Here is a 57,270-nt window from a genome sequence, read left to right on the forward strand (position 1 = left end):
CAGTAAGTTGATGCAGTAGACAAATTAAGTTTACATTAGTAGTCATTACTAAAAATCATTAGTAAACATTTTTTTCTTGCATGTTGTCTTAAAATAAGCATAAGTTCAACATTAAAAAAAGAAACAACAAATATAAAATATTAGGCTACTTGTCACTCCGAAAGAAATAATTAGTTCATATTCATTTTGTTCATTTTCCTTTATGACAGTATGATTTTAAGAATAATGTATTCGATACATTTGTTCCAGCTGAGACAGCAAGGATAACATCAACCATAAAACATTGAAGTTTTCCAATGCATTGTGCTTCATGGGAAATTTCACTCAGAAGACTCAGTTAGTAATTTCCAATCTGTGTATAAGCAACTGGACACTCACTGCCCAGAGGCCATCAGCCCCCACCCGGGTCTCGGTCATGGTGCAACAATAAATGTAGATAAACATGAACACTAAATCAACCATACAAAACTATTACCCAGATAACATATAGCACACTCAAAACATTAAAGTGCCCATATTATGAAAAATAATTTCATAATATGATTTCGGGTGTTATTTTGTGTCTCTGGTGCTTCCACACGCATACAAACTTGGAAAAAAAAACATCCATGCTGTTTTGAGTGAGATACGGGTTTCTGAATGTATCTTGCCTTCAGTCTCCGGGTGAGCTGGTCAAAATCGTCAGGGCCATCTAGCTAGTAGTCCTTACCTATGTACTGCGCCTGTGCGACTCCCAACAAAGATGGGATAGAAGTCAGATGTCTCACTCTGTAGCTAAAACAGAGAGCTCAACACACAGGGTGAAAAGAGGAGCTGCAGCAATGTGCAGTACAACAAAAATATGGTGTTTTTTGAAAATTAAACCATGTAAACCTATTCTGGTACAACCTCTAAATACAATTATGAACCTGAAAATGAGCATAATACGGGCACTTTAACCGAACATTATTCTCTTCTTTTCCATCTTTGTTGGGAGTCGCACATCCGCAGTACCTATGGACTACTTGCCAGTCAGAAGCAGAGTAGGGCGGGCCCTGACAAGCACGCTAGTGTGATCCAAAACAAACCCGCTTCAGCCGGTAATCATGGCTTTGGCTCAGCCGTACATGTTCGAACCCAAGTCTGATCCCGAAACACAGGCAGAACAACCAGAACCAGCTTCGCAACCTAGACTGGAGCAAGACATTTCAGTGGTAAGTTATTTAAATGTTAACACATCTTTCATGCGTAACATTTTAATTCTGCACTGTCTCCTGGACATGGCGATACAACTATCTGAACCCTTCGGGCCTCCGCTCTAACTAGCTTGGTTTGAGGGCGTGCTACACTAGCAGCTAGGTGAGCATTATAACGTGTGTTACAAAGTGATGCAAAGTGATGCAAAGTGACGCAAAATGACCCGCTTTTGTCACGGAAGTAAAGGCTGTACTACAATAGAGCTTAACAGTGGGACATCTCCGATTGGTCCAACTCGCTGCTACTCTGGAAACGTTTACTGTATCCGCGAAAGGCTAGAGCGAGCTTCTACCATTGAAGTCTATAGCCGCTTTCCGACAGGAGGGATTTTTGCAGTTCCTAGAACATACAATTCCTAGAACCCTTTTTTTCTCGTGTTCCAACTGGACCAATTTGGGGATTTTTAAGTTCCTCTGGCCGCAGTTCATGTAAATCTTTCAGCTCCTATTTCAGGGCAGGGACTTTTCGCTGTTCCCTTTTCAGCATAGGAACCTAGGTCAACAAGGGTCAGGTTTCCGGTACAAACAGACCAACAACGGTACAATTTTAACATTAACATTATTTTCGGCATCTTATTCATCACTAAATTCACTTCTGACAACATATTAGGCAAGAAATGAACTGTTCGAATATAGTTCGAATATAGGCAGTTTTGCTCAAATTAATGCCGAATTGACAATTTGCTTCAAAGCGCCATAAAGTGAGGCGACAGCCAGCAGGTGCCTGCCGGGGCCACTAGCTCGTCGCTCAGAGACCCCGCTGTAAGCTTGAGGTCTCTCAGACCAGTCTCGTATATAAGAGGCTTTTATTTTGCCGTTGACGGTTCATTTGTTTAAATATCACAACACATGTCCATCATAAGATTAATGGGAACCTGTGGTTAACTGTCTTTTCGGAGTTAAACTCCACAAGCGGGCCCTGCGGGCTTGACAACCTCGCTGGTCGGCCGTCACACACATACACACACACACGTTCACAGCGCAGCAGGCAGAGGCGGGGCGAGAGAGATACCCATTTCTCTTCGGGAGACTTGTTTAAATTATGACAAATATGCTATATACATTAGATTTAGTATTTAGTTCATACTTTTTTTGGTGTATTTGTTTTCTGATTTTAACGCTATAAAGACCGTTGCCGTGCTTGCATCACTCCCTTACCCCTCCTATAGTCCCTATGGCCACTTGGCCAGTGCGAATGCAAATGGAAAAACGGTTTTGGGGGAGAGTAGTTAGTAGATCTGCTGCTTAGAAGTGGACTTTTCCTGTAACTACGTTCCTGTAACTACTCGGAAAGCGGCTTATGATACTTTCTCTACACAGTCTTGTACCTTTGTCTTTTTTGCCGGTTTCAAAATGTTTTTTGCGCCGAATCAAATGTTTTATATTGACGATTCATCTCGTAGCTGTTTGGCTTGGTGCCAGGCTTAAAACTCTTTATATTAGCAATTTTTGAAACGTCAATGAAACAATTGAACAGAGAAAAACACTTCCGGAAACCAGAGCCATTAAAAAAGTGGGCGGTCAATGTTGAGCTCCGTAGAGATGTTTTGAGCAGTTTGTGAAGTGTTTTCTGTTGGAGATGGTAAGTCCCTTTGGGGTGGACTTTGGGCTTTTTCACTTTGTAAACCTATAACGTGCACAAAAAAGATATATAACACAATAAAGGAAAGGGAAAAAGCTAAAAAGCATAATATGAGCACTTTAACATCCTTAGTAACTAATGTGATTTAGTAATGAATATGTTTTTTTTACTTTTTTTATTTAGATTTTCACACCACGCAACATACAGCACAATCCATGGTGAACAAAGCATAGTGAAAACAGTGTGTCACTTCCCTTCAATTCCCCTACCCAAACCAACACAGTTCAGGTCTAAAACAGATGCACACTGACAAACACACCAGTAAGGGCACATACCATCAAAAGATAAAAGTTACACCAATTAAAAAAGATACAGGAAGAGAGGAGATGGTGTCAAGTAGAGCAGCAGCAATGGCAGATCTGGCTCTCTTAGAGGACCTCTATGTGCCGGTACAACACCGCACACGCACACGCACAGGCCACGGTGGAGTGCTCCATCGGATTGATTAAGGCACAGATGGCTCTGTCTTGCATCAGCAGAAAAAGTCTGCAACATTGTTTTAGCCTGTGGGGTTCTGCACAACATCGTGCAGAAAAACAGGGTGCCGTAAATGTAGTGATGGAGCCAGATGACTCGATGCCCAGAGAGCTTAGTCCAGCACAGCCCCGACTGGGGGATATACGAATGGGACAGGATATTATTCCTCGCTTTTAAAAGGTATAGTGTTATGTTTGGCAATGATACTCAATACAGGAAACATGACGATGCACAACATTTTTATTTATTCTTCAGGTTTTCGTTTCTCTTTTAAAGTGTCGTTAATGGCCACAAGTGAACGATGAAAAAAATATGAGTAAAATAAAAGACACTGCATAAACTCCACTATTTTGTGTTTATTTAATAGGTACACAGTGTAGGCATAAGAGATTGCAATATAAGCCTGTATATTAAATAAACTTCAGCTGCAGTCCGATTTACCACGGCAACACTGTTGACTGCATCAGTGATCTCTTTCCATTCCGCATTCTTCCTACAACCTTTAATAACCAAATAGTACACACGTTAGTGCAAATGAACCTGAGATATCAGTGTTTCAATCTCCACCTCTGATGCCGCTTCTTAGCCAGATTACGTCACGCCATGTCTTAAATTGTAGGGGCAAGGCCTCAAATCCGAGAATATATTGGGGCGTGAAATTTAAATTACAATCGTTTCCAGCCGCTGCATTTATCAACGTACGACCATTCTTACGCTCCGATTGGTGTGATACGAACGTTTCATGAATCACACGTGAAGCCTGACGTAAGATGATTTCTGCGCTGGTTTCTACGTTAGGTTGATAAATGAGGGCCATGGTTTTTAAGCAGTTGGGTCAAGACGGAAGGGCCGTGTAAGCCAAAGTTTTTCCTAATTTGAATCCAGATCTTGAGCGAGAGGGATCCAACCGGGCATGCGAGATAGGATGTAATATCGCCTTTCGGATCCTAGCACGTTTGCTGCACCATAGAAATTTAGATATTGCCCTGTCCAGCTTGTCAAAAAAAGATTTAACAATAAGTACAGGGATGTGCTGGAAAAGATAAAGGAATTTGGGTAGGACAACCATCTTAATCTATCAGGCAAAAATTCTCACATATTACTTTTTTGATACACTCGGGTTGCAAACTGTAATGTATAACATTAAGAAAAAAAAACTCAGCAAAAACATCCTTCAGTTTCATTGCCTGTGATCAATGTTGTTTATGACTGTCTAAATTCTGTACAACTCCAACTGAAACAAGGTGGTGCAGGTGAGTGAAAGCATAAGTTGTGTAAAAAGTAGTCAGAATAACTGTATATTCTTCTGGCACCTTCAACCTTTTTCCACTGGCAGGTTGCCACACTGTAACAACACCCTCAGACGGATGAACAGTTTCAAAGCAAGATCTGATGGGAGGGGGGGGGGGGAGCTGAAAAAGGACCCAGAACTAAAATACCCTGTGCATGAAACAAGTAAGATAACATCAAGAAGTTAAGGATGCACATAGTAACAGACTCCTGCATTAACCAGAGAGCATCTGATCTCCTCCAAATAGTTTAAAGAACAACAAAAACCATAAAGGCAACGTCTCCAAACTTATTTCATATTTCATTATTTCAGCTCTTCTTTTGAAATTGTCTGAGGACCCAGCTTGATTACCATTTAAAATTGAACAAAATCTGGTGAAAGGTACAACAAATTGTTGCTGGTAGATCTCTTCATTACATCTTGGAGTTGGATTAGAGGAAGTATCCAGGGTATTTCTGACAGAGCCACTCTTCTCGTCTGGATTTAACCCTGTATGTTCCACTTTTGCTGCATCTGGGAGCCAGCTGTAGCTCTTTGTATACAGTGTGAGTGTGTCTGAGCCTGATTGGGGTCACTAGAGGGTCTGTCTCATTCAATATGCAGCTGATTGAACAACTGGGAGGTCACAAAAGTTCCAACAGCCAGGGCCTACGAAATTGTAGAAATTATATTTGAAGAGTGCGCTGTTCATGACATGTAGATGACAAAATGCACTTGAAACAAATTAGTCACAAAGACGAAGGGTTTTAGACCTATTAAGTTCTTACAAGTTGAGGACATCTCATCAATGTAAGTTAGTTTCTAAACACATGAAATCTTAGTGCTGTCATTTAAGATCAAGTGGAATCGTTTAAGAATATGTTATGTATTTAAAAAATCTTTGGTGTGCTGCAAAAGAAAAAAAGAAGAAAAAATACGCATACTGTACACTGTTTGTAATAAACCCAAAGATTTAGATTTGCTAAAAATGGTTTATTGAACAAGGAAGATTACAAATCTGATCCCTTAATGGTAACCATCAACCATCTGATTATACAGACCAACTCTTAAAAATGAATTACCACATGGAAAATATTAGCAACCCATGGCAGAAAAAAATACAAATGAAAATGTAACAAAATATCAGGACTGTTGAGAGACAAGTTTAAAACACCAAAACTACATGCACAACACAGTTAAAAATAGAACGTTGTAATGTTAGGACAGAATAAATAGACTATGACAAATAAGTTTTTTTTTAGGGAGTTTAGGAAGGTTGGTTTAGAAAGGTTAGGGTTGCATATCCCATTAAAAATATTTTTAAAGGAGACCTATTATATTGTTTTCAGGGTCATAAGTGTATGTTTATTTTCTACAAGAACATATTTAAATGCTTTAATGTTCATACTATTTTTCTCATGCTGCACATTGCTGCTGCACCTGTTTTCACCCTCTGTCTAAGACACTCTGTTGGAGCGCCTGTCTCTTTAAGTCCCCCTACCGAAAAAGTCCAGTCTGCTCCGATTGGTCAGCGTTTCGGGGTCTCTGCATCTGTGTTCTGCTCTCACTGTCTCTGTAGTATATAGCGGGACTTTATACTGTGAAAAATCACAAACAAAGGTTTCTAAACCAAATACTACACAGCTAGACTTGTGATCTAATATTAGGGAGGATTTAACATCGGCAGCCAAGATTACAGCTTTCCCTGGCGTTAGCATGTAGCTACATGTAGTTAATAGTAGACTGTAACAGAGTACAGCAACAATTTATACCATCAAAAATCACAGATAAAGGCTTCTAAACCAAAAACTACGCAACTAGACATGTTCGAGCAGTAATGTGGTCCAAAATTGTGGAGAAAATAATATCTACAACTAAGATTACAGGTTTCCCTGAAGTTAGCATGTAGCAGTGCATGTAATGTAAACACTGCACAAACAGTAGAAAAAACTGTTGAAACCAGTGTTCAGAACAGTGTGAAATCAGAGGTTTTGGCTCAAAGGGATTTCTTTTAAAATATGTTTACCTCATTATTTGAAGCTTTGGCGACATTTAATGTGAACATCCCGGCACTGTAACACTATAGATACAAAAGAAAATATAGGAAAGTATAATAGGTCCCCTTTAATATATATACGTGTATATGTATATGTGTGTATGTGTGTGTGTGTGTGTGTGTGTGTGTGTGTGTGTGTGTGTGTGTGTGTGTGTGTGTGTGTGTGTGTGTGTGTGTATCCTAATTCAAACAAGACTTGTGAATTCAATTTCTGAAGACCAAGGCACTCGCCTTTCACATCAAATACACCAAATTTTGCCACTTGCAAACATACAGTACAAAGTAACTTTGTGGTTTTCAGTAGGGAGTTTAGTAAACTCTAGCAAGTGCAGTTTTTAATTTGGACATCATGATTACTCAACCCCACCAATTAAAGTACTGGTCAACAGTACTTTCCATACAGGTCATTACGAGTCGTGATCTTTGAATTTTTAACACTTTTTGTAATCGATCATCAGAATATACGGTTATAAAGTTAGTGAGAAACACAAACATCTATTTGAAAGAAAGTTTTTGTTTGTTCTCTTGAAAAAACAATTCATTAGTATACTGACCTCACCTACTTTATTTCACAATCAGAGTGAGTTTAGTTAAATAAAGTACATACATTTAAAAGACTTGAGTGTGAAAGTGACACAGACAGAAGCCAGAGCGTGGTTTTTGACAGTAGATGAGTGGTCCCCACATTAATCCTGTTAAACATCACTGTGTTTTCTAGGTTTGTTTCATCTGAGGCTCGGCCTTTAAGCCTTCTCCAGTGACTTATAGTATTCCTTCAGCACAGCCCAAGCCTTCGGGGCCATGAAGCCGCCAGGAGGATTTTCTCCCTCGCGAGCCATCTTACGCATACGTGTGCCTGAGATGAAATCGTAATCTTGATGACTGCAATTTGAGAGAGAGAGAAAAACATATTTCAAAATATTTATTTAGAACATATTTTAATCAATGAAAAGATGCTTGTTACGTGCCTTGTTTTGTGGTGTTGTCTCTGTGTGTGTGTGTGTGTGTGTGTGTGTGTGTGTGTGTGTGTGTGTGTGTGTGTGTGTGTGTGTGTGTGTGTGTGTGTGTGTGTGTGTGTGTGTGTGTGTGTGTGTGTGATTCCCTTCAGGTGTGAGCTGCAGCTGATCTGCTAATCAGCCAGCCAAAGGTGTTAAAGGTACCAGACAGAGTTATCAACCGTACAGAAAATGTGAGCCAACAATTACTGCCTGTTGCTTTGGAATCAAGTGTAGGAGACTTTTTCTTTCCAAAGTCTGAAAACTAAAAATAAGCTCTTTTAACATTATACATCCAACTAGGAATGTCCTGATCAAGGTGTTTTAACCTAAATATTCATTACACATGTATCTGACACATTGAAATAACAGCTATAGATTTAAAGTTACATTTTTTGGTATGAATATAAGTTTAACTGGGAGAAAAGAAAGAGAGTCCTGAAATTGATGTGACGAGATCAGCAAGAGAGAAGACGTATCAAATTACAAAAACCCTCCCGGTTTCCTTTATTGTGTTATATATCTTTTTTGTGCACATTATAGGTTTACAAAGTGAAAAAGCCCAAAGTCCACCCCAAAGGGACTTAACCATCTCCAACAGAAAACACTGTTCACAAACTGCTCCAAACAGCTCTATTGTAGTCCAGTCTTTACTTCCGTGACAAACGTGCGTCACTTTGTAACACACGTTATAATGCTCGCCTAGCTGCTAGCATGGCACTCCCTCATACTCTGCTTCTGACTGGCTAGTAGTCCTTACCTAGGCACTGCGCATGTGTGACTCCCAATAAAGATTGAACATAAGTGTGATGCCTCACTCTGTAGCTAAAACAGAGAGCTCAACACACAGGGTGAAAAGAGGAGCTGCTGCAATGTGCAGTACAACATAAAAATATGGTGTTTTTTGAAAATGAAATCACGTAAACCTATTCTGATAGAACCTCTAAATACAATTATGGACCGGAAAATGAACATAATATGAGCACTTTAAAATATGCCCAGATCGGCGCTGGTGGTGTGGGAGATCTGGGTTTGATTCCCACTGTGATAACAGGGCTCCAGACTAACTTTTTTCACGAGGAGCACAGTGGCCCCCTACTGAAAATTTTAGGGGCGCAACCAGAAAATTTAGGGGCACACACCGTAAATCAACATGCTAACCAAATATTCACATTTCTACTAATTTCCACTGTATTACTAATAAATACTTTGATAATAGATGCAGAAATTACAATGTGCTGTTTCAAATTCAGTGTCACTTTTGAAGATGCAACATAGAAGGCACCATTGTGGTCAGTAAACAAAATATTAAAAAAATATACCAACTCTAGTCTACAATTACAATGAATTCACCTTAAAATTAAACATGCATTGTTTAGGCTACTACACTTAGGGTTGGGTACCTTTCGCATCTGAACCAATATTGGTACAGATACCTGAAATTATAACGGTACATTTCTTCGGTACTTTCCCTCTGTAATTACAAAACATTTCAGTTGTAAAAATGATTCCAAACCTATTTATCCTATGTACTTAGAACATTATGTTATTGTATTAGAATATGTAACACTTTAAAGAAATTAAACAAAAATAAAAATAAAACCTATCCCTCTCTCCTCCCAAACCCATCCCTACAACCTATTAAATTGAATAATTATTCATTTCTTCCTCACTGTAACTTGTTTAGCCTGTTGTATTTTCATCATGACCGTTTTTAATTGCTCTTTAATGTTTCATGTAAAGCACTTTGAATTACCTTGTTGCTGAAAGGTGCTGTAGAAATAAAGTTACCTTGCCTTACAACCTCAGCCTGTCAGTCAGTCACCAGGGCACAGTTGCACACTGTTTAGCCTGCTGCTTGTCTCAGAGGAAGTGTAACGTCAACAGCACCGTGACTGTTTTTAATATTATATCACAGCAAACGCTGTCTGCGTGAAGTTTTTAAAAACTGTAACCATACTTGAAACCACTTTAGCGGCATCACTCACTGTGACTTCAACAAAACAGCCGACGTGGTATGCGCCGATCGCAACTCTGCACGTGTGTGCGAGTGTGTGTGTTTGCGTCGGAGCACCGCTGTCAATTTTCAGAGAGGACAGATAAGCTTGCGCTTACGCGCTCAGGTACCTACGTTTCGACATTTAACGTGTAAAAAATGGGGACAAATTTACTGGTCGCACATGTGCGACTGGATTTAATTGTAATTCAGTCGCACACTCTCAAATTTTGGTCGCAAAATGCGACCATTTGGTCGCAGTCTGGAGCCCTGTGATACATCAACCAATGTGTCCCTGAGCAAGACACTTAACCCCTAGTTGCTCCAGAGGCGTGCGACCTCTGACATATATAGCAATTGTAAGTCGCTTTGGATAAAAGCGTTCAGCTAAATGACATGTAATCGATACCTAAGATCAGCTTGGGAGATCTCTACATCCTACCCAGTGAAATGAGACTTGATGACTGTTTGTGTGTGAGAATATTTATATCACTCAACTCTACATTTCATATGCTGACCATTTCTGGCAGCTGTTTTATTAGTCATTTCTCACAAATCACTCTGTGGCTGGAAAGATACTGTGACAATCCAGTAAGCACCAGCACGCCACTGCAATGATGATGTTGTAAAGTAAGGTGCAGCTGACCCTTAACATTTATGAGTTCTTCCAAGTTTAGTGTGTTAGAGTAGATGTATAATTTACTGTATATGCCTGTTTAAGTTACTTTATGGGTGTTGACTACACATTGCTGTCTTCCACAGATTCCTTTTTGTTACTAATGCTACAAGCTGCCAAAGTCAGACTTTTTTAATCCCACATGCAGAGGCTTCAAGGAAAACACATGTAATATGTCTTAAGTCAAGATTCCGGTTTGTTCTTTTAAAATACCTGGCTTAAATTTTGTTTTTTTATATTTTGGCCAGAATGTTTTAACATTTCTGGTGGACAGAACTGTTGGTGAAACGAACAATAACAAACATCTTAGACAACAATCAATTTACAATGAAGAAACAAATGATATTTTGGTTTCACCTAAACTCACTGGTGCTCTTAAAAGGAGGAAAAATGTCATTTCTAAAATATAGCCCACATCTATTATAGTTTATTTTCTATTTTTAAACGATCCACTTAAGTGCCAGAAATTCAAATATGCATACACATATGCACACCCTACCCAAAGATTAAGGCATGTTTTTCCTTTCTAAAATCTATTTCCTAATGTGAAAGAAAACAACCAAAATTGCTATTCAATGAATAAATAAAAGCCTGTCTGCGGGTTAAACTACAATTATCGGGGCGCCCCATGTAGGCGGAGTCCTTGGCAGCGGCCCAGGTTCGAATCAGACTGGTGGCCCTTTGCTGCATGTCACCCCCTCTCTCTTTCCCCACTTTCCTTTCTACCCCCCCGCCCAAAAATAAAGGTATTAAGTGTATTTTTGGGCAAAACATGGGTGCTTCACACACATCTTCACCCTGGCAGCACAGAAGATCTATACAATCGCCACAGTTTCAAGATCAGTGTCACCAATTTAGTATCTGACCAAATGACTCCCCTTCTGTTCCTGAGTTAAGGGGTTGAATAATGGCCAGAAAATCTAAGTTTTCATTTGCTTAATGATGCCGCGTTGACGAGAATGGGAAACATGTGCATACAGACAACCCAAAAACATAATGCCTTCAGCCACGGCTGTCGCCAGCTCGGAGGTTTAAAAACCTGTATCATCACTTTAGACTATCACACACTACTGTGAAACATCCCCACCACCAAACAGTCTGTCTGCATGAAGGAATCCAGCTGTGACACGCTTCAAATTAAATACTGATCGGAAAATCAAACACTGTCACAAAGTTTCTTTCCAGCATTTTTCTGACATTCTGATGTCTACTCCATCCTCCATCTATGACAGACATCAGACGGCTTCTCATTGCACGTTCAGTTCAGAAAAGATATGAATAGGGATGTCACTAGGCCTGCACGATTCGGGGAAAAATATGAATCGCGATTTTTTAGCTTAGAATTGATATCACGATTCTCTGCCACGATTTTTTTCTCACAATGTGTAATGTTTATTGCACATGAACCATGAAAAAACTAAACAACTTGGCAGTACCAAACATAGATTATTTTTTTGTAGCACCTATAGCACATTGCACATCACCACAAGCCTGTAAACATAGATGGTTCAATGAATAAAGAAAATAAAGTACATACTGGCCTACTGTACTTAGTACAGTAGGCTACCAAAATAGGGACATAACTTATTGAACTAAATATGGCCTTTATGCAGGCTCTATCTGAACTCCTTGAACATGTCTTTACATAATTAAAACATGTCAATCAACATGCTGCAGCTACAGCTTCAGTTTCTAGAGAAATGGAGTTTGTCAATTGCCAATTTAAGTACACTATCAAAAACAGAATGATTTCTTAGCACACTCTTCAACTGCTTGCCTTTTAATAATAGGCCATTCAAGTAGGTTAACAAAAATAGAAGTTTAACGCACTGCGCTGAATATGACCCTGAACATCGCTGTAAAAAGGCTAATTGAAACGTCTTTCGGACCTCTTGCCTTGTACGGCTTCATCATATAGATCTCAAAAATCCCAACCCTCCTCTGAGAGACCTTGGGTTCCAGAAGTAAATTTCCCATTGACGTCTGGAAAAATCCGTATATAAAGAGTTTTAGACCGTTCCTTAGGCTAACCAGATGGTACGTGACTCATAAGCATACAACGTACCATTTCGAGTGAAAAAACGAACAGAAAATCAATAAAAAAAATAGTGTTTCAGAGCGTGGTTTTCAGAGCGAAGGAACTACTTATCCCATAAACCACAGCGCACCACTGAATAAAGTAAGCTATGTTAGTTTAGCTAACAGCTAATTTGGCTAGCCACTAGCTGAGACAGCATGTAATAACTTTAAAAGACCCTCAAAATAAAACCTGAAAATAACCGTATATATATATATATATATATATATATATATATATATACACACACACACACACACAACGGCTGTTCCATCAGCTGTAGCCTGCTTTCCCCAGTGTCTAGTTTGAGTTAACGTTATTTTAGACTGAATCAAGCTGTCAGCTAGCGGTTAGCCGAATTAGCTGTTAGCTAAACTAACGTTAGCTTCCCGGCGGAGGCTAACGGCAGAAGCGTGGAACAGATCCTGATTCGTGCAGTGTCGTAAATCCTTGTGATGGATCATGCAGGCAGCTCCCCTTCCTCACCAGCATGAGTTCCACCAATCAGAGGCATCCCTATGGGATTGTTCAGGATTGAGGGTAAAGTACTTATCCAAGACATCGCGAATAAAAGACGTTTATCTCAAAACAAGGTTGTTGCCCCATGATTTTTGATGATCATATATAATCGCTTAGTCACGTCGGCATGCTGGTTTTAAGTCTACCATCGACGGTTACCATTTTATGGCTTATACTCCAATTTGTCAATGGAGAAATTGCATTGTATTTTTACTTCTGGAACCCGCTGTGGGTGGTACGGTTGAGCTCTATTGCACTTTGTGGTGACGTTTGAGGTGCTGGTAAAGTCTTGTGGTGTTACTTTGCGGTGCTGCAATGAGGGCAAAGCATGCCTTGTAAATCACATCGGACTGACCCTCGTTGTCTTGCTTGAATCCAAAACACTTCTACACCACCGAATGCGGGCCTCATGTCACTCTTCTTTCAGTGTTTTCTTTTTGTTTCAACTTTCTGTTATGGTGTGGAGTGGAAGGGCCAAGAAGAGCGTGATTTACAAAAAGTTCCGTCTTCTGGACCCCACAGCCGTTGCTTTGAAGCCTGGCATCACCACACAGTCAGTGTACGGCACCGTCTTTCATGAGTTCACCTGGAACTCCCAGACAGCAAGCTTAGTTTAGTTACATCGGTTTCTCTCTGCCGTTGTTGTTTTTCACAAAGAACCGGGCTGGTTAAAGTTAACTGATGTTATAGAGGTCCGTTAAAACAAGCGCTATCAGAGCACATGTTATAGACTCACTTGCGGTTTGGGAGTTCCAGGTGAAGTCGTGAAAGCCGCCACCGCCGTAGATGTACGGTAAAGGCAGAAGCTGAATGCGTTCAAGCCGTACAGGGAGATGAGGGGCTATTCGCTGTTTTTCCGTGCTGGTCGGTGGTCTTCTTCAACATTTAGCGGCAGTCTAGAACATTTTTAACATTAGGCGTATATACTGCCCCCGTCAGGTCCGGAAGGATTACATCCCCCGGTACCTGGAAATATTTGTACCGGCGCGTTTTCAGAATTTTGGATCCGAGTTGGTACCGAAGTATCGGTTCTTGTGACATCCCTAGATATGAACAACTTTGTTTGAAGCGAGCAGTCAAGGACAGTCTTCATTTTAGACCAGTATTGAGCAGTGTAGTAGCACAAGTTCATCACATCTTCATTAGTCATGTCGATAAATTACTGTCAGGGATAATCAAGACAGTTTTAGACATCTTGTTAGCAGACATTTACAATTATCTCCACTGAGCTAACATTCAGAGAGGTTTGGTTTTTTGGTTTGGTTTATTTATGGATATAGAAAGACAACAAGGGGGATCCAAGGGATAACATGTAAAAGCGAGAAACACTTTTTTCCAACATGGTCCCTGATGTAAGAGAACAGGACATACAATACATGCAAACACATACAATCCTACGATCAAAACAATAAAAAATAAAACTACCAAACAATAAATTTCCCTGTCCCCAATCTAGATTTTATTTCCCCCTAATTATCTATTTTATTCCATAAGTAGGCCCTAACTTTATGGCTAAAATCCCTTTTCGTTACTGCCATTTTGATATGAAGTGGAAGACTATTCCATAAAATAATTCTTGCATAAAAAAACGATTTTCTGGCTTCACTGTTCACACATGGCACCTTACATGAACGGACACTGGCCCTAGTCTCATGGGCATGTTGAGTATGTACCATTAAAATCTGAAATCCCAAATACTTTGGGGCTACACCATTAATAATACTGTAGGGTACTGCTGTTTATGAAGTCACATTTCTAATTGCTATCACATGACAGAGCACAGTGAGAAGCTGTAAAGAAGACCTAGCAGTTCACATGGCGTGAGGTAAAAGAGCTCTAGGCAAATTCTTCCGAGAACATTTTTATACAGTGTCAAATTAGAAACAGCTTGCTGTGATCTGAGCCATTACACTTTGGAGGAGGATGGAGGGTTATTGCTGGTGATAAGGATAAGCATCCATATTCCTTCTGAAATTTGGCAAGATGCTGTCAGCGTGCATGAGAGAATGGAATGCCATAAATCTCACAGTGATGACTACAGGCTTTGGAAATCCAGTAACCATCTTGCATCCCTCTCTCTAGCTTTAGCCTTGAGATGATATCAAACCATTGGATCAATGACATTCTATTAAAATATAGAGTATTTTACTGGAGGGAGTGATTTACTGATTTTACATGACATTTGGAAATGTGTTTATAAGTTAATTGAGGTGATTTACCATGTTTTGATACAAGGACTAAGCATATTACATACTTGCATATAGTTTTTATTTCCCCTCAAGCCTGTACAAATTGTTATAGTATAGTTTGCCTTCAATTGTGACATATGTAAAAAAAAAAGTAAAGTGCATATATTTATAGTTTTGTCTTATGTTCTTTTTTTATTTACTTATTTTCTGGATTTCTTCAATCCTATTTTTCACATTAGTTTTAATGTCTATACCACACTGCGTTTAACTACACATTTACTTGTGTATAACAAATAAAAGCTTTGATCCTTGAATTTAAAACTGATGACAGCTAGTCATTTTATTTCTTCTTTACTTTAGTCAATAATTTAGACTGACAGTTACAGGTATTGTTACAGAATATAACCTCATGAAGAAAAAGCCCTTCCTCCCACTCAAGATTCATGATAAATAAACTTTTTAATCACAATGTTAAAAAGGTGACCGTCAATCAGTAACAGAGATTTGACAGAGAACTGATGAGTGTTTCAAACTCAGAGCAGGAAACCATTTCTTTTCTTCGCACTTGGTCATGTCATCATTTCAAAGTGAAGGAAAGCTAAACAAATGGTCAGTTATATTTTAAAGCATACTATTTTTAACAGCACTAAAAGTACTAGATGTTCCCGATCAACAGTTCGGTTTGGACTCAACGTCATAAATATGCATCATGGAAAACAAAGAAAATCTTTTGATTAGTTTGGCCAAGTTTAGTTTTATCATCCCAAGCCAAACATAGTTAAGTGTAAATAGTTGCATAACTTGACTGTGGAGGCTGCATCAAATCCGGTACAAGAGGCAGTGAGATTGCAGGATTTTTGTTAGTCATCACGTGCAATGTTCATACACAGACTTTAATTAATGGCAGGTCTCTGTAATTTTTTAGCAACATCAAAGCCTGTACCAATCCACAAAACCCTCTAACTGAATGAGAAAGAAAAACAATTCGTGGTATTCTTGGCTTGGCATTTAAGTGTAGATAGAAGAGAAGAAGGAAAGAAAATGGATGAAAGTGTTTTTTTTTTAAGAAGACAAGCCTAATGAGTAATTAATTTGGTGAATGTACTTTCTGTTTAGGCTGCTGGTTCTAAATCTACAAATAAGCGGTTTAATTTACGGTGAGTGAGCACTGGGGCTTCAGACTTTTTTGTATTCATGATACTAATAAACTTAAAGACTATGGGAAACAAGTACAAGTACTCACTTTTTGGGGTCATAAAAGTCCATTGCTTTTTTGACCTTGTTGTAAGCGGCGACCTTAAAGGGTACAATCTCCAGAGTGATGAGGCCTGGAGCCATGGTGAGGACCTTGGCGCCATGAGTGGGCTCGTACAGGTCCTTTCCTGTGTCAGGGTGGGGCATGCCTGCAGGGTCACGGCCCACAATGTAGAAATTGGCTCCAGCCACCATTCGAGCTCTGCAATGCCACTGAACCTGTGGAGGACAAGGATACAAGAAAGAAAAACTAAAAAATACCGTTGGCAAAAGTGTGGAATTTATGTATTCTTTTGTACGGCTACAAAGAGAAACTAAAACTGCAAGCAGTTATTATGGGGTCCAAGCCTCCCGGTGCCAGTCGCCCCCAGTGACCCGGGGAGCACGCAAAAATGGAACCCAAAGCGGAACGGTGGGGAGGCAAACATCAGTAAATATGGAGAGGTGTGAGCCGCGAGGTCTGTGGTACATTGCCGTTGCAAATATCCCATTAACAGTGATAGAGTAAAAGGGACAAAACTGGTCTACGTTGACTATAGCGCCACCTAATGGTTGATCTTCGCTAAATTTGGTAAAGTTTTGTGTTGACAGCTATTACTACAGCAGAGAAATTGGAATCGCAAATGTCCCATTTATATGCATTGAGTTATCGGCCAAAACACATAATCGTTGATTATAGCGCCCCCTAATGGCCGATCTTCGCATTTAATTTGGCCGAGATAGGATGAAGTTCGTGTTTGGTAGCTAGCTAGGATTTTTTTTTTTTTTTTATTCTTTTGATAACTTTTGGTCAGGTCCATCTGGAGATGCTATGTACCAGGTTTATTGCAGATCGGTTGCACGGCCTAGGAGGAGTTCGAAAAAGTTGGTTTTGCGCAATATTGCGAAAAAACTTCTTAACGGAAATGGCCGTGGCCTATATCATGTCATTCAGTTTGATTCAAGGAACACGTGGATGTAAGCTTTTCTAATGTGCAATGTTTATTGTGGGAATTAAAGGCAGAAACACATTATTTTTAGTGGCTACTTGGCTGTGGGTGCTACACTTTCATTTAAAAGACTGTATGTTAAAAGTGTATAAGTTTAGCTGAAAACTTAAAGGTCCCATGACATGGTGCTCTTTGGATGCTTTTATATAGACCTTAGTGGTTCCGTAATACTGTATCTGAAGTCTCTTTCCCGAAATTCAGCTTTGGTGCAGAACTAGAGCCAGTCCCACAATAAGCTTTCCCTAGGATGTGCCATTTCTGTGTCTGAAGCTACTGAAGAGGAGAGTGTGAGGGGCAAGGTGGAGGGTGGGGGTGTGGCCTTGACCAACTGCCACTTTTCTCGTTTGAAAGCCATGATGTCTCTCTCTCATGGGTTGGCCAAATTCTCTGGGCGGGCAAAGCAGAGAAAGGGGAGGTAACCTTGCTTGTTATGACCTCATAACAAGCAGATTCCAAAACGGCCCATCTGAGCTTTCCTCTTCTCAAAGGCAGAGCAGGATACCCAGGGCTCGGTTTACACCTATCGCCATTTCTAGCCCTGGGGACCATAGACAGGCTGGGGGAACTCATATTAATGTTAAAAAACCTCATAAAGTGAAATTTTCATGCCATGGGACCTTTAAAATATAATGCCAGTTAAAAATAAACATCTACCTTTACCATTTTCTTTTTAGTAGACCTAAGCTACCTCCACGAGTTCAGCCAGCCAGCATCCCACACCCTTATTTGCATTCACTATAAGCCCTGATAATTTCTGTTTCTCGTTATCAATAACTACTAAATCTCCACATTACTCCTTGAGAGGCAGTTTCATTCTTTGAGTAGTTTTTGGCGGGCAGACTAAGGGTAGCCTATATGTTGTTTGTAATGGGTAAACAAGGTCAGAACAGTGACACCAAGCCTGGAGTGGAGCCTGGCTCTCTAAACCTCCCATTCAGAATTCAGAAATGAAATTCACCAGCCTTCAATCTGCTCTCAATAATTTGCGCTGTAGCTTTCCAATTATCCTAAGTGAGTGATTTAAAGATTCCCTGCTACACAGCTACGCACAGTCACACAAAAGAGGTTTGTGTATGGCAAGGAATCACTTAACAGAGTGCCTCAAGACAACTGCAAATCCCCCTTTCCTGCCATTTCTCACTCTCAGAAATGTGCAGACACCAAGAAAAAATAAAAGTCCTGCTCTCTGTGTCTGTTGTTATTACTCAGGGCTGCAATCAAATTTTTGTTACTCTTTTTTTTTTTTTAAAAGAAACCTTGAGCATGTAACTGCAAATACAATATACTTGATAACCATTACCTCAGTTGGCCCAGCATACATCATGGGTGAAGGAAAAATAGCCACTATGGTAGAGTCTGGATTCAGGACGCCCTCCTCCAGCACAGCGGCATGCTGCTTCATTCGCCAGGGCAGCGGCACATCATCGTCCTTGGTCCAACCTCCCAGTGGGTGGAGCAGCAGAACAGGCCGGCGGTAGCCTCGCTCGATGAGGCGCTTGTGGGTGTCCTGCATCAGAAGAGCATGGCCGTTGTGGACTGGGTTGCGAAGCTGAAAGGCAAATACAGCATCTAAACAGAGAGAAAGGAGGAGGGTGAAAAGGGTCTGTTAAACACATCTGAACACATCTGTACAAAACAAACAAAAGGCCACAATGTACCCAGAGATAATTAAGCAGCTCAGTGCCCAACCACTGAAACCACATACAGTGAGGGACTGAATCACACCAAAACTCTCTCCCCCATGAATTTCTTCTATGTCTCTTTCTAAGAGACTAAACAAAGAATAACAGCATTGAAGTGAGTGGACTACCCAGCGTGTCCTCTCCTTATTAGGAAAAATAGGTAACAGTTTATAAATATTGTGACACTACGGTCTCTCTAAAAGTCCTTGGATTAATATCTCGTCACCGTTTTAATTTAGTTCTGGCGTAAAATAAACAAGAACCAACAGAACTTGAACCCATACCTGCATTCATTTCTTTAAACTTCTGTTTGAGCTCAGTGGGTGTCAGTCGGTACTGATCGAGTTCGTCGTTCCAGTAGATCCTGTCCAGAACCTGCAGGTCTCCCCCGACCAGCCAGTCCCCACTTTCCATCACCATCTGAAATAGGAGTCACAATGATCATGACAGGGAACACAACTCAAACATGATCCAGACTTAAGACTCTGTGGTCCATAAATGCTTCACTGTGCTGGAACCAGGCCAGCAGGAATTCTAATAAAGCTCCCAAGTTATTACCCAGTCGCAACAGGGCCACACCAGCATAACTCAAAGTCTCCGTGTCATTAAACAGTCAACAAAACTCTGGCATGCCCACTCTTCTGCACTTTTCCATGTGTCTACTACCTTAAATTCAATAACAGAAGAGACAAAATCAGATTGAATTCCAATATAAAACCTGGTGATGAGCCTTTATATGACCACATTGGAGAGATTGTTTTTTCACTCAAGAGATTAATCCAACAATGCCACAGAAGTGCTAAGGATTCAGGCAAAGGGTGCTATTGTTTCAGGCAATATTTTTTGCCTGCCTCTTGTGGCATTTATGACACTGTAGCTAGAGTTACTGAAAAGAGTGGGCTGTGCGATGTTAATGTGATACAAAGTGACGATTCTTTACAGGCTCTGTAATAAAACAAGCACAGCTCTAGCACCAATATGGAGAGAACTCAAACAAAGGTCACAAATGAAACATGAAGTGTGTAAGCATTGCAAAAAAGACTTTTGGAAGTTGATAAAAAAAGATGTCACTTATTTCATTTCACATGTAATTTGTCATGGGAAAAATCCCTCTTTGACATCCATACTTTACAAACAGACTGCATTCAGTTTGATCTGGAAAGCAATACATAAAAATCAGAAAGTTGTCAGCTGTAGGGGTGTCTACGTGATGTGGTCGATATCAACTTGGCTTTGTTGTAAGACGTTTTGAGGATGGTGTCGTGATTTGGTTTCCACACTCCAATTAATTCACTCTGTCCACTGCTGGCCTGAGAAGAGTCATTGAAAGATGCTTAACATTCTTATTCTTTGGAGCAATCAACTGCAAAGACAAGTCGCAATTTATTTTCCCAACATAAGTGAATGGAAAATATAATGCGTGCGTGGATATATCAAATGAGAAGAGATCTACACAACGTACACATGTGCTCTGTTTAATCGTTATAAAGTGCCCCAGGACTTCACATGTGAAAAGGGCCCTTGCCAAATAAACACACTACACCATGGTTTCCGATGAAGGGGGCTCCTGTCTGACAGACAGGTAAACAGGAAAAAGTGGATTAACTACATGTAATATAGAGCAGGCCGTTTTTAGTCGAAAAGAGATGGGGTAACACTTATGCGCGCGCGCACGCACGCACGCACGCACACACACACACACACACACACATACAAATGAGTGACACCTTAATCACGACAAGCTGAGCACACATGTTCAGCTGTGACAGGTTAGAGTAGATAAAGAATGACAGTTGTGGCAATACAGAGTTAAAAGCCAGTGCTGAGGCATCAGGTGTTGATACTAGAGAGTTATAGTAACAATTTATGAAACTGGCAGCCTCCTGCATCCTAAAACACATTACCAAGCCAGATTTAATGAACAAAGTGAGACAAAAAAAAAAAAATCTGTTAAGATTAAGGTCTAGCTGAGAAGGTTTGGTGCTCTGGTGCTCGAGTTGATCTAGAATAGAAGAGAATAGGGCTTTACAAAAAATGAGCCAATGAGGTTTACAGTAAGTCTGACCTCGAGGGGTAAAATCACTAATACCATATAGGTTATTATCAGTTTTGTCTTGCACCTTTGCCAATATACAAGAGGCCAGCCAAGTGCATTAATATTGAAAACAATGGAATTTAAAATTAGCCAGACAGACAAGCAACTTTTAAAAGTAACCGTGCACTCCCAGTCCACGCGGACAGATTTATAAAAAGGAAATATGACATCTATCTTTGTCTGCCACGCCAGACTGTTCTGTTCTTTTCCAGCTACAAGCCAGTGCGACTTTCCGCAGGCGGTGCAGGATCATTTCAGGACGTTATCTCGCCACCGAGTCTACCTGAGCCCCACAGCAGTCGATAGGAGACAGATGGAAACAATTCCCGGCTATATTTGGAGAAGGGTTGGGTGAGCGGAAAGGTGGAAGCTGGCAGGGATTCAACGGTTCTGTTGAGCTGAGCAGTACAATCTCAAACGCATTTGGTGGAGGCTGAGTAAGACTCAGCATCCAAATATAACACCTACAAAATGAGAGTGGACCAAAAAGATCAAGTGATTATACTGGGCGTCCTGACAGACTGTGAGAAGAGCTCCACTCCTCCACCTATTCAGTCTTTCCATAAGCAATGTGAAGAGGTCAGCTCGGATCTGTCTTCTATCAGTGCCGAAGCAAGCGAGGCAGTTTGCTTTCGCATGCAGTGCGTTTATCACATAGCACACTAAGACACAATACTGCTCGGTATTGTTAACACGGTTGAACTTTGGGGTTTTCTATAGCATTTTCAAAATATTAGCTTATAATGTGAATTCAGTTTTCAGCTAATTAAATGTACCTTGATGTAGGGGTGGTCTTTGCAGGTGGTGCCCCACTGGCGAGCACATCGCTCTTCTTTGCGGTGTTCATAAAACTCGGGGTTGCGAAGGATGGCCACTCGTCTGCCCTCGTAGACCAAGGCCATAGCTGTCACACCATCTAAACGCTCTTTATCTGCAGTAGAGACCGGCAGCACCACAGGCACGGACAGGTTGATGACGCCACCTAGGACAATGGAAAATGAAGAACATTTTGTGGGTGAAAGACATATTTATGCTGAGCGAAAACACATTATATTAGGGCTTCAATTAACTATTGTCATTATGAAGTAATCTGCTGGTCATTTGCTTAAATAATCAATTAACCATTTTATCTAAAAAAATAAAATGTCAGAAAATAGTAATTATTATTTCCCAAAGCCCAAGTTGACATACCGTATTTTAAATTGCTTGTTTTGTCTGACCAACAGTCCAAAACCCAAAGATATTCAGTTTCCCATCAAATATATTTCAGGGATATCAGGCTATATAAATACAATCCATTTACTATAAGTATGACAACATTATGTGTCAAAGCCTCTCATTTATCTCAACAGAAGAATATTGACATTTATGCTTGAAATGACTGACACTGACTGACTGACTTTAATTATTGTTGCCGATCAACAAATTAAGAATTGTTTCAGCTCTAAAATACATAGAAGTGCGCTACTACTACATTATATTATCCAGTGAGTTAAAATCCTAAGAGAGTGTCTTCTCAGATTTTTTTTTTTTTTAATTCTGTTGTTTTACTGTAACTGTATAAAACCCTGGCCTCTCAGAGAGAATTCTACAGCTTTTTGTGAACTTTGTGAACCACCCACTGAACTGGACCTGAGAGAACTTTTTCTGCACTATGGAGCAATGTTTTTACAAGTGGGCCCCCTTTCAACTATATCATGCTTGTACACAAGCGCGCAGTGCAATACACAGTCCCGCCACCATTTTCAAGCTGTTCCACTGATCGGCACTTGGCGGCGATAACACACCAACAAGTAAAGTGGACTTCTGCAAGCTAGCAAACATTGATATAAACATTGCACAATTAAAAATATTTTCTAAAAATCAGCTTTGCAAAAGTTGAATGAAGGAAATGCATTCAACGTGATTGTTAGACCTTGAAGGGTAACTATGTTTTTTTTTCTCCAACCTGGACCCTATTTTCCTATGTTTTTGTGTCTAAGTGACTGTATTATGCGAGATCGCTGCAGTCAGCAGCGGCGAAACACGCTACAATGTAAGTTAATAGGGCAATTGTGCAGCTTGTATTTATCTTCACAGAAGTGTTCGTTTTGCCACTGACAGGCTCAGATTAATATTCTAGTGTGTGACAATGTTATGGAAAGGATTTCTAAGGAGGTCAACCTTTCCGTTAAAAGAGTAAGATTTTAAAAATGTTTAAACATCCACGAAATTGCGTTCGCTAAAGCCACCAGACTCAGATGTAAATAAACAGTAATTTTAGCATCGTAAAATACACTTCATTCAAAGTCGACAAATCTAAATAAAACTATGAAAAGACGTTTTGGGTCAGCTTTGTACTTTTCCAACCATCACAACTCTAGTTGTGGTTGAAATAAACACATAGTTTACCAATTTACATGTGAAAATACGCTATACAGTGTTTTTTTGTTATTTATTTATTTTTTTAAATGTCTGGTGGGTTTAGCGCTAGCGACCTCAGAGGGGTTTCTGGTTAAACAGAAAGGTCTCAAAGAGGTTTTAAAAAGGTCTATCTCTGTTGGGATCCTTTCCATAAAGTTATCAGACACTAAGAATAATAATCAGAGCCTTTTAGTGGCAAAAACAGCACTTTTAGCAGACAAAACTGACGCTGAACATTTGCCCCATAGGGTTACATTGTGGCTGCCGGTTACAGCGTTCACGCTTAAAACTGGACCAATTTCAAAGATTGCTGTTCCTAGCAGTCACTTACACACAAAAAAACATAGGAAAACAGGGTCCACAAAAACGGTAGGTACCCTTTAAAAACAAAAACTATGTGTTTTAGTGGGAAACACTGAATCTAAACATAACTTTTGTTGGTTTACAAGAAAACTCCACAGGGCACCTTTAATATCGGATAACGATCCAAGAAAAACAATTAAAAGGTTAAAACATTTAAAAGGTTAGTATACTCAAGAAAACAGCTCAACTATTCTGATCAAGTTTCCATTATGTACCCCTTCAGGCTAAATGTGGGATATACAGCTAAACCACAGGCTACAGTGAGTCTTCAAGGCTGCAATTTAAGAAGCTAGAGGAGAAAAATCCCCTCTTAAGCTAAGCTGGAGCTTTACCCTTTCTCGTTCCATGATTTGAGCTGTGCAGTGACAGCGTCCATTTTGCCGTCCAGGTTGATGAAAATGTTTGGACCGACACGCTTTTCACATCACATCACAGATCAAATGCAGTGGAAAGAGGAGGGAACGCCGACTGTTGCTGCCCCCACCTCCCCCAGGACCCTCTTCTCGCCCCCTCTGTCACAGTTACAGCTTACAGCTGGTTTTAATAAAACGCACGCTCAAGACTGCCAAATGTCCGAGTGAGAGAGACACAAGCTTGGATTGGGGTCTGTTTATTTTTGCAGACTATTTGATTAGTCAAACATGCAGCTTTCTGCTTCCCAACCAGTTTTAGTGTTATAGTTTGGGCAATCAATCCTTTCACTGTCAAATCCCTGGAAGGAAGTGAAAATGGACAAATGGTGGTGTGTGGTGTCAATCAATACAGAAGCCTCTTCCTCTGTGTCCCTCTCCCTCCGGACAAACAGGAAAAGTGGAATCAGGACTTTTTACATCGATATATATTTTTTCCCCCCTGGTTTGTCCGGACAGCTCGGTTTAACAGGCTAGGTATCTTGCTTTCAGGAAAGAACGTAAATCAAGTTGTAAGAAATTGATGGCTTTATGCTTCAGTGACGACAGCAGATCTAATACATACCTGTCAAAATCTGAAAATGAAATACAGGCTATGTTAACTTTTAATTTATTTGATCTATTTTTCCTTTTACTGTGTGTGTAGCAAAGTATATGGCATCACAACACACAACTGAGGTTTGAGTGGTCATATGGGCAATAAAACTAAATTGACTTTTTCTTGGAATTTCAAACAATACATGAGAAATTGCAGTAATTACATCAAGAGACTCTAAACCCATAATGATATTTGTTTTCTGAAAAGTGCCAAAAAAAGTAAGGCATCCCTGAGACTTGGGTGCAACTGGACTGATTACTTCATCAACATGATATACAACATCATCATTCTTACAATTCTGCATCTAAATCATTTCCGAGTATTTCAATGTGTCATTCAGTCACCTAGCCAATTTTTACATCCATGCTGTAAAATAACAATGGAGCACTTCTTCAGCATGTCAGCCCGCAAGATAAAAACTAATTTAAACCATCCAACAGTACAAAATCTGCATTGCGGTTGGCAGGGAGTATTTGATAATTTAATTTAACACTCCATTTAATCAGAGTGCTCAATTTGTATTGGAGTAAAGTAAAAAAATGTGAGAGGCACACGAAAAGCTACAGCTGAAAGACACGTGAGGTTCATCAGACAAAAATAATACAAAACTCCTACAGTTCATAAGTGTCTAATGATAGACACTTAAGGGTTAAACTGAAAGCATAGGTTAACTGAGAGCATATTGCGATGCTCAATTTCTATTATATGTAGGTATAGTATGGGTGATAGAAATGTGTGCAGAAAGAAAGTGCAGTCGCTATTTCTGTTATTTCTTATTTTCTTTTTGTGAGCGCTCATCTCCATCTAGTGCCTTTCTCAAGAATAGCAATACTGAATTGTAAAATTGAATATCAAAATGCTATTTTCCTTATAAAACATAAATGACATCTTACCATCCAGCAGGCAGTCAAAATGAAGACACTGCAAATACTCTCTCTCTCTCATAAAGCCATTCAAAGGAGTGGCCCAGCCTTCAGCCAGCACCTGCACCCACTGCATGTCCACCTGACATGATCACACACACACAGTCACATACAATGGGAAACGTGTTGACCAACAGCTTATTATATGCAGTTCAAATGAAAAGGGATAGGTAAATCATGCATCGTTGGATAGATAAATGACTAACAACTGCTCTATATACAGTACATAGTTATTCATTTATTTATTAAGATTGATCTAAATCAAAAAAGAAAACCAGAAGCACCTTTCCAATCTGTACAGCAGGCAGGCTCTCTGCATCAGCCTTAGCCAGGTCCAGTTTATTCTCCTGAACGTACAGCTCTTTCACTTCATAAGATGCATCAACAGGAACTATATCCTGCAGAAAATAATGTGAAATTAATTATTAATAAAACATTCTGCATAAGCACACAAAATTCACTTTGATAAAGGTTTACTATTCACAAAACAAATATTAACATGATACAGTGTAGATGCAGTCACATAACATTCATTCAAATAGGAGGCTTACCTGCCCCCTTGTGGCCAATAGAGGAATAATGACACAGTTTTATGTATCAAGTGTGAAATTCCAGCCTGTAGCTGTCTGTGATGCTCGCACATCGCATATTCTTTAAAAGGGGACATAGCCAATAAAACAGCAACTGATTCAAACCATGACACACATATTTTAAGGATGTCAAAGCAGGATATATCTCACCCTCTCTTGAAGCAGGTCAATGAGCTGCTGTATGCACTCATTCACACTGCAGGAGTCGGTCTTCAGCACCAGCTCTGGGGCCTCTGGTTTCTCGTACTCGGAGTCAATTCCAGTGAAACCTAATAAAAAAAAAAAAGAGAATTATATTCACATTCTTTATCTTCTATATAAATTATACAAAACCTAATCGACATAAAAAGATTTCCATTATTGAATAGATGTAAAATCACTGTACACAGCATCTGTAAACCTTAACTGTTGAAATACCCTTTAAATCAGTCACACAATCATGATTAATAACTCTTTTCTCCATATTATTGTATGAAGAATTACTACATGAGTGGGTTTAGCAGAGCCAGAAGTAGCAATTGATTAGAAAACAGTGACACAAGCTACAATAAATGTTTGTTAGGGATTTAAGTGGCGCTTCAGAGAACAAATCATAGGGGTGTACCACAAGGCGAGATTAGTGCCACAGCAAGGTACTTTGAGTCTGACGCAGTGTCACCAGGATGGATGTCTTTTAGCCTGGCTAGATCGCCGGAGTAACTTTTGCTGCACGGCTAACCTGATCCAAATTAGTTTGCGTTCCAAGTTTTGGCTTGAAATCGGCATTAAAAGCTCCTTTCATCAACTCCTTTGGAGATAGCATTGCTCTAGTCAATATTCAATCTATGAGCAATACAGATTCTAAGCTGAGGGAATAGATTATACATGTAAAAATGTTGAGCATTAATTTTGCTGCTAAACGCAGCCGCACAGTTACAGTAGCGCTTACTGTATGCATCACATTGCAGGGTTTTTAGCCACAGGAACCTATATCAGTTATGCAGAAAAACTGAGAAAGAACAGTTTTATTTTATGTGTAAGGTTGTTGTTACTCTCAGTGAACTACTGACAATGTTTGTAGTGTACTTTAATAGTTTCACTATATTATTAATCAGTTATTTCCACAAGTAGAGTCAAATGACCCTCTGAGAACCCCCTTTTATGGGAACGTGCACAGAGCCTGAAGAAGAAAGACTGGGTTAACAGAGCCAGTTGATAACTATGGTCATGATACCCATTATCTTACCACTCCCCCCCTCCTCCTGCTTATATGTTTTTAATGTGATATATGTGCTGGTTTTTACTGTAAAGTGTCTTTGAGTACCATGAAAAGCACTATATAAATAAAATGTATTATTATTATTATTATTATTATTATTATTATATAATAATAATAATAATAATAATAATAATAATAATAATAATAATAATTATAATAATAAGACACAACTCAGGAAATTGGGTCGAGATCTCTCTAAAGAACAACAGGCTGCACCACAATGTGATAAGAAACATTGTGGACAGTGGAAGCCAAAAGGTAAAAGAGATGCGAGCTTGTGACCGGGAGGTCGTCTGTTCAATCCCCAGACTGACCCTCATTACCACCACTGGCGTGCCCTTGAGCAAGGCCCTTAACCTTAACCGCTCCAGTAGAGCTGCTCAGTGGCCAGCAGAGCACACTGTGCACTGGGAAGCTTCCAGGCATGAATGTGTAACTGTATGAATGTGATCAAGGCATTCCTGCTTAACGAGAGTGAACATTCCCTGAATAAATAAAGGTCAAGAGACTGGGAATATGGTATAATTACATGTGACATACAACCACAGAAGTCACATAGATGAAAATGTAAATGCATTGTAGATCTGCCCTCTGTTTTGCGCTTATAAAAAAAGTGTCATATGAAAGTACAATTTAACTAAGTTTCTCTCTCTGATGACACTGTAACTCCAAGTATGAACCCTAACTTAATCACATAACAGATACATTAATCCAGGCATTGAATCTACTGATGCATTGAAAATAAACAGTATTAAACCATACTCCACCTCTTATCTCCCCCGCTCTGGCTCTCTTGTACAGCCCCTTCACGTCCCTCTGCTCACAGACATCCAGTGGAGCGTCCACAAACACCTCAAAGAAAGGCAGCCCTGCTGCCTCATGGATCTTCCTGGCATTGAGGCGATCCTGATAAACAATAACCAAATACACAGTGAGGCACAAAAAAGATTTAGTTAAAGAGTTAGTAAAAGATAGAATGTTATTAAGGCTCCTCGGGTTTGGTTTTTACCAAATAAAAATGTTTGTTTTCTGCTGCAAGTGGACACCATTCATCGCAGAGTACTAGGACTGTCAATGACTATTCTAAATTTGAAAACATATATTCTGATTGTAAAAAAAACAAAAGATATATATATTATTCAATTTTCGAAAAAAAAAGCAGCACTACTGCAGCCGTCTACCTCACGCGTTCTCACATGGGCCTGGCATGCTGCTTCCTAAACGACGTTCAGCAGATTCCTACAAAGTCTGTGTACTGTTCAATTGAGCCCAGCCGGTAGGAATGTTGATGACATTTTCTATCATGCGGCTGGCGCAAAACCGGAAGAAAACAAACATCCGAAGGTAAAGAAGAAGGGTAATTTACACAAAGATGCCAACGAAAATGTAGAGCTGGAGAGAAAAAGAGATTCGGGAACTTCTGTCGGTAAGGGCCGACCCTGAACTCGTCAGACATCGTCCTGCCTCCTGCACGCTCTAGAGAGAGAGAGGGAGAGAGGTCTACGGTCTTTAAATTAAAGTTTTACAGCATACGACACTGTTTTATTTGTTTATAATGTAATGTAGATATGTAGACCTTTTAAAGACACTTTTATGTCGAAATAAATATTTCTATACAAATAGCTGTGTCTCCCTTGGTTTGCCCTCTTGTGGACATAATGCGCAAAGATATTATAATATATTCGAACCTCTAGGAAAAACTAATACGCTTCTAATCATGCACCAGTCCTTAGTTGTAAATAGAAGAAAAACATTTACTTTTTTTAATTTGTATATTCTTTAATTAGAATTTACATTAATAAATTCACTTTTTTTTTTTTAATAATACCTCCAGAGAGTGAGCCCTGTATGTTAAGAAATCCAAATCTGTTGTCGTCAATTTCAGCAAAATAATGACATGATCAGTAACCCAGGATCTATAAGTAATCCCGAAAATAGATCAAAACTGTTCACAAAGGGCCACAATTCAATCAAATATTGTTCAATAACGAGTATCAGTGAGGTCCAGCCACATTTATCCCTGTGGCCATTTGTTTCTCTCATTCAACCTCTGATGCTTTCTTTGGAGAGTCACTCACCCTGCTGTAAGGAGAGATGAAGCTGGCGATGCAGACCAGCCCAGCATCAGCAAAAAGCCGGGCCACCTCAGCAATGCGTCTTATGTTCTCTTCACGGTCCTCTGGGCTGAAGCCTAGATTTTTGTTCAGGCCCTGACGGATATTGTCCCCATCCAGTGTGTAACAGGGGATACCGTGACACACCAGGTACTCTTCCAGAGCCATGCTAACTGTAGTCTTCCCTGCACCAGACAAACCTTGGCACAGAAGAAAACAACAGCATTACGACACAGCTATGAGTAATATACAGGTGCAGAAAGGACACCTTGATAATAGCACAACCTACCACTCAGCCAAACGGTGCATCCTCTGAACCCTCCTCTTGTGCCCACAACCTGCCCACGCTTGTTTCGGCTGACATGATGAGCTTGATAGGTGACATTAGTTGCACGTTGCATTCCCTGAAATTATACAGATTTACTGCCAATTCAGTCCACTTGCAACCCAATTAATACAAGTTTATTTAAAAGAAACTCCAAATTAAAAGATAGAAGGTTAACATGAACAGAGTGACTTTAAAATGTGGCTTCTAAGATATCTATAGACTGTTCTATATTATAAAGAAAGCTTGGAACATGTATGTAGAGCTGAAAGTAATAGCATAAAGTTCACCATCACATATGCCTGTGAATAGGCATAAAATCCTAACTTTTGAGAATGCTGGCTTTTTTTTTGGTTAAGCAACTAATTCTGTGTGTTTGTCTGGTATTACCGTTTGTGTTGTTTTATGTATGCATGTTACATTTATTAAGATTAATTCCTTAATGAATGTAACGTTAAATACTGCAGTTCAGAGTTAGCATTACAGTGTTAAGTTACTTTTAATCATCAAACAGGAATTTGTGCTCGCAGCAGTATGTTACCTGGCAAAAGCAAATAGTATTTTGTTGACACTGATGCTGGGACATAGCTAAAGGCTATGTCATCACAGCTTCAAATAACATTAATATGCCCTTTATTAGCAGTTAACTGGTTAACTGGTTATCCACTTTTCAGTCTCACCGCTGCTAGCAACCGGCTTTAAATGTAGAGCTAGCATCGCCGTTACTTACCGTTAGCTGCAATGTTTACAAAGCTAGCTAGCTAATTAGCTTGTTGGCTGACCAAGCCTGTTAACTCATTAGTAACGTTAGCTGGTTAGTGAAAGTTGGCGGATGTGATCAATTGACACAACTTGGCCAAAGGAAAAACTCACCCAGTTCTCGGCAGCGTTGCCTATCTTCTGTTTCTTGTGCGAGTTGCCATACGTCTCCATGGCTTGCAGCAGTCAGCGGCTAATTCAACCAGCTAGCTACCTCTTTAAACAACACACAAAACGACAAACTGCTCGGCTGTTAGTTTGCACAGGTTATTTTTATTTTATTTTTTGTGGCACAGGTATCTCCAGTGAATGGAGGAGCCCGGAGGAGCTTGGCACAACAACCGGGAAGAGCTTCCCCAGCAGCCACGTCACCGCTTACCGGCGACGTAGTGACGCATTTCCTGAGCCGGTGGTCGGCTCTGGGAGAGGGGGGCGGGGCACAGGTGATCTGATCTGATCTGATGTCAGTTTTGTTTCGTTATCGTCGCTCAGCACAGTAACTGGCTGAACGACTCAACTGATCTGCAACCAGTACTTACAAAGCAAACGGTTCGTAATTACAAGTAACGAAAATACAGTTCTCATTAAGATATAATGAGATTTAATTATTTGGAATACTTGTGTTTTGAAAGTGATTATATTTCTATGGTGAGAACTGTATTAATAGCCTATGGCTATGGCTAACCTAAAAGAATGGGAACTTATGGCTAATAAGCAAAATGATTTTAATATGCCTATTTAATTATATACGCTTACATTTTATAGGCTAATGGTAAAAATAGAACCTTATGTCCCTCCATATTAAGTGCACACATAGCCTATAATAAAACACCGTGCTACTCCACCATAACTGCTTTAAGATGTGAATCTCCTAGAACACCTATTTTACATGAACAAAGTTACAGGGCGATGCTTGTGCTGATTACAGGACGGTTACTCTGAATTAAAGGGGATGCGAGACAAGAGGTTGGGTAGCCTACAGAGGCTCGATGGATCTAAGAATATGCGGGGGTTCGGGGAGGAGCGCTCCCTCAAAAGCGAGTGTCACTGTCGGGTATGAAACAGTCCAGCCTGAGCAGAGCAGCGACCAAGCAAGCAGGGCGCAGCATCAGAGATTCAAGGAACTGCAACTACAGGAAGAGGCGCTAGGAGGCCCGATCAAGGCAGGTAGGGATGCTAAACTGTGCAACATGTGAATCTAAACACAGATCTTCATCATGTCGACGGTATGTGTTTGGTTTCATGCGATTAATTGCGGCATTGATGTGTGATCTTCAATAGGCTGGGATAGCCGGACTGGATTTGATACCCCTGACATTCAACTTTTTTTTTTTTAATCAGTCTTGCTTACTAATAGAGAAATACACTGTGGATATGAATTCTAGGAGACATAATCAATGTCAGAATTTTCATTTGTAGGCCTAGTATATAAGGCTCATGTGTTGACATAGATTCATTCAAAAAGTTGTAGGCTATTCGATGGATCAGAGCTGGGAGACTACGTGTTTATGGTATGATGATGTCACAACATGTATTAGGGTAGCCTTTTTATCAGTAGCATCCCATCACGCACAGATAGCCTAAATAGGTAAGCTGTCACATCAACTTAAAAATATTATTTCTTAATGTATACAGTATACCCAGCACAGATACGGTGTGTGCTTGTGCTACAGCTGCTTTAATGCCATTCTAATAATTCAGCTGTCAGTTCCCAACTGCAATAGCTGTGACTGGGATAGCTTAATTACAGGATAATGACCTGTTGCCCCACCCGGTAGCCTCATATGGAACCTGTTGTTTAAAGCTGTCTGTGGGGCCACTGTGCTACACCCCAAAAGTAAACTTCAAATCCGGCTGTGCTGCACACATCACATGTGACAGACTGCCGCTCTGTAATAACTGGGAGACACCCAGTTCTGAACCTGACATTACTGCCAGTATCCACCCCACATGTGGTTATCTCACCCAGAAAAGTAGGACTGGCTCCAACCGTTTTGGCATATACTATAGAAGAGAATGTCTTTCCAGAAATACAACCACATGTTCTTTCTAAGAATATGTATTTGCTGAACAGCAATGCACAGCAAACTAGTGTTATACATAGATAGTCATGGGGTCCTGTATAAGAGGTGAACATCATTGTGTTAAAACCAAAAGTTTCAAATATTTGCTCTCTGTCATTCCCTTTATTAACATGACCTGTTTACTGGTAAATTGATACATAGGACTATTACTTATGTAATGACAACCTGTGCTAATGTTATTGCTATACTGTGATGTCAACATCTACTATTACTACAAGTATACTTTTTCTACTTTTTCTACTATCACCGTCTACTATTACTACTAATACTACTAATACAACTAATACTAATCAGTGGTAGAATGTACTGTAACTAAGTACATTTACTCAAACACTACCTAAGTTAAACTTGTAATATGGACCATTGTTTACGTGTCTGAAATAAAGTAAATAATAATAATAATAATAATTGTACTTATTTCCATTCCATGCTACTATACTATTCCACTACATTTTGGAGGGAAACTGTTACACACTGCAGTGTAAAGAAGTTAAAATGAGCTTCACCTGAACCAACAGTGAAAGACTGCTAAGACATCAGGGCATCAGTTTTAACAATCCAATAATATAATACATAAAAATATAACTCAAGTAGGCCTACATTTTGCTCACAGATACGCATGTACCTTTACTGAAGTATTATTAAGAACATTGTGTTACTGCTGCTCTGCAGCTTTTACTTAAGTAGAGAATCTGAACTTCTTACACCACTGCTACTACTGATAATTATTTTTTATTAGCCATCTGTCCATCTTGTCATTTCTGAAAGCACATAGAATTAATCTTTTTTTTTTTTATTCAAAAAGCCATTGAGAATACATCTTTATTTTTAAACAGCAGAGTACACAGTGCCAACGTGCTATACAAACTTGTGCCAAATACTTCAATCACATCCTCTTCATTGAGACTTTTGAACTATACATTTAAAAATTTGACCATCTGTTTTGAAAATGAAACAAAACATGTTGGAACCGAAGCATGATGTACTGCTGAACATGCCGTTTCCCAACTTTCCATGCTTGATTTACAGCAATTACATTTTAGAACATATGGAGTCAACTCCTCTCTGTAGTGTCACCAGGTCCGAGAGGGCTGGGCCACCTCTGGTGTGACTTATTTTTAACCCTCCCTTTGATGAAGACAATCCACATGATGTAAAGAAGAAAATGAGTGGACAGCAATAGTAGCATGTTATTATACAGGTCCCAAAATGGAGTCAAAGCCTTGGTTCCCCTGAAGTAAAATACAGCCTTAAAGGCAACTGTGTGGCTTCTCTTGAAATAGCATGAGCGAGTGGAGGCAGCCAAGTTATCCATTACGGCCTGTGACCATGTGGAATAGGTTTTTATGCCAGTTTTCCATCACCACCCATCCCTTTAGAGTGCTGGGTGCTCTGGCTGGTGGGAAAACACTATGTAGTGTGCACTGGGGAGGAGGGGATCAGTGGAAAACTGGTCTAATGGAGACTCTGCTGACCTTCCATGTACAGTACACATAGTGCAGTTTTACACTGGAAAATAAAAGTCTCCCATCTCCTTTGTGTCACAGAGTATGCACTGATACAAGAAAATATAGGACAGAAACACCAACAGTATAGGTTTTTTGAAGAAAAAATCCACCCCAACACAGAAAGTATTGTACCTCTCCAACAATTTTGGACAGTAAGGTCAATATTTACAAACACTACGCCCTCCATAAACCGAAAATCAAAGCATCACAACGATCATGATGAGCATCATAAGTAATTGTTTAGTAACCGTAACACAGTACAATGTGAAAGTTCATTCTTGACCTTTGAATTTGACAAAACCATCCCAACTCAAAGTATGCTCACTAGCTTTTTCTGGAGCTTTTAACCTTATCATGCAGTCTTCTTGTCCGTGCTAGCTAGCAAGTGGAGTGGAGAGTTTGGACTTTTTTGTCCAAATTAACCACGTAGCAATGTTTTCCTGCCCTCTCTGGTTGAAGGTGTCGAGTGTGTTGCACTTCTGACAACACCCAGCATCAGCATTGCTGTCAGGCACTGACGTCATGCGCTGTCACAGTTTATGGAGCAGCAGCAGGATTTCTCTCTAGATGACATTGTCACCACAGCCTGTTTCTCTGATGTTTATCTCAAGTACAGACATCTTTGAATTCACAACTTTAAACTGAGCTGGCCAATATTAAAGAAGGTAAACATATAAATTATGTTTTATACGAAAACCAAAAGGACCCATTCACAATTTCTCACATTCATGATGTAAACACTTAGCTACACCAGCAACAGAGTGGCTGCATGAACACATATGTGCATATCCTTGACATATAGGATCACAACTTACAATATAACTAATCACAGAGCTGCATAATCTCACTGACATAAGGTTCATGGCATTGTAATTTGCTTCTATTGTTTGTCTGCTCTTGTTGATCTTTTTTGCCATCTTGGTCATTATTTATATACCTTATGACCCCTTTAACTCCCTTAAAGTCTGTCAGACTTTGTGTTCTGTAGCCATCCATCCGTTGCATAACAGTGGCTGAATATGCTATGGGTTAGTCAAAGGGCATTCTACAATAAGCCACTGTAATGTTTTCCCATAAATTGATTCTGAGAAAACTGATACTTTCAGCAGCTCTCTTGTATCGAACCATAGTCAATTTGTATCCCCTATTTTGCCCTAGTGCCAGGTTTGTCTCCAAGTGAATATACCTTTCTGCATGTATCCCTGACGACATTTATTGTGATGCATTTCAGGGCTGATAGGAGAATACTCAAATCCATTAATGGAGCTGTTAAAGGGACTAAAAGCCTTTTCAGACACGAAAGAATAATGCACTACAACAATGGCCCTTTTGGCCATTGTTGTAGTGCTCTCTCAAGTCATAAACAGAAAAGAGCTCAACAACAAACATTGCACTCCAACTTTGTTTGTCTTATGGGTGTCAATACAAATCATTTATCTCTGCCTCCGAACAATCCACCCATTATTTTATTTACGTAAGTAAAAATGGAGAAGCCCCCATTTGTCACAACCAAGCTCCAAGTTTGCGACAAGAATGGGAGACCAGACAAGGTGTAAGCGTAAAATAGGCATTTATTTACAAAAACAATACATGTATGCATGTATGGAAATGTCTGTAGCAAGAAAAACCAAAATTACAGCTGCGGTGAGGGAAGAAAGAGGGTCTGTGGGAAGGTGGTGAGCTTTTATAGCCAGAACTACACCAGCCCAGATGTGCCTTTTTAAGACAAAGACTACTCACTCCCTTGACCCGGACCCTGTACGACAAAAGGGAAACCAGCAGAACTAACAACACAGGGACACGTAGCGGGCTCATCACAGGAGTTATATGATCAAAAGCTCCTGAACAACTACTAAATGGACCATGGTGGTAGTGAGATTGTTTTGTAAACTACTGTGTCTAAGATCAAGAATTAACTTTCAATCTCAACAAGTTGAGTTTCATTTAGTTTAGTTACCTTTTCATTCATGCAGCTTAATACTTGCATGCAAATTCCTCTGTTGCAACACACAATTTTTGACAATGAAAAGTGCCCAGAAAAGTGACCATACAGCTGCTTGTTGAGGACAAAATCCGAAAACCAAAGCAGTGAGGCGGAAAGACTTTGGAAGGTCCAAAATAAAAGTCTGACTAAACGTCCAAACAGAAAACTGTCACAGTGGTTCTGGTGAATATCCAGGGAAAGGAAAATCTAACACACAGCATTAACTCAAACAACCACATCTAGAATAGTTGGCTTCTATAAACTCAAAAATAGTTTTTCAGTCTAAAATGGACATTTCAGCCGGTGGATTTAAGAACTGTACATTAATAAAAGCTCCATATCTTGCTTTGCTAATCCCTAAGATAAGGAAGAGTGGAAACATAAGTAAACCAGAGTTTATCTCCTCTCTGTTTTTCATCATGATGATTTGACATCCTTAGCCTACTGAAACCAAAGAGTACCATACATTTGTGCTGTTCTATCTTGTGCAGATACGAACAGTGTGCTTGTGCTTTCCAAATCTAAAAGTGTGTCAGTTTTCAACCTTTCATTCTCTCTCATAACAGCTAAAAAACCTCAACCCAGAGGAGCGGTGCCTGTGGATGGACAGTGCAGGCACCCATGGCATCACAGGAGCTTGTGGATGCGAAAGACTCTGCAGCTAATAGTCTGAACCCAGGAATGGAGGCTGGTGCTGTGCACAGCAATGGTAAAAACTGTCCTGTCCACACACCTGGGGGAGAGGATACAAAGAGGGGCTTTCGGAAAGGCATAGGGAGGCATAATGATTACGTGAAGATTTCCGTGCCAGAGTCCAAGATAAATCGTCTGCCCATGGAGTGGTGGAAGACAGCATTGGCCTTCTTTTATGCTGGCTTTAACTTGGTCCTGACAACAGTCGTCATCACTATAGTCCACGAGAGGGTCCCCCCCAAAGAAAGCAGCCCGCCTCTTCCTGATAAGTTTTTTGACTATATTGACAGGGTCAAATGGGCATTTACAGTGACAGAGATCAATGGCATGGTGCTGCTGGCCATTTGGATGATCCAGTTGTTCTTCTTCAGATACAGGTCAGAACCTTTGATTATCTATTGTAAAAGTTGTTTATTGTCAGCTTTAGGGAAGTCTGGCCATATTCTACGTAAATTGTTCTTATTGTCAACAAATCCCATGATCCCAAAGACCAAAACAAACAAGAAATGAATCCTAATAATAAGTTGTGTCTGTGTCAGCAAATGCCAGATATATCTTTTTTTTCTTTGTGCCACAGGCCTGCCTTGTAAAAAACAAAAACAAAAAAAATTGTGGTTTTGGTTTTTTCTCAAGATTTGTTGAGAAGAAGAAAAATACAGAATAGCACCAGGCTTTTCTTTTTCTGAAAATTCAAAGTGTTTATTTGCTCAATAAATAGTTAACTGTTTTGTGTGTTAATGTATCTATGCTCTGTATGTCCCTTTCTGGTTATTCAGGAAATGCCAACATGTTCAACATGAATAGAAAGCAGTCTTTGCTATAAAAAAAACAGACCCTCACCACTGAAGTTTTACTGTAGATAGCTAAAAGTGTTAAATTTAATTCCACTTTTGACATTTCTGCACTCACTCCATTGTGGCTCTTACATTATCTATTTACAGGTCAATAGCAAGCAGGCGGTTCTTCTTCCTCATTGGCACCCTGTACTTGTACCGCTGTGTCACCATGTACATCACCACCCTGCCTGTGCCTGGCATGCATATGACTTGTGCTCCTAAGGTGAGGAGAATGCAAACATCAGAGCGGGCATCAGCTGTCGTTGTTCAACCGTGTACTCTCGGGCACCCTCTGGGACTCATTTTGCACAGCCACACAAGAGAGGCAAATTTATAAAAAGCCATTTTGACTTTTTACTGCCTCAGGACACCAACAGTACTGAGGTGCAACAATGTTTGATAAAAAACATGTGCTTCAGACTGTTGTTTGATGGGTTTTGTTGTGCAAAAGGATCAGAGGTTGGACAATTTAGGAGTTGCTTTGTTCTGAAGAATTTGAAATGTTTTGGACAGTTTATCAAAAGCCTTGAGCTACTTGTAAGAAGTGAGCTGTTAAGGTGCCGTAGGTAGGATTGCGAAGGTCCAGGATTTAGCCAAAATTTTTTAACATCAACAACTTCTCAGTCCCTCCCCCCTTTCTGCTAAAGCCCAAAACCGGTCTCCTAAGCCCCTTTCACCACAAGGGAGAATGAATGTCACTAGAGGCTGTAGGTGGTGCCAGAGGAGCCAGATTTTTTTTTTTTTTAATTACTTGCTTCATGTAGTTCTACTGGAATATAGGGTCAGTTTCATATGACAGAAAGTTAGTTTTATAAGTCTTACCTACTGCACCTTTAACTGTTAACTATCTTTGTTTTACTTTCCTCAGTTCCTCTTCATTTTGATTGCATGTTTCTCATCCCTGTCAATTACCAATTAATTGGCAACCGTTTAAAAAATCAGTTAGGCCTAATCATTAGAATTAGCTTCTTTTCTTTGTTTCACGTCACTGTACATGTTATATATCTGACTTTTGAACTGTTGGTTCAGACAAAACAAACAATTTGAATTTGTTGGGCTTTGGGAACTTGTGATGGATATTTTTTCACTTGTTAATAATTGATTAATTGAAAAAAAGTATTGTGGATGAATTAATCATTAGTTCCATTTCTAATGTTTCCGCTAATCCAGTGTTTGTCTGTTTCTCCCTGTTTACTTCCTGTTCTCAATCAGCTCCACGGAGACTCCCATGCAAAAATGCAGCGAATTCTACGTCTGATTTCAGGTGGAGGTCTGTCTATGACAAACTCCCACCTCTTGTGTGGAGACTTCCTTTACAGTGGACACACTGTGATGCTCACCCTCACCTACCTATTCATCAAGGAGTGTGAGTATTCAAAGTATCACTTGTTGGTTTGCTTTGTTATGAATTATTCATAGGAATTTCCCATGAATAATATATACATGATATTGTCTGTTTCCATTATCATCCCATATAGCCCCCAGTTTATTTTATACAGCTACACGTGGAACTTCTAGGAACTAGTAGAATACAAATGACTGACATGTGTTGCCACAACTACTGTTTTTCTTTCTTTCTTTCACATTTTCAAAGTTTGACAGCAGAGATTGTTATATATGTTTTCTATATTTTTAAGCTGTATATTTCAGGATAAAGCAGAGGTTAAGTTGTTTGAAGTTTTCCTTATAACCATGTTCTTTGCTGTAGCCTGGCTTATCTGTGTGTTGCAGAAAATCTCTGTTCTTGTCACATTGCACTGAAATGCTCCAGACGTCCTTTTTTTTGACAGAGGGAGAACATGGAAGAACAGACCACAAATGGATGTTGTTGTAAACTCTTGTCTTTCCTCCCCTCTTTTTAAAGACTCGCCGCGGTCGTTTTGGTGGTACCATCTGATGTGCTGGCTGCTGAGTGCCGTGGGTGTGGTGTGCATCTTGGTGGCACATGAGCACTACAGTGTGGATGTGGTCGTGGCCTATTTTATCACCTCCCGCCTGTTCTGGTGGTACCACACCATGGCCAATTTACAGGTCTGAACACTGGGTTGCTGTTTGTGTGCATGTTGGAGTGCAAGAAAAAAACTTTCAGAGCAAATTTTTAAACTAAAAATACATTTAAAATTAAAATGTAGGCGACTTAAAACTCTTTGGTCCACTTTATACTTTTGCTGCGGAGCAAAACAAACCGTTTAGTCTGGAATCTGACTAAATGTGTAAAAATCGCCTCTTAAAGCAGCCGGCGTCGTCTTTATATATGACTTTATAAACTGACAATACAATACAAAGCAATACAATAGTCCTATTAATTTCTGGAATGAAATCAAAAGAATGATTAACTGTAAAACATAATTAGCAACGAACATTGATGGTGTCAGCGGCTCAGAGAAAATTACTCAGTTGTGGCAGAAACATTGTTTTGTATTGTGCTATGGCCTGTTTTTTTGTGTCCTGAATAAAGAATAAAGTAAAGTTAGTAAGTAATAGTTCCCCTTTCATTGAACCTTGTTACACATTAATCATTATGCTTGGGGGTCTTTACTGTCTCTCTGGTGACATGGCTGTATTTTGTTCCCAGAGTTTACCTCAAGTGTACCAGCTAAGAGCTACATGCCAACACAATAATTTATTACAGTGTATGTTTAAAGGAAATGGTCCATATATTACATATAATTTGGAGTAAGTACAAGTATATTTATAGACTGCTTCTCAACATGGTGATTTGCCCCCTCTACTGGCCAAAACAAATTTGTCAGTTGATATTGGGTGGCGCCAAGCAACAATTTTATTTTTCATTTTTATTTTTAGCATGCTTCATCCTTGTATGGCTATGAGAAATATCCCTCACAGAAAAACCACATGAATTTCCCATGCGATCACATATTGTTTGCACATGTGATCACGTGTGTTTTTTTCTGTAAGGGGTCTCACATGCCATTGCACCAAAAGCAACTTTTAAATTATATAAAAAGTCACTTTATAACGAAAGGAAGTCTTCATCTGCAGCACTTTGAGCTGCATTCCTTGATATAAATATATATATATATATATATATATATATATATATATATATATATATATATAAACAACAACTTGTTTTATTCCTGTTCTATTCTAAAGGATAACTATTATTTTCTTGACAGACTCTGAAATGCTCGCCCAACAACTACCTCACCAACACTTGGTGGAACCCCCTGTTCAACTTCATGGAGAGGAACGTCCAAACCTCGGTGCCATGCTCTTACAGTTGGCCCATCACCTGGCCCCCTGCCTGCCTTAAGAACCCCTGCAAGAAGTACTCCATGGTACAAAGCACACGAGAGGAGTGACGTGACCCTGATATCCCTGTCTACTGGACAGGAACGTAATGATACCAAATGCATAGCAATGAAAGAAATGTCTCTGCAAAAATGAAGTCAACCATATTGTCTCTCTGTTTTCTTTGATGTTATTATTTATGAGAAGTCCTGCAAAGTCATCATTGTTTTTGTAACCCAGCTCCTAGTGAACTTCAGACATGAACGGAAAGTTTGCTGCAACAGGTTTGTTGCAGCATTTGTGAGATTTGATTTTAAATATGCTACCTTAATTCTTTCATACTGTATGTGTTGACGGGGTTTACCTCAATATGATTTCAATGTGCTCAAGTCACAAGGTGCCTTAGTGTGTTCAATATCAGTAGGTGTACCAAAACAGTTTTATTATTATTATTATTATTATTATTATTATTATTATTATTTATTACTAATTTTGTATTCATGTTGTATCATTTAAGTAGTCTTGAGTGTGTACTGTATATCCTAGCTGTTGTCTAAACATTGTACTGTTGTATTAAAGTTTAACCATACTAAGGCTTCAGTGTGTTTTTGATTTAATAAAATCATCAGTCTAAGTCATCATTATGCTGTATACTGCAACTGCATGTTTTAGGCAATGTTATTTCGTGGATCTCTTTCTATTTCTCACAAGTCACAAGAAATGTATTTTTACTTAAACTATTATCAAAAACAGCATTAAATATAAATGCTAAATTTGGATTGAATATTTAATATGGTCTTTTCTGTCCTCAAAGTTTTCATGTATTTATGTATGTTTTAAACAAATCTAAGTTTTATTCCTAATGTCACGTAATTGATTAATTAACATGCAACTATAGTCACATACAAAAAAAGGGAATGGACAAATGGCAAGACAAAGCCCACTTGATGGTAATTTAATTGTACTCTTTGCAATTTACTCCCCTTTGAATTGAATGTATGAAAATCATTCCACAACATTGATAATGATGTTTGGGGTTTGGTTGTTCAAACTATAGCATATGTTTTTTTTTCAATAAAGTATTATATTATTGCTTATTTAATTAGCATTTTAATATCTGAGAGTAACTTTATGGTAACCCTTCTCCAAGAGGCACTTTAGCATTTATTTCATAGTATTTCCCTAGATTGTTAGGGGTTTGTTATCTACATCCATGGTTGTTACATTGTAGCAAATAGGCCGTGGTGGGCTGGTATATCTGTTGTCGTCACTGTCGAAGTACACCAATCACAGCAGGCCACAGCGCTGTCAGCCAATAGGAAGCCAAAAACGGTACAATGTTGACACTTGCCGTTTCACAACAACACAAGAATAGCTTGAGCTTCGCAGATAAATGCCAGTTTTGTGAAATTGGTGTATCATTTATGATTTTACTCGGACTCTATGCATAGGCTACTCTTAAACATGGGATAGCAGGTATTGTCAGTTAACTGAATTCACACCATGGCTTCCCTGTCATGGCTGGAGAGTCTCAGCAGCGCAGAACTTTCGCACGTACATATATCTTTGCTAGTATTCTTGCTAGTGTTTTATGTAGTTAAGGTTATTAATCAGAACCGACGGGACCTTGCAAATATCCCGCCAGGTCCGAAGCCGTGGCCCTTAGTCGGTAACTTCGGCGGCTTTCTCATCCCCTCTTTCATCCGGAGGAGGTTTGGAATGCAATCAGACGGCACCGTCAAAAACGCTATGGTTGTTTTAACGGAACAAGCCAACGTGTATGGTAACGTGTACAGCCTTTTTGTAGGGAGTCAGTTGATGGTTGTGCTTAATGGCTATGAAGTGGTCAAGGATGCTCTCTCAAACCATCCCAAGGTGTTCTCCGACAGACCAGATATCCCTGCTATCACTATCATGACGAAACGCAAAGGTAAACAATTGTTTTCATTAAAGGATCATTTTTATTGATCTTCAACTTTTGAGAAGTGTTTATTCAATTTTATTGTTCTTTTGGAGGCTCTAGTTTGCGGTACTGTTGAATTGGAGGCTATTGTCTGAGAGGTCTTTATTCTAATATGTCTCTACTCATAATATAGCCCAACCAACTGGGTGGGCAAATTGTCACACCACAGCCATATTAAATGATAAATTCAAGATTTTTAAGGTGTAGCCGTAGACTTGACAGTCTATGGATGTAGCCCATCTTAATACAATACTCGATTCCTTCTAGTATACATTGTAAGTGGTTCTTGGTTGCTGTAGCTCAGACGTGAACAAATTGAACCTCTAACTTAAACTTGCATGGACAAAATGTACTTGTGGGCCTTTAGAGACACAAGTTGGAAATTGGGATGTGTTAGAAAAAAGAAGAAGAAAACAATGTAAGCTTGCTCTAAAAAAGTGCAAAAGATTTCTAATAATGTATTGGGGACAGCTTCCATTTCTGTGTGTGAGATATTCCTATAGCAGGCTTGTTACGCATCTTATATTTTTAAAGACAATCCTGAGTAATCCACTTTCTCAAGATTTGATAAGCCCTTCTAGTTACGTATGTAACAATTATTTCACATGCTAAGAATCACCCAGTATATTAAATTCATCATCATCTCTGTAAAGCTTATTTTTGTCCAGGTCTCTGGATATCTTGTAGTCCTATATTTTGTCACACATCCAAGAGGCTTCATCAATTTGGAACTGATTAACTGTCCTATTTAGATCAAACGGACAAAGTCCAGTTGGTTTAGATGAAGGATTCCACTTGTGTCATGCAAAACTAGAAGGGTTCCTATGCTTTAAGAAGACATAGAGAGTACTCGTTTTAAATTATTACACTATGCAGTGAATGTGAATTACATTCTTTAACATTTCTGTGCTTAGTTAATAATTTCTCATAATGTAATAACTTATTTTACAGTTTGACGTAGAGCTGGGCAATATATCAATATTAGATATACTAGATATTGTCTTAGGTTTTGGATATCATAATATGGCAAAAGTGTTGTCTTTTCCTGGTTTTAAAGGCTGCATTACATTAAAGTGATGTCATTTTCTGAACTTACCAGACTGTTGTAACTGTTCCATTATTTGCCTTTACCCACTTAGTCATTATATCCACATTACTGATGATTATTTATCAAAAATCTCATTGTGTAAATATTTTGTGAAAGCACCAATAGTCAACACTACAATATCGTTGCGTTATCGATATCAAGGTATTTGATCAAAAATATTGTGATATTTGATTTTCTCCGTATCGCCCAGCCCTAGTTTGACAAATCCATAAAGATAAGAATGAAAACTGACTAAATATGCCATCCCTTTTCTGGTTTATTTAAACTTCAGGAATAGTCTTTGCACCTTATGGGCCTGTGTGGAAAAAGCAGCGCAAATTCTGCCACGCCACACTCCGAAACTTTGGTCTGGGGAGGTTGAGCTTGGAGCCTTGCATCCTTCGAGGCCTGGCTAGCGTCAAGACAGAGCTGATGCGACTGAATGAGGGGTCGGGTGGCACTGGTGTGGACCCAGCTCCACTCATCAGAAACGCCGTGTCAAACGTCATCTGCTCGCTGATCCTGGGACAGAGCTTCCATCACGAAGACCGCCAGTTCCGTAATATGCTGGACCTGATGGATCGTGGGCTGGAGATCTGTGTGAACAGTCCTGCAGTCCTCATCAACATCTTCCCACTGCTGTACTACTTTCCTTTTGGGGTCTTCAAGGAGTTGCGTCAGGTGGAAGGAGACATCACAGTGTTTCTGAAGAGGGTTATTGCAAATCACCGGGAAACATTCAATCCTGAGCACCCGAGGGATCTTGTCGACATGTACTTGAAGGAGATGTCGGTCCAGGAGGACAGCAGCTTCACAGAAGATTATCTCTTTTATATAATAGGAGATCTCTTCATCGCTGGCACTGACACCACCGCTAATTCTGTTTTGTGGATTCTGCTCTACATGGTCTTACACCCTGATATCCAAGGTAAATGTAGCAATAGTCCTTTCCAGACTGCTATCATGCCCTTGGAAAATGTAGCACTTTGTGTAGTTTGCTTGTGCAAAACTGATCGACTGAGTGGAGTGGAGCTGAGGGATCATCACCTGCGATATCTGACATATCTCCAATCAGAAGTTATAAAGTAACAAAACAATTATGGCTTTCTAGTGGCCGACCAGAAAGTGACCTCTGCTCACAGTTCCCATGGCAGATTTTCAATGGATTTTTTTCACAGGTTTTTGATGAATAAAGAAAAATGATGCACACACAAATCAAAAATCAACACACAATTTACTCTATTGAAATCAATGCAATTCTTTTACTATTTCAATAATAAAATATGATATAAAATATAATTTCAGTTATACAACATGGTCAAGCTTTAAAATGTGTAGTTGAATACTGACGGGTGACAGTTATGTCGTAGAAGCGAAGGTGAAATGTTTTTAGGCGTATATGAACAACAGACGTTTTCTACATAAATGAAAAACCCTTTGAAAAAGGAATTGGAAACTGCTGTGGGAACCCACGGCTCAAATACTTGCTTGTTTCAGGACAACAACATGTCTGGCTCGATTATGCATTTAACCACTTCTCCAACTCTTTCACAACCACATTGATCAGCAGATCAAAACATGCACTTGACTTCTGCTTTCTAGCACGCTAACATTATCTAAACTGGTTTAAGGTATGTCCAAAAGTCACACTTATAATAATATAATAGGAGATCTCTTCATCGCTGGCACTGACACCACCGCTAATTCTGTTTTGTGGATTCTGCTCTACATGGTCTTACACCCTGATATCCAAGGTAAATGTAGCAATAGTCCTTTCCAGACTGCTATCATGCCCTTGGAAAATGTAGCACTTTGTGTAGTTTGCTTGTGCAAAACTGATCGACTGAGTGGAGTGGAGCTGAGGGATCATCACCTGCGATATCTGACATATCTCCAATCAGAAGTTATAAAGTAACAAAACAATTATGGCTTTCTAGTGGCCGACCAGAAAGTGACCTCTGCTCACAGTTCCCATGGCAGATTTTCAATGGATTTTTTTCACAGGTTTTTGATGAATAAAGAAAAATGATGCACACACAAATCAAAAATCAACACACAATTTACTCTATTGAAATCAATGCAATTCTTTTACTATTTCAATAATAAAATATGATATAAAATATAATTTCAGTTATACAACATGGTCAAGCTTTAAAATGTGTAGTTGAATACTGACGGGTGACAGTTATGTCGTAGAAGCGAAGGTGAAATGTTTTTAGGCGTATATGAACAACAGACGTTTTCTACATAAATGAAAAACCCTTTGGAAAAAGGAATTGGAAACTGCTGTGGGAACCCACGGCTCAAATACTTGCTTGTTTCAGGACAACAACATGTCTGGCTCGATTATGCATTTAACCACTTCTCCAACTCTTTCACAACCACATTGATCAGCAGATCAAAACATGCACTTGACTTCTGCTTTCTAGCACGCTAACATTATCTAAACTGGTTTAAGGTATGTCCAAAAGTCACACTTATAATAATATAATAGGAGATCTCTTCATCGCTGGCACTGACACCACCGCTAATTCTGTTTTGTGGATTCTGCTCTACATGGTCTTACACCCTGATATCCAAGGTAAATGTAGCAATAGTCCTTTCCAGACTGCTATCATGCCCTTGGAAAATGTAGCACTTTGTGTAGTTTGCTTGTGCAAAACTGATCGACTGAGTGGAGTGGAGCTGAGGGATCATCACCTGCGATATCTGACATATCTCCAATCAGAAGTTATAAAGTAACAAAACAATTATGGCTTTCTAGTGGCCGACCAGAAAGTGACCTCTGCTCACAGTTCCCATGGCAGATTTTCAATGGATTTTTTTCACAGGTTTTTGATGAATAAAGAAAAATGATGCACACACAAATCAAAAATCAACACACAATTTACTCTATTGAAATCAATGCAATTCTTTTACTATTTCAATAATAAAATATGATATAAAATATAATTTCAGTTATACAACATGGTCAAGCTTTAAAATGTGTAGTTGAATACTGACGGGTGACAGTTATGTCGTAGAAGCGAAGGTGAAATGTTTTTAGGCGTATATGAACAACAGACGTTTTCTACATAAATGAAAAACCCTTTGGAAAAAGGAATTGGAAACTGCTGTGGGAACCCACGGCTCAAATACTTGCTTGTTTCAGGACAACAACATGTCTGGCTCGATTATGCATTTAACCACTTCTCCAACTCTTTCACAACCACATTGATCAGCAGATCAAAACATGCACTTGACTTCTGCTTTCTAGCACGCTAACATTATCTAAACTGGTTTAAGGTATGTCCAAAAGTCACACTTTATTTGCACTCATTTGTTGAGATGATGGCTTCATTAATCATCCTAAAATGATGTGCTTAATATTGTTTCTACCCTTTTGATTTCAGACAGGGTCCAGGCAGAGATTGATGAAGTGGTGGGTACACATCGGGACCCGTCTATGACTGATAAGGGAAGTTTGCCTTTCACTGAAGCCACCATCATGGAGGTGCAGAGACTGACTGTTGCAGTTCCTCTGGCTATTCCTCACATGGCCTCCAGTACAACAGGTAATTCCAAAAACACCTATAGGTGAGCTTCCTAAGTGACTAAACAGTGCCATTTTTATTAATGAATGACTAAGGAGTTGGTTATAGACAGGATAAACAACAAAGTCAAATAAACAGTCAATTCACAACAGTAAACTCAAACTTTGATATAAAATCAGGAAAATAAATTCATATGATACAAGCCAGAACACTTTTGAGACCGTTTACAGATGATAAACTTTTAACATGTGTACATGGTACAAGCACCTGGGGGCTCAGAACAAAAATAGACTGTCCAGAATCCCAGTCATGGTCAGTAAAATGATTAGGAAAGAGCAGAAACAACTGGGATCTGTATATAAACGCAAGTGAAAGAAAAAGTCCAACCAATTGTCTCTGATCTTGTTCATCCCCATTTTAAAGAATTCATAAAAAAAGACCTTATAGAGCCGCTGCAGAAACCAAGAACATTAACAAAAAGGTATTTCATTCCAAATGCAATACATTTGTTAAATTCAATAATAATCACCATTCACGCTGGTGTCCGTTAGTGTTGTCTGTGTATGTTGTGCTATTTATTGTATGTATGCATGTTTTACTAACCTATCTGTGAGGCTAAACGCACATTTCCACACTTGGACAATAAAGACAATTATTATTATGATTATTATGATATACAATAATTGTATCATTATCAGGGATAATAAAGATATACAGTGCTGAATGTGGTTGCTTCGTCATCATTTCACAAGGATTTGATTCGCTGAGGTGATGGCCTTTTAATGTATTTTTCCTCCTTTTTTTTTAGAGTTCAGAGGCTACACTATTCCCAAAGGAACCCTTATTGTGCCCAACCTGTGGTCTGTCCATAGAGATCCCACTCTGTGGGACGACCCAGACAGTTTCAACCCAGGACGCTTCTTGGACGATGAGGGAAAGTTGCTCAGGATAGAATGCTTTATACCATTCGGGATTGGTATGTAATTCCTTACTCATGTGGGCCAAATAACTGAGACACTGATCTAAAAATGAATTTTAATTTTAATAATTGTCCTTGCACCGGGCGCTAATTATTTATCCGCTGTATCCTTCAGGTCCCAGGGTGTGCATGGGTGAACAGCTGGCGAAGATGGAGCTGTTCCTGGCGGTTACCAGCTTACTGCAGGCCTTCAGATTCAGACTGCCAGAGGGAACGCCTCCTCCTACCCTGAACGGACGATTCGGCCTGACGCTGGCACCCTGTCCATACACTGTGTGCGTGCACCCTCGTAGATGAAGTGGAATATTTGGTTCTCACAAATCTTCTGTAAATCAACGAGCTTTACCAACCAAGGGTAAAGCTCTTCTGGAGAGACAATGTAATCAGTGCAAAATAGAAGAAGTATGTTTTGATTGGAGTGTATCTCTTTTGCTAATGCACTTTATCTGTTAATTTAATGATTATTCAAGCAATAATTTAGTCCATAACATTCCAGAAGCAATGACAAATACCCATCAGAAGTTGCCATAATCCAAAGTGATGTCTTACAGTATGTAATACATTTACAATTATATGATTCAGAACAGCTGCAATAAACCCTCTAATTTAAAAAGCTGGAATCAGCTAATGTTTTGTATATTTACTTGATAGTCAAGTAATAGTTAAGGTATATAATCAAAATTCTGTTGATTATTTTGGTCACTTGATTAATAAGGTCAGTATTATATGCCAGAGGCCTTTGATTTTGTAAGATACCTGTTCAATATCTGTATTGATATTTTATCTGTTTTATAATGCATGCCACTGATTTATCGAACTTGGCACACATATCTGTCCCTATAATGTTCTTTATTAGGGCAACAGGGAAAGAAAGATTTTAGTTTATATATATATTTTCCTTACAGACTAACTGGATGAATGGATTGCTGGCAACGTGTCAATAAAAAGAGATTATCCTAACAATAATTACCTGTATCATAAATATATATTTTTGGTTCTATGTTTTTTACTTCTCAATGATTTAAAAAAAAAAAAATTATTGTTTCCTTTTAGGATAGTATTGTTCTAGCACTGTGAATAATTTATGAGATTTTTCATCAGAACAGTGTAAGAAATATTCAGCTCAATGCTAGAAACTTTGTTACTGATACAGCGTAAACTTGAATATCATCATTAAACTTCTTTGTTTACTTTTTTATTCCTAACAAACCAGGATCATCATGTCATTGTCACTGTAACACCAGCAGGGGGCATTCTGGCACTTTTTTATGTAGGATTCCCATACTGTGCAGTGTAGAGTTACAATCAGGTTGAGAGAGGTAAATTATGATTTTAACAAAAATCTATGCAGGTCAGTAATAAAAATCACCTCAAGGCTGGAAAAGAAACTGACTGCAAACTGGGACTTTCTGAACCATCATGACAGTTCATGTGGGATTAGGGACATTAAGGGTCTCTTTCTTTTTGCTGATTTTCATCCTTATATACATCCATTCATTTACACTTGTCAACATGCTTTATCCATCCCCAATAGAACTTAAAACAAACATCTGCTTCAGCCCCAAGATATTATTCTCTGTACCAGAAAAGCCAGATTTTTTTTACTCTACTTAGAGAGAGTTAACAGCACTCAAGTGAATATTTAACTGTTCAGACTCAGATATTTACAAGATTTTTAGTGGACATCGACAATCTGGTGTGTCAGCTTAAGTGTGTGACCTCAAATTAAAAAGGGCACACAGATGGTGTTATTTTTAGATATCCCCATGAAACTCGTAGGAGAAATCTACAGACGCAACTAGACAAGTGTAGTAAAATAAACACCTACATGTGTATTTTGGGTGTTTTCTTTCCACTAGTCTAAAAAAAAAAAATAAGGCATGTTATGGAAGCAAAATAGCACAAAAACTCAAATTTGACCCGTGCATGAAAAACACTTTTTATTCCCTGTAGGGTTTCACCTTAAAGCAACATTTGTGTACATATTTACTTCACTTTGTCAATATGTACGATACCCCGCATGCTGACACATGACACGAATATATCTGTGTGAAAGGTCGTGGAAGTGTCTGCGTGATGACGTCACTGCCGACCTTCCTTCTTTTCTAACCCTAACCCGGGATTGTTTTAGTCCTTGAAGTCCTGTAAGCAGGTTGGCACATCATGGCGTTCTTCAGTCACCAGGTCTGCAGAGGTTTCTCGTCTTCGGCTGTCAGGAATGTTGTTATTAAGCATGTAACGATCATCGGAGGTGGACAGATGGGTGCAGGAATTGCGCAGGTAAGCATAAGCGACATGCCTTTGGTCTCCCGTTTAGCCATGTAGCTAGCATTAGCTTCATTATAGCTAGTGAAGTAGCTGCTTTTGAATGGAGTAGGGACGGTTAACCAGATGTACATTAGTCTTCATCCTTAAAAGTCTTTTCTCTTGTAAATCCGAAAAGAACCCTCTTCCAATGAAGCAGCTTTGTGCCGCGTGCAGTTTGTTCCATATCATATCAGCTTTCAAAATAAAAGCCTGTTTAAGTTTTACATTTTCCTGATATAGTGAATGTTTTTCTTGTCTTAACAGCACAATCACCAATTGATCCCATAAGGAAGTTGTGTTGTGAAATAGTCATTCATTAAACACAGTTGTTTCCTTGTGTGGTGTAACGAAACAAGACATGACTTGACTCAGATGAATAGCAGGATGCACATTTAGCCACAGGGTGTCGCTCGCCGTATTTGGTCTACAGTAAACAGCTACTGGAACATGTATGCTGTTTCACGAGTATACACAGTCTCACAATATACACTGATTTTGCATTTCTCATTTAAAAAAAAAAAAATCAGACTTTACTGTTTTTGTACGAATAGGCTACTTTTGTTTGTTTTCCAAGATCCTCATCCAGCTGTTTCACCACCACACACGCAATCCGTTTCTCCTCCACTTCCTTTTGTGAACTGCAGTGTGGGACAAAAGTGTATATCAAACAAACATGTGTTTTTTGTTTGTTTTTTGAGTATCTTTTATTTTTTCCAGTGTGAACACACTACATCTAAAATGTTATATGGAATTGGGACACAGCCCTGGTTTGTGGATTCCGGTTACATTTGCTGTTTGGGTGCCTACTCATTTTTTGCTTTCCCCTAAATAGCACGGCTCTGTTTCTAGTTATCTTGAACTCATTTCTTTCTGAAAGGTTGCTGCATCAACTGGCCACTCGGTGACGCTAGTGGACACAAATGAGGACATCCTTAAAAAGGCTGTCAAAGGAATTGAAGGGAACCTTAAAAGAGTGGTCAAGAAGAAGTTTGCTGATAAGCCAGAGGTTAGACACACAGTAGCTCACCAGACAACATAAAAAAAAAAAAAAAAAAAAAAAAAAAAGAAAAAATAAAAGGGTGGAATGTGTGGGAGATATTGCATTTTGGTTTGTTTCAGGCAGGTGAAGAGTTCATCCAGAAAGCCCTGCAGAACGTGTCAACCTCGACAGATGCTGGATCTGTAGTTCGGGACTCTGATCTTGTGTTGGAGGCCATTGTGGAAAATCTAAAAATCAAACAGGATCTCTTTGGTGGTCTTGACAAGCTGGCTCCAGCGTAAGCAGTGTCCCTTTTCTCTGTAATCTCTCTCTCTCTCTCTCTCTCTCTCTCTCTCTCTCTCTCTCACTCTCACTCTTTGTGTGTGCATGTCAATAATTGAATTATTACCTTCTTATTACCTTACCATGTTTTTTAGACACACCATCTTTGCCAGCAACACATCCTCCCTGCCCATCACTGACATCGCCAGCTCCACCAACAGGCTGGATAGATTTGGCGGCCTTCACTTCTTCAACCCAGTCCCTGTGATGAAGCTTGTAGAGGTACTGCCCTGAAAAAAAATCTGTTTTTATTTTCTTTTAGAGAATGTTTTTAAAAAAAATAGTTGTTATAAGAGTGCATGGCAAAGAGAAAGCAACAGTTCAGTGGGTTGAAAGCAAAGAAGAAGAAGAAGAAATGGAGAAACAGAATAAAACGGTTAAGTTCATATTCCATAATTTTATCTAAAGTAATTGTATTGCCTAATGGTATCAAAAAACGCCTCCCAGCACCTCTAAAGCTCTTTATTTAGCATGTTATATTTTCTTTGTTTTTTGTACGGATTTAACAAACAAAATATAATTTTATATATATATATATATATAAATTTTTTATTAAGCTTTAGAGTTGTTGGTAGTTGGAATTTGTTACCATTGGACAGAGCCAGGCTAGCTGTTTCCCCCCGTTTCCAGTCTTTGTGCTAAGCTATGCTAACTTGCTGCTCGCGGTGTCTTTAGATTTACAGACAGACATGAGTGTTATAGAGCTTCTTATCCAACCCCTGGTAAAAAAAAAAAAAAAGTTAAAAATAAGCAGTTTCCAAAATGTGGCAGTATGGACCTTTTTCACAGCAGACATTTTGACTTGTCATAGTAGGAAAAGCACAGCAGAAATTGATAACCTCAGTAATGGCACAATTCCATCAAGTGTCCCAGTGAGCTATTTCAGTGAGTCAGCGTGCACAATACCAGGACCTCTCCTAAGTGGAATGCAGCCATCATTAATGGTTTTGAATACACCTGTGCTTTTCCTACTATGACATGTCAACATTTCTGCCGTGAAAAAGCTCTATGGTATCTTTGTTCAAAAGCATCACTCCATTCACAAATAAATAAATCACAGAAGATGGCTCTCGGATACAGAGCTTACCACATCCATGCTTTTAGCCAATTCATTGGAATACGTTATCCAGAAGTGTACAGAAGAGATTTATAGTATATACTAATTCAATTTGTGACTTGGCTATTGTTTTTGTTTTTCTCTGTCAGCGTTTATGAGAAAGGGGATCTATTAAGAACTGAAATATGCCCCAACATAATATAATAATGGGATGGAGACAGTTACTGTCTCGGCTCAGCTTGGAGTCATCTGTATAATGCTAGTGACGCTTTATTAGAATCAACAAAGTATCAATCTTTCACAGGTCATTGCAACCTCAGCAACAAGCCAAGAAACCTTCGATTCCCTCCTGAACTTCAGCAAAAAGCTAGGAAAAACATCAGTGTCCTGCAAGGTAATATTTGCTGTCTGATGTCATTAGAGCTGTAGTCTCTTAAACATACAGTATATTTAACAGCCTGATCAGCAGCATCCAACATCTCTACATTCAGGATACACCAGGATTCATTGTAAACCGCCTACTCCTTCCCTACATCATGGAGGTCATCCGGATGTATGAGAGAGGTATGTTTACCTGCATGAGCACTAGTTATGTCCATAGTCAAATTAACAAATTCACTGACAATTAATAATAAAACATACACCTAGTGTACATACAAAATATTCACAGTAGGTGGAAGGTGAGTAAGTTAACACTTAAAACCCCTTTTTGTTTCTTATTCAAAATAGGTTGTAGTAGTTTATTCAAATAATCCTTTCAATGACGTTTAAATAACTAGATACGGTTTGTTTAAATTTGTACGGATCTATTTTTCCTAGGTTAACTGCTTTAATGTAACAGAATAGACCTATTTATTTGAGCTGTTTCCCCTTTTTGATTTGATGAAAGTACCCATTAAAAAAAGCTTTAAGTTCAACCTTTACAGGATCAAGAATCACCATTAAACTGAACCTGGTCTGTACGACAGGCCATGCAGAAAGTAGTCTATTTATCAGAATTCCTTGCAGGCTCAGGCTGTCTGAGGGGCAGAAAAAAAATAACTGCTGCATACAAAGTTTTCTAGCATGTAGGGCAGCCTGTATGGCACTGCATTGCATTTTCTCCACTGCAAGGGCACTTTGTGTGTTTACAGAGTTAAAGAGGACATTATTGTGGCCTTTCTTTTCAAACATGGGGGCCGTTTTCTTTTCTTTTTTTCCCAATGTTGGCTCTTTTGTCTGCAGTTGCTCAATAAACACAGACTAAACTTGCAAAATGTAAAAAAAAGAAAATACTTTTACACCGATTTTCCTTATAAAACAGAAAAATACAACCACACACCTTTTGAATCTAACTTTTCCTCTTTTACTAAATTAAGATGAGCTTAAATACCTTCTTTTTTTTTTTTTTTTTTAACTAGCAAGACATACTTCATTCAAATTTGACAAAAACAAAGTAATACTCAACAAAACTGTCTTGGTTGGTCTTTCAACTGTTTCAACAACCGCCTGGTTTGATCAGAATTAACCCTAAATTAATAGCGTTAGGTGTGAAAATATCCTTGCTCTGCTCTCTGAGCCACGCTAGCTGTGTTCCAAACCTCATGGCTCTAGTTCAGTATCCTTTCATATTATTTTCTAGTTTCTGATTGATTTCTGCAGCTTTGCATGGTTACCGTTTAGTCTTTCTGTTTTCTCCCTCAGGTGATGGATCCAAAGAGGACATTGATATTGCCATGAAACTTGGTTGTGGTTATCCCATGGGACCCTTTGAGCTCGCGGACTACGTAGGACTAGACACCGTAAAGTTCATCATGGATGGTGAGTAAAACTATATGAGAAATTATACCTATATTTTCCACTAATATTATATTCAATTTCTGCCAATAGATTCCCCTAAATCTGACACACTGGTACTTTAGGTAAAGGTTCTGAATACTTCCTCCACCACTGGATACGACTTTAATTTAAAAGTGTGACCGTCTGTGATAAGATGAAACCGCTGCAAAGAAGGAGAAATAGAGCTAATTCAAATTAACTGATATATTAAATGTAAAACCCTATTCCTTTTTGTTATCTTTAGGTTGGTCTGCAGCGAATCCAGACAACCCAGTCTTTGCCCAGAGCGAGTTGCTGACCAAGTTGGTTGCAGAGGGCAAATTGGGCAAAAAGACAGGAGAAGGATTCTACAAGTACAAGTGATTTAGTTTCACAATGTTGCTAGTTCTGTGGGGATGGACGTCACTGTGAAACTAGTCAGGACTTCAGTAAATAAGCCATCCAACATGGACTGATATGAAATGGAAATAGAAAAAGTGCCTGTGCCTTCTATAATAAAGGTTGACTTTTGTCTGTCGGTCCATTTTATTATGGACATCCACTGAATGACATCTTCTTTTGTGTTTTTAAAGCATAAGTTTTACTTACTTATTTTTGGTATTTATGGGGTATAGACCTCCAGTTATCTAAAATAATTTCTGTATGTGGGGTAGTTGGGATGTATGGGGAATTTTATCAACTGCTGGTTGAACATAATAATTAATTTCCTATGGCTGGTCATTTTTGACTGGGAACAACACTGATGCCTAAAGTTTGAATAAAACCCATAAAAATCAATGAAAGTGGTCATCACTACTTTTATATGTTAAAAGGAGGAAAGTGCAGAGGAATACATAAAGCCTTCGGTCAGTCAGATGAAATATTAATACTTACGACAGAAAGTTGTAATCAGCAAAAAAAAAAAAAAAAAACATAATGAGGGTTAAAATAGTTTTCAAATATTTGGTGTCTTGTAGGAATGTAAAGTGTTACACACAGACCTGGGTGATGTTCATGCTCAACATAAAATGTGAATGCCTCTTATATGTACTAGCATCCGTCAAATTAATATTTGTGATATAATATATATCGCTGATGAGATGGAAGATAGCACTTTTATTGGAGATCTTTGAAAATGAGGCATTCAGTGTTACTTCCCAAAATGCATTGTGGGCATCATTGGGCTGTAACACAAATTTAATGTATTTCCTTTCTATTAAACATTTGCAAAGTCGTTTTTCTTTTTAAACATGTTAAAACCTTTATTGTTTACATCCACTACTTATCCATCTTCTTATTCCCTGCCTCTGCTGGCACGTTACAGGCCCCTGTTAGTTTATCTGAAGCTAATACGAGGCTTCAGCTGTCCACATTACTATCAGACATATCAAGTGGATAGTTTCCAAAAGTTAGCATTTTTATTACAAAATTTCCTCTTTTTGTTGCTGTCCTTCCACTGCAGCTCAGTAAAAAAAAAAAAAAACTCCCGGGGGGAAACAGAAATAGAGAAAGTTGTACAGCTGAAGCCTTATGTTAGCTTCATATAAACCTTGGAATACATTTGCACAAAACAAGAACTGTGGGCTTTGTCCCCCATCAATTACATCTATAGTGATTGAAAGGGATCTTTTAATGACCAGAATGAACAGGAGAAGCATTAAACAAAACCTCAACGTGCATCTGGGTACCTGTCTATTGAAAAACCATGAACCTATCTTTTAAAGTTCCCTTTGACTTATTTTAAGTCACATAAAAATACTCTAAATTACATCTAGTATTGTGTAAAGTTTTCGCATCTTACTTGTGAAAGTTGCATACCGGACCATGATTGGCTTCCACATGGTTTGCGATGTCAAACGAAATCATCTCATACGTGCATGTGTTAATCTGAGATTTAAGGTGAGCACAGATCAACTTTTTCAGCAGATGGGGAGCCCTTATGTTTTCTCGCTCCGCAGTTTTCACTGGATT

At 39.1% G+C, this 57,270-nt stretch overlaps 4 protein-coding genes across 4 annotated transcripts; 3 read left to right on the plus strand and 1 right to left on the minus strand.

Moving 5' to 3' along the window:
• Positions 1 to 5,596: 5,596 nt before the first annotated feature.
• On the minus strand, positions 5,597 to 31,267 carry papss1 (3'-phosphoadenosine 5'-phosphosulfate synthase 1). Its single transcript, XM_028602525.1, has 12 exons — positions 31,010 to 31,267; positions 30,101 to 30,215; positions 29,776 to 30,011; positions 28,465 to 28,603; positions 26,590 to 26,708; positions 26,134 to 26,247; positions 25,820 to 25,931; positions 21,929 to 22,134; positions 19,342 to 19,477; positions 18,676 to 18,944; positions 16,376 to 16,605; positions 5,597 to 7,562 (listed from the first exon to the last, which is right to left on the minus strand). The coding sequence occupies exons 1-12, from the start codon at positions 31,067 to 31,069 to the stop codon at positions 7,424 to 7,426; spliced, it is 1,875 nt and encodes a 624-aa protein (XP_028458326.1). The 5' UTR covers positions 31,070 to 31,267; the 3' UTR covers positions 5,597 to 7,423.
• A 423-nt stretch (positions 31,268 to 31,690) lies between these two features.
• sgms2a (sphingomyelin synthase 2a) lies at positions 31,691 to 41,673 on the plus strand. The gene is made up of 6 exons (XM_028563704.1): positions 31,691 to 32,062; positions 37,038 to 37,541; positions 38,106 to 38,223; positions 39,213 to 39,366; positions 39,865 to 40,031; positions 41,141 to 41,673. The coding sequence occupies exons 2-6, from the start codon at positions 37,093 to 37,095 to the stop codon at positions 41,324 to 41,326; spliced, it is 1,074 nt and encodes a 357-aa protein (XP_028419505.1). The 5' UTR covers positions 31,691 to 32,062; positions 37,038 to 37,092; the 3' UTR covers positions 41,327 to 41,673.
• A 938-nt stretch (positions 41,674 to 42,611) lies between these two features.
• cyp2u1 (cytochrome P450, family 2, subfamily U, polypeptide 1) lies at positions 42,612 to 49,196 on the plus strand. Its single transcript, XM_028598085.1, has 5 exons — positions 42,612 to 43,185; positions 44,598 to 45,233; positions 47,698 to 47,859; positions 48,647 to 48,814; positions 48,933 to 49,196. Exons 1-5 carry the CDS (start codon positions 42,759 to 42,761, stop codon positions 49,112 to 49,114), a joined length of 1,575 nt encoding a protein of 524 aa, XP_028453886.1. The 5' UTR covers positions 42,612 to 42,758; the 3' UTR covers positions 49,115 to 49,196.
• A 1,681-nt stretch (positions 49,197 to 50,877) lies between these two features.
• On the plus strand, positions 50,878 to 55,866 carry hadh (hydroxyacyl-CoA dehydrogenase). The gene is made up of 8 exons (XM_028598187.1): positions 50,878 to 51,097; positions 52,002 to 52,130; positions 52,244 to 52,401; positions 52,541 to 52,667; positions 53,807 to 53,896; positions 53,994 to 54,066; positions 55,186 to 55,302; positions 55,565 to 55,866. Exons 1-8 carry the CDS (start codon positions 50,981 to 50,983, stop codon positions 55,681 to 55,683), a joined length of 930 nt encoding a protein of 309 aa, XP_028453988.1. The 5' UTR covers positions 50,878 to 50,980; the 3' UTR covers positions 55,684 to 55,866.
• The last annotated feature ends 1,404 nt before the right edge of the window (positions 55,867 to 57,270 follow it).

Source organism: Perca flavescens, chromosome 2 (assembly GCF_004354835.1).
Source record: "Perca flavescens isolate YP-PL-M2 chromosome 2, PFLA_1.0, whole genome shotgun sequence".
Taxonomy (NCBI): domain Eukaryota; kingdom Metazoa; phylum Chordata; class Actinopteri; order Perciformes; family Percidae; genus Perca; species Perca flavescens.

Coding starts and splice junctions, on each gene's coding strand:
- hadh (XM_028598187.1), top strand. CDS start 50,981: ATGGCGTTCTTCAGTCACCAGGTCTGCAGAGGTTTCTCGTCTTCGGCT. Junction 51,098..52,001: donor TGGGTGCAGGAATTGCGCAG/GTAAGCATAAGC, acceptor TCTTTCTGAAAG/GTTGCTGCATCAACTGGCCA. Junction 55,303..55,564: donor CGTAAAGTTCATCATGGATG/GTGAGTAAAACT, acceptor TGTTATCTTTAG/GTTGGTCTGCAGCGAATCCA.
- sgms2a (XM_028563704.1), top strand. CDS start 37,093: ATGGCATCACAGGAGCTTGTGGATGCGAAAGACTCTGCAGCTAATAGT. Junction 37,542..38,105: donor TTGTTCTTCTTCAGATACAG/GTCAGAACCTTT, acceptor ATCTATTTACAG/GTCAATAGCAAGCAGGCGGT. Junction 38,224..39,212: donor ATATGACTTGTGCTCCTAAG/GTGAGGAGAATG, acceptor GTTCTCAATCAG/CTCCACGGAGACTCCCATGC.
- cyp2u1 (XM_028598085.1), top strand. CDS start 42,759: ATGGCTTCCCTGTCATGGCTGGAGAGTCTCAGCAGCGCAGAACTTTCG. Junction 43,186..44,597: donor TATCATGACGAAACGCAAAG/GTAAACAATTGT, acceptor TTTAAACTTCAG/GAATAGTCTTTGCACCTTAT. Junction 47,860..48,646: donor CATGGCCTCCAGTACAACAG/GTAATTCCAAAA, acceptor CTTTTTTTTTAG/AGTTCAGAGGCTACACTATT.
- papss1 (XM_028602525.1), bottom strand. CDS start 31,069: ATGGAGACGTATGGCAACTCGCACAAGAAACAGAAGATAGGCAACGCT. Junction 22,135..25,819: donor TTTTGACTGCCTGCTGGATG/GTAAGATGTCAT, acceptor CCATTGTCCTAG/GTGGCGTCATCAACCTGTCC. Junction 7,563..16,375: donor GACTTTTATGACCCCAAAAA/GTGAGTACTTGT, acceptor CTCAAATTGCAG/TCATCAAGATTACGATTTCA.